At 33.4% G+C, this 72089-nt stretch overlaps 4 protein-coding genes across 5 annotated transcripts; 2 read left to right on the forward strand and 2 right to left on the reverse strand.

Moving 5' to 3' along the window:
• The first annotated feature begins 20672 nt into the window (after window positions 1–20672).
• On the forward strand, window positions 20673–25350 carry LOC143911688 (BOS complex subunit TMEM147). Of its 2 annotated transcripts, XR_013260586.1 has the most exons (4): window positions 20675–20849; window positions 20997–21138; window positions 21209–21957; window positions 25304–25350. XR_013260586.1 is itself a non-coding variant. In XM_077430685.1 (3 exons), exons 1-3 carry the CDS (start codon window positions 20773–20775, stop codon window positions 21680–21682), a joined length of 693 nt encoding a protein of 230 aa, XP_077286811.1. In that variant the 5' UTR covers window positions 20673–20772; the 3' UTR covers window positions 21683–22002. The 2 variants fall into 2 exon arrangements, 1 of the variants encoding a protein (XP_077286811.1); XM_077430685.1 differs by lacking the exon at window positions 25304–25350 and having other exon boundaries at window positions 20673–20849; window positions 21209–22002.
• An 11-nt stretch (window positions 25351–25361) lies between these two features.
• Window positions 25362–35645, reverse strand: LOC143911687 (DDB1- and CUL4-associated factor 8). Its single transcript, XM_077430684.1, has 12 exons — window positions 35305–35645; window positions 31057–31411; window positions 30815–30972; window positions 30569–30742; window positions 30322–30497; window positions 30071–30246; window positions 29809–29992; window positions 29601–29737; window positions 29327–29522; window positions 29126–29245; window positions 28863–29034; window positions 25362–27016 (listed from the first exon to the last, which is right to left on the reverse strand). Exons 1-12 carry the CDS (start codon window positions 35444–35446, stop codon window positions 27012–27014), a joined length of 1995 nt encoding a protein of 664 aa, XP_077286810.1. The 5' UTR covers window positions 35447–35645; the 3' UTR covers window positions 25362–27011.
• A 1291-nt stretch (window positions 35646–36936) lies between these two features.
• LOC143912374 (tRNA (guanosine(18)-2'-O)-methyltransferase TARBP1) lies at window positions 36937–44071 on the reverse strand. The gene is made up of 8 exons (XM_077431654.1): window positions 43417–44071; window positions 39053–41102; window positions 38908–38970; window positions 38497–38824; window positions 37700–38416; window positions 37447–37604; window positions 37199–37372; window positions 36937–37119 (listed from the first exon to the last, which is right to left on the reverse strand). Exons 1-8 carry the CDS (start codon window positions 44069–44071, stop codon window positions 36957–36959), a joined length of 4308 nt encoding a protein of 1435 aa, XP_077287780.1. The 3' UTR covers window positions 36937–36956.
• A 1381-nt stretch (window positions 44072–45452) lies between these two features.
• Mulk (acylglycerol kinase-like protein Mulk) lies at window positions 45453–47250 on the forward strand. The gene is made up of 3 exons (XM_077430589.1): window positions 45453–45692; window positions 45764–46062; window positions 46130–47250. The coding sequence occupies exons 1-3, from the start codon at window positions 45583–45585 to the stop codon at window positions 46981–46983; spliced, it is 1263 nt and encodes a 420-aa protein (XP_077286715.1). The 5' UTR covers window positions 45453–45582; the 3' UTR covers window positions 46984–47250.
• The last annotated feature ends 24839 nt before the right edge of the window (window positions 47251–72089 follow it).

Raw genomic sequence — 72089 nt, forward strand, 5'->3', positions numbered from 1 at the left:
ATACGAGTTACATTTTGAAGAGCGCCATTACTCACTATAGATACAACGTCTACTCTTAACGTTGTCCCCTCAAGAAGAACACACACACACACATATCTGTCATATGGTACATGTTATAACATGATATAACAAGTACACACCAGAGAATTCGAAGATAGTATGTGTGAGCCTTCACAGTGCAAATGCATCCCCGACTCTCTGAGCATTATTGTGAGCCGAATTTGCGGCCATTGTTTGTTATTCATGTGTCACGAGTGTAACGGACGTGTGCGGGGGAGCGTGAGCAATCTGCCACATTTCTACCCCCCGTTTTCTGCACTAAAACCACCCCCACACCCCTCGGCTCATTCACGTCGGCTAAAATATTCCTCACTCTCCGTGTCGAGCATAAAATATTCTTGTTGCAATCCCGGAAAAATCCCGTCGACGCGTTCCGACCGCTATTGAATTGGAAAAATCGATGAGAAAATTCGTTTTCGTCTGTTTGGTCGGTCGGTGTATGCAATATACATATCTATGTTATGCTATTCATTATAAACAAGGTGAACAATGAATATCGAATTCTGAAATAACATCGGTTCATATGAAAAATAATCATGTCGCGGTGACGTCAACAATCTTACTTATTTTTCGGTGTTGCATGTAATTTATTTTTTCATTTTCGCTATATATCGTAAATGAAGTTGTTCCACACTTAAAATTTTGATAACTTTAAAAACTGCTTGACTTATACTTATAGATATACATATACTGAAATGTGAATAGATACTTGGGATCCCAATAGAATATTCGAGTATTCGAATTATTCGTCTGATTTTTCAGCCATTCGTTATTCGAATATTTCGTCAACTATTCGAATATTATTCGTGCATATATTTTTTTATAAAAATACACAAAATCAACATGAAAAGAGTGATGAAAAAAATGAAATATGTAATTGGGATAATGGTGATGAAAATGAAGATTTACCGGAAGATGAAATGCCTACATGTGAAGAATTATTAATTAAATACAGAAATGTTTGAAGAAAATCAATTTTCGATCTATAATAATCTCTACGAAATTTTAGAAAACATCAAAAAAAAATAATATAAATTAAGAAGTCACCCGCGAAATATGCATTTTTACAAGAAATCATGATTAAAAAAGAAAATATCATATTCTGAAATTAAATTAAGATTTTTTATATTATATTTTGTAAATTTATTTTTAATTGCAATTTTCTCAATTTTACAAACTATCTTATATTTTATGTGTGTGTGTGTGTGTATTTTAGTTTTGTGTTTTCGAATTCGAATGTTCGAATAGCTCTTGATTGACTATGAATTTTTGGGATCCCTAATAGATACATTAACTTTATTCTGATTTGAATTCGCATTTGGTATATTCGACGAATAAAATATTAAAAAATATCACATGATAAATTATTTATCTACATAGCATTGTGCTTAAGAGTTTAGATTAGACTTTGGAACAATCGAGATTTCAAGAGATAAATACTCAATAAAATTGAATCTATGTATTCTATTTTTTATATTCTAGTTAGTTTAGGATCCATAAATAATGAGTCATGCAATTTTTAATAATGTCTGTTATGAACGTTTTCTTATGCATATAATAGATCTAACTTCAATAATTAATAATTGTAAATAATATAGTATATGTACATATTTCAAATGATTTCTTTTCAAATGTATTTATGTATGTATGCGTTTGTTTGTCGGAATACTTGAGTGTAAGTACATACATACATATATACGCATTTCAGCTCTGGTTTTATCGCTAAAGTTTAGGACATTATCGTAAATATGTAAAGGCATTTACTAAGTTGAAAAATATTACTTTTGTATATAAATTTTGCTGATAAACGCTAAAATATATCATGGGACAAGAATGGAGTGTAATTCCAGTCTTTCATCATGCGAAATAATGTAAGAATCTCCAGAATAGAACAATTCTATGCGGAAACACTGAATAATTGCAAAATCTTAATAACAATGTGCATTAATTTTCTCAATACATAAACCGATTATCAATAGTTTAAACTTTCTATTATATGATACATGGTAATAGAAAATACATCAAAAATTTGTCCTACAGAAAAATCTATCCGTACTTAAAAACCCATCGGAAAATTTCGACCTTTTCGCGTATTCGACGTTTATTTACATTCGACCATAAGTTGCGACCGAGAATTCGGCGAGGAGGATGAGCGGGACGAAGGGTGGGTTGTATCCTCCCTCACCGGAGCCCTCTTCCTCTCATGCCCCCCGTTTAAACGTGCCGGCGGAAATATATTACCGGGGCACACAAATCCAGAGGCGGGGGATGATGATCGCCTCTTCGGCTCTTAATATTCCGATCGCGTGTTCACGCATTCAAAGACGAGACCGAGTGGATTCCTGTGTCGGCCGGCTCATGCATGATGCATACGACTCGTGGGCAACGCCACGGCCCTGTTTCGGCGCCCCCTGCCCTCGAAACAGGGGCATAACTACCCCTCTTTATGATTTTTTTCCAATAATTATGTATTAATTATCAAGCCAATGAAGCGTAGATATCTGAATCTAAGTCGTAAGTTTAGCCCAGGTATTAAATTATCATACCTGTGGAGGAGAAGAGTATTGGACTATGCACTGTCTGTATGCACAACATACATATGTACATACGTACATATATTTTAAAAGGGTGACCGTCACCGCACCGAATGTTAAAAAGTCGAAAATGTTCGTTTATCATGCATGCATATGAAAAACGGTTACTATACATATATATCAGTGGCGTGTGGTAAAACTCTCTCTCCCCCCGTCGTACGTCCTCACTTAATTTGCGCGAGCAGGATACAACAGGAACAAGAGGAACAGGCTTTTCCTTCCGTATTCTGCACGCGCACATTAAGGCTGTGTGACAAAAAGAGAGATATTTTCACCGCATGCCACTCATATACTGTTTACCATGTTCCCTTTTTTTTGATCTTTCGACTTAAGATCTTTAGATTTTCGATCTTTGCCTTCCGATATTTGCTTTTTCGGGTTTTTCACTTTCGGTCTCGTGAGGTAGACCCATTTTAAAATAATGAAATTTCATTTGACAAACAGGTTAACAAATTTCAGTCATAATTTCGAGTATTTATTTATTTTTGGAAAATTTACAGTTTAATTAATTATAAATAATAATAAAATGTAATTATTAAAAAATAAACCATTTATAAAATTTTCGCATGTATGTAGATACGAAAAAAAATTAAATATTAAGAAAAAAACAATGGAAGAATAAAGTCGAACAAAAATTGTGTTTTTGGAACTGATAATTGGACCCCCACCAATTTCAAATATAACGGCTCATATATCGGAAATTAATTATAAATAATTAATGACAATTTGCAGTGGCGTAGCGTGAATTCTAGGCGCGCCCCCCGTAAAATATTTTAAGGCACCCCCCCGCTCCATATATTCATATTATTTCCTTATAGCAAAATAACTTTCCAAATTAATAATTCATACCTTTTTTACGTAGAAAAACTATTTTTCTGGACTTCTCATTGGCAAACACGACTATTTTGTTAAAATTTAATACTATTTAAAAAAATTAATACTATTTAAATTTAATTACTAAGGGAATATCATTGCTATTCCTTTTAGTCGATGTTGAGACATAGTTGACCTAAAGTAATTTTTAATAAATTTCAACTTGTGAATGAGCGCTACGTAGTGACTACAGTTACCGGAAGCGTAAGGAATAAGATGATTGAAATGACGAAGTATAAAAATTACAAATGAAGAGCTTTGCCAAATTATGGACTGTCGATCTTTTTTATTTTTACAAGGTTTATTTTCTTTTAAGCACGAACGAAAATCTAGCACCTGATTAGGCAATGATTTGTCAAAGTCATTGACATATTAGTTGGCTAGAGATTTGGCTTCACGATATATGTAGGTACATATGTATGTACATACACATGTAAATCTTCATCTGGTTACGTTTAGTGCCGCATTAAAACTTGTTTAAAAATTATTTTAATGGATCCTGGAATCGTGTATCATAACTAAGTTCATCGAAATGCTTTTAGATAAGAGATTGACGATTCAATTTCAATTTTGGCTTCAACCCTAATATTGTTGGAATTTGTTAAGAATTCTTCAAATTTATTTCTAAAATTCCTGATCTCGCAATATGCATTTCTAATCATAAACTGAGTACTGATAACATCAGCGTTTTTTGAGTGAAGGAGCTTTGAAATAAAGTTGGGAGGCTGAAGAATTTTTCAAGAAGCATGAGTAGGAGAATAAATTCGAAACTTTCCATTTGCTTTTTTAGTCACTTTGCTTCTGATTGTTCATCATTTCTTTTACTTTTTAAAATTATTAAAATTTTAAAGCATCTTTACATACATATGTATATGTACCTATATGTATATCGTGCATTAATAGAGTCTAATCTGGACTACCAACAAGAAGTGCAAAATCTGTTTAAAGTAACTGATGGTGAATTTTCATTAAAAACTTCCTACCTGTTAATGTTGATAGCGAAAAATTTATAAATTTGTAAATATTATTGATTTTCACACCTCATATAATTTTGTTTTATTGTTTTAACACTGAAAAAATATATACAAGCATAAGAGAGAATTCTCAGCTACACATACATATATATGTACATAATGATAAGGGTTTTTTAAAAAAAAAATTACAAAGAAATTACAGAACAAATTAAAAATTAGTAAAAAAGGCGCGACGCTTTGCGGGGTCTGCGGGCGCGGTAGCTACGCCACTGATGACAATAGATAAAACGTCGATAATTTTATATAGAATATGTATGTGATGAAAAAACATTTGATTTTCATGTGTGTGTTTCACTTACATAAATAATTGTAATATTGGAAATAGTTTACATATATTGTACCTACATATATGTTTAAAACTATTGGCAATTTTCTTTATATGATTATACGTACGTATAATCAACAAGTACGTAAGTACAAAACGATACGCTTTCGCAAAGAAAATGGCGTTTATTTAAAAGAACAACAATCGAATCTTTCTCTCTTTTTTTTCTTCCTCCCATTGCGTTCGAGTTTTACTGGATGGGGGAGGGGGGGGAAACGACCAGTTCGACGCGTAATTGCGAAGAGTGGTCAAAGCGATAAAGTTATTCGGTAAATCGCATTTTTCTTCAAAGAGATGAAACTCTCGGTTCGATGGTCTATCATCTCCACCACCCGACCTCCCCCTTTCTCTCTCTGTCTCTCTTTCTCTCCCTGAGTCTTCCCGTCGACTATTTTCCCAGCAAAGCCGGGAAACAAAGCCGGTGGAGAGTCTGCATTCCTTTTAAGTTAAACCGGGCGCAGGAGGCGTCTCGTGGCTCCCCAGGCTCCCTTGTAAAATTCAGTTTACGATTGGACACACGAGCGACTGTTTTACTGCACTGAACATTGTAAAGAATGATAACTATCGCTTTAGAAGCCATCCCACATTCTTATTTCATACAGAGGATTTATGTCAAAACGTATTCTTTAGCACTACAGAGAAACGTGAAAATCAATTTGAATCTACTCTTCTTCGAACCATTCAATAAGTTTAACAAAACAATTCACTAAAAACAGATTAAGTTCAAATAATTCTTAAAACGTCGCCTATTCTTTTTAACCCAAATAAATCACGAATCAAAGCTAATATTGATCACCCATTAAATTAGTATTTTTAGTATCTCCAAATATATTTGAAATTAAATTAAATTTGTTAAGATGCATTATTATATGAAATTCTCATAAATATGGTAGTAAAAATACTGTGGAAACATTCATCAATTTATTTTTATATTTTTTTTTATGAATGTTTTAATAAAATGTTAAATAATTCATTTGTCGTATTCAAGTATTAATTTAAGTTCAGTTGTGAGTTAACTAAATAACCGGAAACGTCGAATGCTGACCGTCTTGTATGTTTTTTCTACATTTAATTCAGCATGCAATGATGTTGAAAACAAATAAAAATTCGATATATGTAGGTACACGCCCCCGTCAGCGAAAATATTAATTATTTATTATGTGAAAAGGTTGACTCGCTTGGAATTCCATTGATTTTCAACGACAGCGTACATCGACTATGGAACGATGATTTCATATAAGTACATTTTTTATATTACACAAAGTATTCATTTATTTATTTATACTTTTGTATACACACTTTTCCCGGAGAAAATAAGCTTTAATAAATAAAAGAAAAACAAGAAGATCAGAAGCTAATCGTGCCCAGTCCACGGGGCCGTTTGATCTTTCATCCGCGCTCAGGTATCCAATATCCGACTAATCCAGGGGTAGGATACATTTTATTTATTTATTTTACTCTTTATTATCATTTATTTTATCATCGTCGCATAAAATTGAACACGTGTGCGGTCGGAGATGTGTGCACTTTTCATATATTTTATCGCGAACTCGTATGTACTACATATGTATACATATGTACATACATACATACATATATGTATGTATGTGTGAAAAGTTGTCAATTTTTAACGCGCCACTTCGATTTCATGGGCGATAAACGGTGCTGGAACATCTCCAAGTATATATGTATGTTATATAGCGATTTCAGCCATTATTATAAAATTATTACAAGTCGGTTTTCGCCCGCTAGTATTACTTTATCATCGAAAATATCGATCTAATCTTATCTAAAGTCACCAGTTTAGATTATACACAACTTTTGTGCCGACTTAAGTTATCGAAAAGTTTCCAACGTTAAAAAAACTGACTGTGCTACATAATTATAATGATGATATACCTATATGTATATGTATACAGGTCGCGTATGAATTCGGATAAATTTTTCATATACCAAAAAATTAATTAAAATGGTGAAAGTTTGAAGATCGGCAGTCGTACGTACGTACGGCAGTCATACGTACAAAGATTAATCACCTGTGTATTAAAATCTAAGTAGATATATTAAAGCTATTAAATTGATAGATGTATTCAATTCACATAAATTAAATATGAAATAAAAGATTTACAGCCACTGGTGAGACGCATGGAAAACTCATAGGATTTTCTCGGTGGTCCGTCGGGGAGTTTTCCAACGACGCGCTCACACTCGTGCTCACGTGCTCGTGCACGTCATTCTTTGCCTATAGAAAGATACAGATCCCCTATTCTTCCAACCTCCCTTTCCCCTCGAAGCCTCCTTCTGATTTTCTCTTTCCTGGCAGTACAGGACGAGTTTCCGGCGGACCCTTCGTCCCTTTATTTTCTACCCCGGAACGAGAAAAGCGAATCGCAATGTAACAACTTTTATTGGACTCAAATATTTAAAGCCTGGGGCCGGTTTGTGCATACGTAGGTTAGTAAATCTTATTCTGAGGATGTGTGTTTATTCTGCTCAGTGGCGACTCGAGCCAGCTACGTTATTAATAGCATTTCAAAAATTTAGGTCGTTATATGTGAAAAATTTGACACATGGCTATTCAATGTACATATATATGTATGTATGTACATTGAAGTATAGTCTGATAATTTTGCAACATTAAAACAGAAAACTCCTATCACTCAAACAAGTCGAAATTCTAAGCATTTTAAATTGTGATGACAGGTGTATAACATTTACAAGAATAACAGCTTACTATGTATGTATTCTGCATACATATATACATACGTATACAACATTAAGCGGTCAGTAGATTGATTTTTGTTGTTCTTTCTAGGACAAATAGCCAATAATCAAGTTGTCATCGAACGATAATATATCATTAACAAACTGGATATTTGTTTTTACAAATTTCGTATTGAATCTCAAATAAAAGTGAGAAAACTTTACAATAAAATAAAAAAAATAATAAAATCAGAAAAAATATTTCAAATATACCAAATTATGTAAAAAGCAATTTATTATTTTTTTGATTTGTAAGTTATTTTAGAACTCTAAATAAAAATATCGCGTTCACATTCATCTTCCTTTTATATACATACATACATTTAACCTATTTTTATATTTTATTTATTTATTTGTTTAAGTTTGGACCATTGTGGCAATACAGGAATCCCTAATGTGCCACAATGGTCGAAAATATAATAGAGAAGAGAAAAAAATGTATACACACAAAAATAGATTAATAAATAATCATTAAAAACAACAGCATTAATAATTGAAGATACAATAAAAATATCAAATAAAGAGAATACAAAGTATGCAATGTCTTACATTTCCAGCAAGCACCAATATTTAAGAACCAGCAATATGTATAATAAAAACTACAATATATAATAGTAGGTATGTACATATGTATTTACATATTATACATTTAGTGTAAAACTATAAACTAATTGTATAAAAATATATATTGTTATATCAATATTAACTTGTAGAGAGTAACTTTAATATTTATATATTTATTTAACGACATTGTTATAACTGCGCGTCACTGGTTCGGGTTTCTCGTTTCACATCGGAAATAGTATGGGATCGCCCATTCTATCAATCGTTAAATCAGAAAAATAAAATAAAAAAGGGAAAGTAAAAAGGAAACGCTCCCGGCCGAAATTGTCGGATTAGAATGTGCTCGCAGCGAAATGGGGAAATGTATTAGAATTGCAAAGTTATCCCGAAAAATATAGCATTAGTGCAAAACCCACTCCCCTCGCATACATATGTATGTACATATATACATATGTACGTACATACATACATGCACGAACGAACGTGGGCAAAATTATTGTGAAGAAATTATGATAAGGTACATACATATATCAAACGAGAATTTTGACGATTAAAATACTTCAAATTAATGCACATTTAAGTAACTACTTATGTGCGTTGAATTTCGCATTACATAATTTTAAATTCGGTCGGGTCGGGGCTTTTCGCAGCACGTCGAATTTGGCCAATTAGAAAGTTTTAAGTGGCCGCCGGCCGTTCCATATTCGACCCGAAAGGGGAGGGATTTAGGACGGGGAAGTGTCCTTAAGGTTTAGAGGGAGTGGGCGGTGTGGGTGGGAGGAAAGGGGTGGCACCGGTCCGAAGAGGGGGAGTCGGCCCTGGGACTATTGGAAATTCGAATTCTGTCGATCCGACTTAGGGGTTGGAAAGTATATCCAACAATGTATACATGCGATACCTTTCCGTGAATCAGGAGCTCGAAACAATTTTATAATAAAATATGTTTAGTATTTTTTTATTTTATTAAAATAAGTATTCACTGTTGATCAGCAAATATATCTTTAAGATAATATATTCAGCGGGTAATTCGCATCGTTGCTAAAAAACTGATTCACCAATGTATGTACATATATGTCCATATGTACATTGTACATATGTACGTATATGCATTTCTAGAGAAAGAGTCGCATAATAATTATTATGTACACCCTCGTAAATCAAGCGGCAGACATGAGAGGTAAATGCCATACGGTTGACTAACACCAGTTGTAATATAAATAATTAAATCAGTTTTCTTAAAATATATTGCATGATTTATAATTTTTGGAGCCGGATTCCTTTTTCAGTTCCGGATCCCGATTCTTTAACGAATTCCGAAGTAGATCACAAAAAGCTATGAGAGTATTTTTTCCTATGTTTTATCTTCGAATATTGTCAAGCTGACTAAATTTCTATAGTAAAAATTCAACAGTCTATATAAGTATGTAATCGAATTTACTGAAAATGATTTTAAAATATCATATACGTAATTTAGAAGTGAATTATGAAATTCGCAATTCGGCGACCGGGTTTTGCGCGTCTGCTCCTGGATTTGGCCAGGGCCGTATCGTGGATATGCCGATGGATGATATGCGTGTAGAGAGAGGTGGCCAGGCCACGTGTATAAGAATGGGCGACCGGTCGAGGTGGATGGAGCTATATTTCTCGTCCTGAATACTGGATGAGATGGCGAGAGGTCGGCCCAACGGAAAAGCCCTCGGCAAACATTATACAAAGCCCTTCTTAGTATAAGCAAATCATGCTAGCACTCCACTATTTAACCTACCTATGTAAAAATATTATACACTCAGCTTAATAAATACACCTACATAAGTACATACATATGTATGTACATACTAGGTGTATATTTTAACTTTGGATCGATATGTGAATGGTGTCGAAGTTGAATTTGGAACAAAAGTATTACGAATCTTGATACATATTTTACATACATACATATATTATACCCCCCTACAATGATATGTTTTATGTGGAGTGCGGCAGAAAAACAGATTATTTGTTATTCTTTTTTGAACAAATATAAATACGAAATTTAAAATTACGACTAATAATATTTTAGTATTTGTAAATTTAAAGTCTTCAATTTAGTTGCAGGAAATTTTCAAACGTTAATATTATACATACATTTTTGTAACGCACTACTCTGATTTTCCAAGCATATTACTTTGAGTCTCACAACTATGTAGTTTTAAGACTCAATGAAACTCTTCAAAATTTTTTAAATAATCATAATTAGTGAAAGACGAAAATTCTTATGTATGTATGTATATATGTATATGTATATATGTATATACATACGTACTACATTTTGTTGAATCTACCATATGGAAAACAAAGTCAAAGATATAAACAACAATTAATGAATCTTAAACATCATCAACATTACAACATCACCATTTACAGTCATTCGCCAACAACTGCTGAATGCAGGGCTCGTCAACACCCTTCCATTCGTCTCCATTTTGGGCACTCTCATCCATCTTATCCCACACATTTTTTTCAGATCATCCACCCATCTCTCCTGTGGCCTTCCTTTCGCCCTTTTACATTCTCTCGGATACCATTTGGGCACTTTTCTCCATCTCTCGTCTGTTCTTCTAGCCACGAAACCCGCTTGTTTCCATTTCAATCTCTTTAATCTCTCCATTATGGTGTCACGACAACTGGCTCACTGACCTTTCACTCAACGGCGCTACGCGCACGAAATTTCACTCACGTGACAACTGGCTCACGGGCATTACCGAAAGTACCGATACTGGTGGTATCAGTATTTGACCGAAAACAAGCCTTTGTAACTAACGGTACTACAAACTAAATAAATGCTTTTGAAAATCCGCAGATTTGTCAAAATAACTGTTGTGAGCCAGTTGTCGCGTGAGTGAAATTTCGTGCGCGTAACGCCGTTGAGTGAACGGTTCGTGAGCCAGTTGTCGCGGAACCCTCCATTATATATCAACTACCCTTGCTATACTTCTCTCCCACGTATTCCATTTTCTATCCCTCCTTGTTATGTCTCGCATACAGCGTTCCATGCTTCTATGAGTACATTGTAATGTACAGCATCTTAACGTTCAATGCCCAAGTTTCACCATTTCACATTCTCTCGGGTACTTTTTGAGCACTTCTTTTATCCATCTCTCGTCCGATCTTTTGGCTATCCGACCCGCCCATTGCCACTTCAGTCTAAGAACATCACTAACAAGCTTTCCAATTTATTTATATCATCAATAATGTGTATGTATGTATACTATTGTAAAATTTTCAATTGATTACACTTTTACTAAAATGTTTCAACAATAAAAACAGATTTCATACAACACCAATGCTAGTCGTAAAAATTTATACGACTTTCAGAGACTTTGTGATCGAATGAAAAACGTCCTGAAATTGAAATTATTGTCCCTAAATAATAAATGCTGAAATTACTGAAATAAAAATGTATATGAGAAAGTGTGTATGCTTGTACAATTGTACATCATATAATGTTTCTATGAGATAGTGTGAAAAAGTAATTGTTATAATTTATAAACAAAGATCAGCGTTAGATGTTTGCTTTTCGCAAAAAAAAATGTTTCACTGCTGTCAATTTTTTAGAAAAACCATACGTTTTTGCTATCTTGTTTAGGAATGTTTTCAACAATTCGTTGAAAACATTCCGTCCAACGCCGATCTTTGGTTATAACTAGTCACCGGACCCAGAAGGTGCCGCGTATTGTTCAAAGGTTGTAAATGCATTGTTAAAGGTTTGCCGAACCTTTTTTACAAAGGATTTACAACAATGGAACAATGGATAGCACTGTGACTATCCTACCTCTAGTTATAACTATACTTTATCTCTCGTTATCTATGTATTTACCAGGAAAGAGAGTTGATAACTATTGTCCTACAAATCTATAGAGTAAAAAAAAAGCTTGACTATAAAAATTGACAATGTTGAATATTTTGTTCAAATATAAACTGACCACCTATCCTTAGTTATAACTGTTCAACTATGTAACCTGTGAAGTTAAGTAGGTGCGGTGAACAGGCACATCTAATAGCCAGCTGTCATCACGCCGATCTGACAGCCACTCGTTAGTGATTAAATTTTATATCAGAGGTATTTGCTTTCTTTAATTTGAGTTAATCTTCGTATGGAAGAGTAGAAGTGGTTCAAAATTAACTCACAAATACTACATAAAGAAGTGAGTGAAACTAATATAAAGCTTGTAAAAAAATAAGATACGCATTTTTAATAAACATTAAAAAATACATATTGGTTTCATATGTGTACAGTCACCGACGTTTATACCACACTTACATATGTACGGGTATATATGAAGAATTTCAAGAATTCAAGTATGTATATAATATATGGGAATTTCGCCAGTGGCGAACATGAGTTGAGAGAGTCCGCTTCGAAAGCATGTAAAATTGATGGAATACGAAATGAGGGCCGAGGTCCTCTCGAGGTGCGGCGTTTGATATTATGGCATCCATCAGGACGCCCTCATCTCACCCGGAATAACTCAATGCGGGGAGAGAAAGGGGATGAGTGGGTGGGTGGGTGGGTAGTGTTTTTGGTATGCATTTATTCGGGGCCGAAGCGGAAGGGTCACGTATTTTTTATAGAGGATCATACGCTTTATCCGATACATTTTCAATATCGATACAATATCGGAGAGTGTGGCCTGGCTACCGCTAGCTTTAGGTACTCACATTGCCTCAATCCCGCATACATTATTATATTAACTTATATTGAATTGTGAATAAAGGCCGAGCAGTTCAGGTTGGACTTTCAGCGATGTGTATATGTATAATGCAGATTGGATTTATAGAATTTTCTCGACGTATAATACAAATGGACATGTATAGGTATTTGTGTGTTTTTATACGCTACTATAAGCACACTTTTGTGGACTTGATTGATTTATTTTTAAATATCACTCACCCCGAGCTGATCATCGAACTCGATTGTTGCCGGTGCCTCTTTTTATTATTTCATTTCTGAAGGGACGTTAACACAAACTTGATCAAAGAACTGCCCAATATGGCGGCGTTGAAGAAAATTTCAAAAACAAAAGAACAAATAAAATAATATTCCACATCTGCGCATGCGCAGTGGTTGTTATTTCACGTGTTGTATGTTGTATGTTGTATGTAGTAGCTTATCGGGTTAATATTTATTTATTTAAAGTTTGGACCATTGTAGCATTACAGGTTTAATTCCTAATGCGCCACAATGGTTAAAAATATAACAGAAAAGAAAATAAACAAAATAATAACTAAAGAAATTAGACATGACAAAAATAAAACATATTTAGGTCAAATAATGGACATGTCTGGTAGTAAAGATGAAGTGCATTTGGACGGATGAATGCTGTTTTTAAATCAAAAATGCCACTCTGCCTGAAGAAAAGGATCTTTGATCAATGCGTTTTGCCAGTGATGACGTATGGATGTGAAACTTGGACACTGAACGCCAAGATGCTAAATAAAATCCAATACACTCAAAGAAGTATGGAACGCTGTATGCTTGGCATAACGAGGAAAGATAGAAAGCGGAACACGTGGGTGAGAAGTATGACAAGGGTAGTGGACATAGTGGATAGAGTGAAGAGATTAAAATGGCAATGGGCGGGTCACGTAGCTAGGAGGATGGACGAAAGGTGGACAAAAGAAGTGCTTGAATGGTACCCGAGAGAAGGCAAAAGAGTAAAAGGAAGACCGCAAGGAAGATGGGTGAACGAAATTAGGAAAATGTGCGGAATGAGATGGATGAGTGTTGTGCAAAATAGAGACGAGTGGAAGCGTGTTGGAGAGGCCTTCATCCAGCAGTGGGTGGCGAATGGCTGTAAATGATGATTATGGTGACATACATATATACACAATCAACACATTTAACACAATCATAAAAATAATAAGTTATATAATAGCGGATAATAATAATAATAATTACAAATTATAAAAAACAACAAAAAAGGGAATGTCTTATAAAATAAAAAGAGAAAGAAAAATAAATATAAACATATGTACATACATATATACACAGAAAAAAATACATTTATACAGAATCATAAAAAACAATAGCAATTAACGTAAAAATATCAAATATAAAATATAACATAAGGAATGTCTTGCACCTACAGCCAGTTCCAATAAATAAGAACCAACTGCAAACACAAAACATCTCTGTGAGGCCCAAATGGATATAATATCGCTATTCTGTCTGTCTGTCTGTGTAAGATAACGCTCGCTGTACTATAATAGTCGTTTCGATTCGACATACATATGTACCGCACTGCTAAACAACTGCCAACAAAACGTATACGAAATAATAACAAAAGAAAAAACTTATATATATATACATATATATATACTGTTTGCTACCAATGTTTTCTCTAGGCAAATACAAAGACGGCGCTAAGTCTCTGAGCGTTTACCGCAATCTATTGAAAATTTATTTAATTAATCAATTTTTCTCTCGGTGTTTTATATTGTTTATATGTAAGTAGGTAGGTATTTTTTTACTATTTTTCTCATATTTAGCAATTAAATATAAATATTAAATTAAATATATTCATCTGGTCCTGTTCAGAACTAAACGTTTTGGTTTTCTGTCTGTTTTTCTGGTTAATTTTTATTTTAATTAAAATTTTCAACACTATATTTTTCACACAATATTCATCACAAGGTAAAATTTTTCACTACTCGCATGTACATTTTTTTCCTCAAGGATGTTGAGTATTGGTTGATCATCGAAATATTGATGTCCTAGATGTGGAATTGGAAGGGGGGGGGGGGGATATAGAAAGTGATTTTTTTATCGTTTACTTTCTATAACATTTTGTTTTGAGTTTGCAAATAAGGAATACGCTACTAGAATTTACTATTAGTTTTTTTTTCAGATAATACGTTAAAACGTTTAATCATTTTTTAAACGGTTTAAATTTTCGATTATAAAATATGCATATAAAGTTTACATTTAAAAACAATAATTGAAAATTTTACAAGTTTCGACATTGTAATACAGACGAGATGTAAAGATGGAGCAGAGCGGTTGTAAAACGATGGCGTGCCTTCACACACTCCCACCACCCAAATCCACCCCATTCCAATTCCTCCTTGAAGTCGTCGTCAACACCGGACATAACGTGTCGCTCTCGTCGCGCACTTATTCCGAAAAAGATTTCGAGGATGGGGTGGGATTCTGGGGTGGGAGGGATGCGGAGGCAAAGCCTACCGGTTTAGTAGAGAGGGGTGAGTGGGGTATACCCCCTTCATAAAAATGGACGACACCTGCTCCAATGGGGCGGCGAGCCGGCGCACATAAATATCATTCGGGGTTATGTCAAGAATGGGCATAAAATAAAAATAAAATTCGCATTATGCCGTGTTGTCGGTGGGGACGAACCTGTCACACATCAACCTAACGCGTCTGCCTAACGGCCGCATTATACATTTTACATCGTTTACTACATCAACATCTAGCCGTTCCACCGGCAAAATGTAAAAAATATGTTTAGAAGTGGGTAGTTTGGTTTTGCCTAAGTGCCTTTTCGCGCTCAAAGTCGTAGCCAGGCGGATGCATGTGAAATTGCGGCTTTCAAAGTGTAGCAGTTTCGCTCAAAGGACTAAATGCATGCATGTAAGCTACATATGAGATATGATGGCTAATAAAAAACTGATAAAATTCAATGAGTTCATAGAAGGCATAATTTTTATTTAGGCAGAAGATCATTATTAGAATCCAATGCAATGATTTTTTACAGCTTTGAATTATAATGGTTCATATGCCAAATATTTTAAGTTGGACAGATTTTTGCTGAATTAGAATATACATATAGTGAACCTACAATGAAAATTATATTATACGTCAATCAAAAATAGTTGTATAATATTATTCTACATATACATATGTATATATGCACTTGTACCAGTTATTATGAGCAAAGATCGGCGGCCAGGATTCTTTTCAGCACAAAAAATGGTTCACTAATGTCAATTATTATTGTCAACCTTTTTTGTTTGTTATCTTACTTTGTAGGACAATAGTAATTGACAATAATGAACCATTTTTTGTGCTGAAAATTATCCTCACCGCCTATCTCTGATTATGAGTGGTATGTGAAATTTTTATAAAAATTAAATTTAACTTCTTCCATTAATAAGACAAAATTTTGAATGCCATTTTTTTGCTGCCTAATTGATGAGAGGTTATATAATATGATAGAAATTACTTTTTAGAATATTTAAGCTTTAGAATTATTTAATTTTTCTCGAATTGCTCATTCCACTTTCGGCATATGTACTTACATACATAAGTCATTCAGCAAGTCGGAGTGAAAAATTTTAATTATGGATTTCTCACGATGGACCTAATGGAAAACTCGCATCGTATCGAGAAAACGGTAAGTAAAAAAATTCATCACTTTGAGATAATGTCATGTAAATTTATCTCGACAAAAATTTCTCTCATATATTTTTTTAGAATATTTTCGCATATTTTATTTACCTTTTCCAATAAGCTTAGTTTAATCGAGTTGATTATGGTCAGTTTTGACTGATTAACGAAAATTCAAAGTCGCTGTTTTGCCAGATACTTCCTTACAAAGCACGCCACGTTCACAGCGGTGATTTGCACGGCAGAAGAGATTTTTTCAGAAAATCTTTTTTTCATGTTCCTGTCATAATTTTAAAAATAAAGGTTGCTGAAAGATATCTATTTGTATCCCTTTCCCCGCAGATGACCGCTATATACGTCATGCTTAAAATGCCTGTAGCGTGGTTAGCGTGATTCACTGTGTAAACAAAATACTTAGAGCATGATTCACTATTTAAAAAAATACTTCAGGTGTCAATTAACATATTTGGTCACTTGAATAAATCGATTTACAAGGTCGAAAACTCGATTAAAGTACCGCGAAAATTAACGCGGTAATTAACATGTTGAAAATTAACACACACGAAATGTTATGCTGTTTTGATGTTAAAACATGCGATGCGATGCAAACGATCAAAAAGCGCCAGACAGACTGAACCACAGATTAACGACACGTGTACCTTATGCGTGCGCACTGCTCGCACTTACACTAAGCGAAATCTACCCGAACTCCCGACATACCTACTCTGTATACGTTCTGTGCTTCTAATACTTTAGTTCCGAATTTTTCCTTATTAAATTATTAAAAACTCGCCAGAAAGATCCGACTCAATTTTAATAATTGCATTTGTGCACATCGAAAGGTTACTCGTCATCTGATGTGCAAATTTTCATTCGTGAGGTTGAGAATTGCGTTTAAAGCAGCCATCCAGTTAATCTGTGGTTCAATCTGTCTGGCGCTTTTCGATCGTTTGCACCAAACCCTAAAACATGACATTTTGGGTCAAAACATGTCATTTTAATAATTTGCAACTCATTTTCAGATGATCTATAATATTATCTATCTAAGTAGCAGAAATATAAATGAACAGTGTGAAAATATATAAAATAAGGAGAAAGTACAATCGCCCGGGGCGACATCGACGCCTCTCTAGCGCCTCATTTTCAGGACGCAAGACCGATCGCAAAGCGACCCTACCCCCACCCACCTCAAACCCTACGAGAACAAGAAGGGAAGAAGAAAAAAAGCACCCGTCCTAAAGAATATCTATCACCTTCCCCTCCAGAATACATAAAAAAATAACAGCGGCAGCGCATCCCCAAGGCGAGAGAGCACTCTTAGCATATAAGCTCGAGGAGGGGTTGGGGGTTGGTTTCAGGGAGTTTGGGGAGGTCTGAAGGGGTGGGCTTATCGAAAACGGCTTAGCGTTCAGGCCGGCGCCCGCGATGCAAACTCCCAGAAGCGACATTTTTTATCCCCAAGTTTTGTGTCGCGGGGGCACAATGGACACGTCCTGCGGGATGAAAACAAAGTCCTTGCGCCTTCGCCACTCTTCCGTCTCCCCCATCCCCGGTTTGATATTTATCGCTTTTCTTCGTGAAAACAGACGAAAGGACCGCGGAAAAAAGTGAAATCGCCAATTTATAAAAAAAAAACATACGAACGGTTTGTATATTTCCATCCTCGTATTATTCGCGTGATAAAGAATTCCAAGCCCCCAAAAAATTTCGCAGTTCTCAAACAAAATAAATTTCACATGTCCAAATCATTACCGTGTTTTAAAGAGTTGAGTGTATATTCGAAATTATCTCGTTCTCCATTCATCTTCTTTTGAAGTTGTTCGCGTTTTAGGGTCGTCTCTCGCGAATGTGAGGGCGATATCGTTCGAAAAAAATAGAAGTAGATAGTAACGTTCGGTAAAATGTCGTCCACCCTTGAGGCTTTATTGTCAGGCGAATATATGAGTTTCGCATAAAGTGAAGTAATAAATTATATTAGGGTAAGAGACGCCGTATTAAAATAAAGACGCATTTTAGTATAACGTTCGACCCTCTTGACCCCATCAAAGCTATGAGTAAGCTCTCACTGATAAAGCTTTTCCCCCTCTACTGTATGTATGTACATATGTATTTATGTATTATTATATATTGTATTGTATATAAATATACCGAATTAAATATGTGCCCGCTTTGTATGTTTTCATTTTTTTCTTGATTAATTAAATAAAAATTGGTTGTGAAAATTCTAAAATTTATTTTATGTACATGGTTACAAACAATTGTATTTATTTTATGTATTGGTTTTAAAAATGTGCTCGCCATCATTAATATACATAATATGTACATATATCATGTGAACTAATGATGTACATATGTACAAGTATCATAATTCAAAACGAGATGAAACAGTTTCATGTTAAAACACAAATCTAATACATAATTTCGAAAGAGATTTTGTATGTATGTATGTTTTGGTTCGTAGAATCCGTGACGTTAAATTTAATTTAAAAAAAATAATATTCAAATAAATTTAAATAAAATAAAACTATTCAAATAAATTTAATAAAATGTTTACTATTAGAAAGCGGTTTATATTACAAATACCGAGCGAAGCCAGGTAAAACCACCAGTTTAATATATAAGTCATATTTTGTGTATGTAGGTGCATATTTTTAATTAATGTTCATTCGTTCTTCAATTCAATAATTTGTTATTAAATTTTGTAAAATATATATTTCTATATTTGTGTGAATGTGAAATGCTATGAATATTCAATCAAAGCAACATAAGATATGGAAAGATCAAATGATAAATTAGAACTCACCATATTAGCTGATGCTACCAAGGAAATCCTTTTATTATATCCAATTTGAAATTATTACAAACACATATTCCATAAAAGTAACACAAAATAATCTTCTTATATATTTTTTAAAGATAACTACACTCATCACAAAACATTGTTATAATTTAAAAAAAATACTTATTTTCACAAAATAAGTAATTTTTGTCAATTGTTTGCACTTGTAAAAGCCTTATTAGCGCTTTCGAATTCTATTTCTTCATCACAAAATGTTTTAAAATCTTATAATGGAGTTGTTCCACCACAAACTTCTCCGCAGACTGTCTGCGGTGAACTGAACAGCGGTGCGGTGCCGAGCTCGGAGATACACCCCCAACGTCTATCTTGCTCCGATGTATACAAATGCAAAGCCAGCTCTAACCCTATCGTTTTTTTACACTTACACATTCAAACATGTTAAATTCAAAGGGGTTAGATGTTTTTTATCCCTCGGCGAAGGGTAGCGAGCCATCGGCATTAAAAAACTCTTTGCATTGGCTCCGTTTCACTAGCTATCTTGAAAACATCAATATTTTTATTCTCTTGTCTTATTTGTTAGTTATAGTTTGATTTAAATATATAAAAAAAAACATCAATAGCCAATAAAAAATGAACCTTTTCTAATTTAAAATGTTTTACTATTCACGGTATCCCATACTATTTATATAAATGTGCCCCTACCTCATAGGCAGTTGCACCAAATAAAGGGGTAAAAGTATGTCCCCTCCATTGCATTTCAATAACCCTTTTATATAAAAAATCAACCCCTTTCATTTTTTATGAATTGTTTGTGCAAGCTGCTAAAGGGCTGATTTTGCCAGTATGCATTTTATGCATATACTTTTTTTAATTCACTAGTAATACACTTCTGTAGTTATTGAAATTCTAAAAGATGTAATGCTATTGAAGAATACAATATGTAGATAATATAAAATACTTTGTAAGAATATGTTGAAAAATAAAAATAAAATATATATATAATAAAAATAGATTTTTGACCTAATTGTTTTTTTATAGCAATCTTTATACTTTAAGCAACTTTTTTAACTTAAAATAAATATATTCAACTCACCATTGATATATTGAAAATATAAAACTTGAAAAAAAACTACAAATGACAGTTGTTTTCAAAAAATATATAATACTGATAGACTTTTATTTATTTTTGTTGTATTTTGATAGTATTTTTCATCCAATATATGACTAAACAATTATTTTTATATTTATAATACGAACTATCAATTGGCCAAAAAATGTAGTCTTATTGCCAAATCGTACGCCCTGTCAGTTGACAGTCCATTCCGGTTTACCCTGACTTGTAAATACAGCTTTTCTGTATTAAGAACCCTAACAAAATGACTTTATATCATTTTGGAAACTGCTTAGCGTTAGTATATGTCCCATATTGGATGGCATATAAATATTCAGGCTTGTAAGTATTACACATTTCATAGGTTATGTTCACCTTACAAATTGGATTAGACAGATAACCTTTGCGATCATTCTGTAATTACTCATTATTAATCGAGTACTATGATCACACTGTACTGAAATTATTTATTTATTATGTACACTTCAGATCAGAATACGGTGCATTCTGGAAATGCATCCAAGCTGGAGGAGTATATGTATTCACCCAATTATGTAAAATGTTGGTTTTAGCAACATTTTTCCCCGACACCGATGGAGAAAATGTTAGCAGTGGAGTTGATTTCCTTGGAGTGAGTAAATAAATTTAAATTAATGTATATTAATTCTCATACATTTATTTACTTTTGAATATCTTTTTAGGAATTTTTAAAGTCAACTGTTGATGTCGCCGACCTAGTGGGAATGTACATAGTTCTAGCTCGTATTCCTGGCAAAGGTCACTCCAAGGTCCTCACCGCAGGAATCGGTTGGGCTAGCGCCGAAGTCATTTTGACTAGAGCGCTGTTACTTTGGTTCGGAGCAAGAGGGGCCGAATTCGACTGGAAGTACATCCAAAAATGTCTTGAATCCAACATATTACTGGTGCAGCACATCACGACCGTTACTCTAGTCTGGTTGTGGGGTAGGCACGACCTGAATAGGAATTTAGTTCCCATCGTAATGGCTCTACTGATCATAACACCGTACAAAGGTCTCATTTTGGAGACGCTGATAGCCGTTTTGGTGACTGGACCTTGGGTCGGACTAATGATCAAATCAGTTGTGACTTTCGTCATAGCGACTGTAACTTTATATGTTTACACAGGCTTGGCGCAAGCCCTGGGAATATTTTAATTTAGATGAATAATTTATTATATAGATTTTCACTTGCGGCTAGTAATTGAGAGTATTTTTTTTAATATATTATAATAACTTTGTTACTTCCATTAAGTATTTATTAAAATTTGTATTGGTTGTTGTATATTTCCTGCATCCTTGTTTGATACCAATGTATTATGTATTCCTATATTTGACTGTAAATTTAATATGCATAAAAGGTTAGCATTCAAACTTATTGTCAAGAAGCTACCTTTTACGGAGACATGTAAAAAAAAAAAGTTTTATATGTAGTTGATTAAATTTGTGAATAAATACTTATTCTTTATCAAAAGTGAAAATGGGTTTCAATTTTACATTTTTATTATCTTTAATTAGTTTTATTCAAATATATGTATTTCTTATTTTATATTTTACAGAAATATAAAATAAGAAATACATATACATATTTAAAATAATGACAACATTTTCTTTAAATCTGTTTTTTATACGTATGTAAATAAGTAAATCTGCTGGTCCTGAAAACACCTTCAATTTGTATTAAGCAATGTGTCAATATGTTAGCTTATCCTCTATTTTCTCTCTAATCAATCACTTTCTACAGGTATATTTCCCAATTCATGGAAGTCCGGCTATTTAATGCCTCTTCATGAAAATGGCGATAAACATATTGTAATTAATTATAGAGCCATCGGTCTATTATTAACTATACCAAAACTATTTGAAAGCTAAGGTTTAAATGAATTTATTCCCTTTATTCGTCAGCTGAGCTAAGCGCCGAAGCTTAGACGAATCTCCACTGATGTTAACGATGTCAAGTATCTAGGTACAGGCGGAGGACCATCTTTTCTCAACTCGTGCGCATGAAAGAGATGGGTATATTGTTTTTTTTTAAATAAATATTGACCATCAAACGCCTCTGAATATGGAGAAGAAGATCTTAAAATGTGTTGCAGTCTGTAAAACCTTTCCAAATTGTCGCAGAACATTGTTTGGGGAAACCCTGTGTCTAGATAATCGAGTTTTTTTATGTTTTTCTCAGAAACTCTGGTTTGTTGAACTGAAATTTCATACCCCTACACTGTGTGCTCTTCACGAAAAAATTTAAGTATATTTCTTTTATCAATGTGATAAAAATAATAATAAAAACACTAAAGTTAATAAACCGGAAGTGGGATTTTTTCCTCTTAGAAAAGTCAAAAATGTTGTAAAACACGATTATTTCCACACCCCTGAACGTATCAAGCTCAAAATTTATATTTGTATTCTTTATGTATTAACTTAGAGCTGATAAGGTTTTGGTCATTTCCTTGACTACACAATGGCGCTTCAAACTTTCGCGTCGGTAAAATCGTTATTACCAATATTATTATTAAGAGGTTTTTTTTACAGTAATCTTCCCGGACATACATACAACAAATCCTGAAAGTTCCATCGTAATCGATTGAGTGGTTTAGGAGCCTATACGAGACAGACAGACAAACAGCCATTCATTTTTTACTAACCTCTTATACGTTTCACATGCTTTTCGTTTAGTGGTCATTTTTTATATCTCTTATCTCTTATTTTTATATATACAGATAAAAAACATATTTTTTAATTAGCCTTTTGATTTTCATATAAATTATTTGAACCACCTTTATTAGGATACATATTTTTTAAGTAACGAAAAAAGCGGGCGGGGGGAGGGGTCGTAAAAAATTAAACACCGCCCTGCTACATCACTACATCACTGCATAATTTCATATATTTGAGATAAACTGCGAATGTAGATCCGTAGACGGTGATACTAAAATATTTTTCAAAGATTATAACGCATTTCTTTCTTTTCATAGTCATTACAGTCATCGTTAATAAGGGAAGATCAGTCCAGTTTCTCTCAATTACAATAGTTGAATCACTATCGTTCTCCTCTCGAATTTCAACGTCACTATTAGGGTTTCTGATTTCCCGGACTTTTTCAATTCCCAGGACATGGGACGGAGCCCGGGATTCCGGGACACATGTAAAAAAACATTTTTTTTTCAATTTAATAAATTTTTTATTAATAAAAAAATATTTATTTATTTAAAAAACAATACATAATATATCTATTAACTCGAAAAAATGTAATTATAAAAGTAAACTTATTTAAAGTAGCTTCTTAAAATACTAAAATATTTAAATGAGAATCCGAAAGTCTAATTCTAGATTTGGTACAAAAATTTCCAGCAATGGAAAAAACTCTTTCAGTTTCGGTCGAAGTTGGTTTTATTGTTAAAAGGGACCAAAACAATATTTTTAAATTATCGGTTTTTTCTCCTGTCAGCATGTATATTTTAATTACTTTATTAAAGTCGAGGTTATTTTTATTTGCGTTATTTTGTATATTCGTCTTTGATAACTCCTTATTTAATTCTTCAATCATCGTCAAACACACAATTGTTTCATCTTCATCCAAATCTAAAAAAGTTTCTTCCATTGTGGAATCATCAATATAGGAAGGATATACTCGCTTCATAATAGATTCACCGTAGGATATACATTCGCTTTTATTACAACATTTAAAGAATGTTTGGTTCGGTATTGTAGGAATCCTATTTCACCAACAATCAGAAAATAACATATTAAAACAAATAATAATAAACAAAACAGGGAATGTGTCCCGGGTCAGCCCGGGTCAGAAACCCTAATCACTATGATAGTAAATTGAAAATAAAATTATACAAATACATGCAACAAATGAAATAATAAGTGATTTACTATACAGTTTACTGTGGCGCAATGTATCCAGTGCCGAACATGAGTTCCAAAGCATGTAAAATTGATGGAATACGAAATGAGGGCCGAGGTCCTCTCGAGGAGCGGCGTTTGATATTATGGCATCCATCAGGACGCCCTCATCTCACCCGGAATAACTCAATGCGGGATTAGTGGGTGGATGGTTGGGTAGATTTTTTGGTATGCATATATTCGGGGCCGAAGCGGAAGGGTCACGTATTTTTTATAGAGGATCATAAGATTCATCCGATACATTTTCAATATCAATACAATATCAGAGTGTGGCCTGGCTACCGCTAGCTTTAGGTACCCACATTGCTTCAAACCCACATACATTATTATATTAACTTATATGGAACTGTGAATAAAGGCCGAGCAGTGGGGTCTTGACTTTCAGTGATTTGTTTATGTATAATGTATATTGGCTTTATCGAATTTTCTCGACGTATAATACAAATGGACATGTATAGGTATTTGCGTTTTTTTTATGATACTATTGGCACACTTTTGTGCACTTGATGGAATTTTTTAAATATCACTCGCCCCGAGCTAATCATCGAACTCCGTTGTTGTCGCTGCCTCTTCTTATTTTTTGAAATCTTATAAAGGATCTCTCCACAACAAACTTCTCTGCTGACTGATGAATAATTTATTATATAGGTTTTCATTTGCGACTGGCAATCGAGTTTTTATTTATATTATAATAAATTTGTATTATGTAGTTGTTGTATATTTCGTGCATCCTTGTTTGATACCAATGTATTATGTATTTTGTTATTTTACTGTAAATTTAATATGCATATAAGATTTGCATTCAAACTTATTGTCAAGAATCTACCTTTTATGGAAACATATAAAAAAAATACGTTTTATATGTAGTCGATTAAATTTGTGAATAAATAAATACTTATTCTTTATTAAAAGTGAAAACGGGTTTCAATTTTACATTTTTATTATCTTTAATTAGTTTTATTCCTTTACAGAAATATAAAATAAGAAACATATATTTACAATAATGACAACATAAATCATTTTCTTTAAATCTGTTTTATATATGTACATATCAATAAAAATCAAAATTATTACTCATATATAAAACAAACATATTCAACAAACTTTCTTTGTATAAACCTAGCTCTGAAAATATTGAAGAGTGCAAAATTCGATACATTTCCCGTTTTGTTATCGATGATTAAAAATCATACATAAAATGTGAATTTAACTTAACGAGTTTGTAATATTATATAATGCTTTCTTAGCATAATTATGTACAAGAGATTCTAAATATATTCAATGATTTAATTTTTTTTCATCAGTCACCACCAGAGTGAATAGTGACATTGAGACAACAAATTTTAAGTATTTCAATAACAATGCAAATACTTGAAAAATAAACAACTTTGAATAATATAAAGCATGAGTATCACAACAGAAGAAAAAATAAATTAGATAATTATATGGTATGTTAAGAACAATATGTATGTAACAAAATAGCTGTATTTAATTTTAGAAACTTCTCAAAACACCACAATAATAATAATAATAAAATTTAATTTGATTGTAATTATCAAAACAAATACTAAAACCCATATATGTTTAGTAATCATATGTAAAATGGAATCTATGACTTTAATTACGGACAAATAAATACAAAATTTATACTAGATTCAACTAATACTAGTTTTTCAATTAAAACCCAATTTAATAATGTGTATGAGAAAGGTTGACTAGTTCAGCATTCTTTCTATAAATTATTTATGCATAACCCAAATTTAATCACTTTAAAAACGACGTAGAATATGTATGTACATCGACAGAAACGACAAATTACGAATACTTATGTAAATTGAGAAACACCAACAGATTCAGATTTTATAACTTGAATGAATAATTGACTAACTATTAAATGTTATTATGAGCAATCACAGCCTTTGTAAAAATTATTATTTACTATTTATAAGTACAGTTAATCAGTACAACGGTAATTATTTACATCTTCACTGCAAATAAACGGCAATTAAAATGATAAACCAATTTGTGATGTCCTCACACTTTACCCATGGAAGCTTTCTAAATTTTACCTCAAATCATTGAACATTAATAACATTTAAAATTTTGACAAAAATAAATATCATAAACAGTTGGCTTTTTAGTAGCAAGACATAAATATGTGAATATTGAATAAAACTTTTTCTTTTACATTTATTTATTACATAAACAGTGTTTCTCAAACAGAAAAGCAAACTAATCATCGAGAAAATTAAACTTAAAAATAAAAATATGCGATTGGTCCAAAATTTGGGAGCCCTTCAAATATTTGTTCGATACCAAAACAATGTGATGTAATTGGGGAATTTGGCATGTTCGGTGACTTGAATAACATCCTTCAGATGGAGAAAAAACTCTGTTCAAAAAAAAAAAACAAAGCTGTTCATTATTCAATCCACGTCTGTCATAATTAATCAGACTCCAAATTTTATGGGAAAATTCAATCACATTGTGATTTTTTTCGGTACACCCGAATTTATGAAAATATGGGCAAACTTGCGATTTTGCGCAGTTATAATATGATTTTCAATATCTGTCATTAACCTGAAAGTTATAAAAGACATTTAATAAAATATCACAAAATAACATAGAAAGAAGGGCATTTAAAATTTAAAAGTACACTTATTAGATACGTTCAGTGAAAGCTTAGTGATTTAACATATAAATGCCCTTCATATGCAAAGATGTGGTACTTTATAGCAATGAAGTACTTTCACATGTTGCGAATGTTTGTTGGGAGCAGACCATAACTACATATGTATGTATGATGGTAATAAATTTATACAACAAATTTTGTATAGATAGTATGAACATCTCGTTCAAAAGCCTACATATTATTAGGTCTGCATGTTAACCCAAATTAAAACTTCACAATTTGCATCTACGAGGATGTAAATAGAGTAATGAGACTGGTAGCGTAGCATTGGATCTGGCAACACTCCCGTTAAGAGAGGAGGCAGGCCGACATCTAATACGAGTTTAAACTTCGTATAGTCAGTTGGTGGTCTGTAGCGATATTTTTAGTGTTCTGAAAATGAGCGACAACAATTCCGAACAACGGTGCGGTATCAAGTTCTGCGTTCTGAAACTTTTGTAAAACTTCAACAAGCCTATGGACACGGTTGTTTTTTGTCAAGAGCCCAGGTTTACAAGTGGTTTAAGGCATTCGACTTGATTTAAAATGAGATAATCCTAGATACTTATTTGTTTTTTTGATAAAGAATAAGGAATTTATGCTTCAAAGCCAAACGATAAACCAACATTTTAATGAGATGTTTTTGAAAGGCTTCGAAAAAGGGTCATTCATGTGAGACCGAACAAAAATAAGGGCGAAATCACGCAGGAAAGAATGAGACAAAATTTTTTTAGATACTTATTCATGGCACGCCCAGCACACACCGTCCCAAAATCACCCCCTGGAGTGTTTTCGGTCAAATTTTATCATTGTATTTATCCTTGCTCGATAGTGATCGATCAAGGATAAATACAATGTAAAATCCCATATTTGAAGAAATGTAGAAGAACCCCCACAGTGGGGAGCCAAGCACACGTGCCGTTCTTCCCTGTGTGATTTCGCCCTAGCATTTGGATGCTGTATCATGACAATGCACCTTGCCATACAGTGATTTTAATCAACAAGTTTCTGGCAAGTAAAAACATCCCTGTGACCCATCAACCCCCTTTATTCACCAGACTTGAGTCCTTTTAAATTTTTTCTATTCCCAAGATTGAAAATTCACATCAAAGAACACCATTTTGGAACAACAGAAATCGTTGAAAACACCATAACCGACCAGCTGAAAGCGATTCCAGTATTTGAATTTGGGCACTGCTATGAAAAGTGAAAAAATCGTCTTCAACGCTGTGTAGCTTCCTAAAGTAACTACTTCAAAGGAGACAACATGGAATTGTAATTTCAAATGAATACAAAAATTATAAAAAATCAGTCTCATTACTTTATTTACAATGCTCGTATGTAGTTCCAAAATTTGAATGAACAACATCAACAAGGCAGAAATCGATTGTCACACTACATTAAAGGTGCATTTAGAATGAAATTCATTCACATCAAACTCTCAATAAAATCAAATAGGAACTAAACGATATGTAACAGTCATAAACGAAAAAAATAAGGGATGCATTCGCGAATATTGCAATCACCGTAAAGAAGCAGGCTAAAAATATAAAAATATATTGTGTATATTTTTTATATATGTACAATTAGTTTAGCACAACCACTGGGATATATACATATATAGAGTTAAAACTCAAAACTTCTACCTTTACTCTGGTATTGGCGAAATATTCACACTAAAGCAACATATTTTAAAAGCAGTAGCGGATAAAAAAAAAGAAAAATCAAAAGAAATCTATTATTAAAAGGCTGTACATGTTGCTTCATCGTTTCTATCGTCGTCATGCGTTGAATCGCTTTCATCAGAAAATGAATCGCTCTCTTCAGTTCTATGCCCATCTCCGTGTCTTCTAATGATGCCGAAAACAGTCGGCAAAAAGTGGAAAAATGGACGACCCGATCTATCACGAGCATTTCTTATCACAGTCTAGAATGAAAACATTCAAAAATTAATACATATGTATATTATTAATATTAAATTACGTTTAAATATGTACTTCAAAAAACAACATCAATACCTCTCTGAGTCCATCTAATTTAGGATCAGTTTCATTGGACGGAACCCAAATTTTCACATCTTTATCTAATCCACTGGTGGCAAGAACTGGAAAACGAGGATGACATTCTACGCAATTTACCTGTTAAAAAATCAATCCAATTACGAATTTCCACATACTTAAATAACATACACATGTATTTCAGAATTTGGAACAACTTACGACTCCACCTTCATCTCCCATCATCCACTGAACAATGGCTTCCGTTTTTTTATCCCATATGTAAATATTTCCGCAATCAGATCCGGAAACGATAAATTCACTATGTGGCCCAAAAAATGACACACCCTTAAACGTAGCACTATTTCTATGTCCACAGTAGAAATATGAGAAGCCATGCCCAGTGCCGTTAGTTTCACTATAAATCAATCACCGTTTTATAATATACGTAATACAATGCCATCACAAAAAATAAATATATTAAATTGCCAATTACCAATCTGTAGTCGTATCAAAGAGATATATATCATCATCGTTGTATGAAGCTAAAATTTCCGACCCGTTGTGATTATATACAGCGCACGTTACATAGGCCAGTACATTTAACGGTTTTTTCTTCACTGGATTATTATCCTACAATCGAAATGATAATTACACAAATGTGTAATTTAAAAAGCTTAAAAACAAGACTGAAAACCACGTACCGAAATTCGGAAAAAGTCAGGACAAAATGATTTGATCGGCTCAGCATTAGCGCCACCTTTACGTCTATCGAAAACCATCACTTTGCGTCCTTGACCAGCAACGCACATTTCATGAGTTACTAACGGGTGACAAACTACACTATAGAGTGGCACTTTGACATCATTGTCACGAACTGTTAATATTCTAAAACAAAAAACAAAAAAAATTACATCGCATTCTAAGTTCATAAAGAAAACAACAAAAAAAAACACAAATACTAACCTATTGGGAGTTTCTTGTCTCACGTCAGACAAATTTACATGTGCATCCTCGCCGACAGACACTACAATGTGTGGTTCGGCAGCGTTAGTATACAACTTATGTGCAGAACGCGAATGTTGTGCGAGGTGACGTCTTATCGGTGTACCGCCACCCGTGAGCACTTGCGTCAGAAGTACCTTAAAAATAACATAATTAAAAAACTCTTGATATGTCGACTAAACATCCAAATACCAAGTGCAAGGTTTGCATACTTGACCGTCTCTGGCACATGAAACGATATCGATTTGACTAGTAGAATTGAGATATAAAAATCTACTTTGGAAAATATTAGATTTGTGGTCCGTTTTTACAATTCTACGAACGGTATTCGTTGCCCAGTCCCATATAATAATATTCAAATCATCTGATCCCGAGGCGAGCAGATTTCCTGAAATATTAAATCTATACTTCAGTATGATATTGAAATACAACTAGATAAAAGTATTTTAAATAAAGTACCTTCAGGGTGAAAATTTATTGAATTTACGCAGCCTTTATGTTTATTTAATTTATACATTAGCTCTAAACGCTCAACAGCATGCAACGATCCGTAGAATCTTTGTTCAAAAATAACATCTGACTTCCCACATTTTCCAGGTCTTATACTATTGCCTAATTCTCGATTCATCAATTCTGAAATAAATACATGTGCTTACTGAGCTTTTTCAATATAAAAAATATATTCTTGGGAAACCATCTCGTTACCTTTAATAACACTCCACTCGTGTTTCGGTTTTCGTTTTAATAGCACATGTGGAGTTTCATAGTCATTACTGTCATCGTTTCTAAAGGAAGTATCAGTCCAGTCTCTCTCAATTATAATAGTTGAATCACTATCGTTCTCCTCTCCAATTTCAACGTCACTATGAAAATAAATTGAAAATAAAATTATACACATACATACATGCAACAAATTAAATTAACGAGTGATTTACTGTGCAGTTTACCTGTCATCGCTGGAGTTGTTCCTCTCCGGTTGCTCTTCTCTAGAATTATCGTCAGAATCCATTCTAGTATCGTCGTCACTGTCGCTGTCAACGTTCGGACCGACACGACCGCGAAAGCGATAATTGCGACTGCGTGTGCCTGAAATGAATCTCAAATTGGTAAATCTACAAGCACTTCGAAGGTTTTCTTCGGTGGGTAAATCGGCGCTGGTGGAAGCACCGGGTCGATCTTCGTTTTTGGCTTCTTCGGCTGAGGGCATCGGAATATCGCTGCTGCCACTCTCTGACTTCTCAGCGCCGATCCCGCTATCCATATTGTCGTCATCGTCGACCAGATCGAAAGCCAGAGAATCTTCTGAAAAAGCACAAATAAAAACTTATTGAAATAATTAGTATAAAATTATTTAAATGTATAGTAAACTCTCGATTATCCAAATATAAATAAAATAAAAAATGCAATGAGTTCAACTCGTAGATTTAAAGAGTTATTTTATCAATGAAACGATAGTCTCAAAAACCTTTAACAAAAAAGAAACATGCTAACATATTTAAAATTGAAATAAAAATTAATATTATATGTAGTTTGGATTATTCACATTTGTCGACTGTGTACCCCATATCCTTAATCCCTAATAGTCAAAAGTTTACTATGACTCAAATTGGAAATTTATAAAAGTATATAAATTTTATTTATATACATTCTTATTTATTAACATGATGGCGGCTGCTGACTCATATTTGTATCATGTTGGGTGCACAACGCTTAGTACTTAGTGGCCGCTGGTATATATATATGATTTACGACTGCGCGAACTGTGTATCAGTCTGCTGATATATTTTTGCATCAAGTTTGCGTCAATCGTTTGTGGCCGATGATACAATTTTGTACCACGTTTTCGTTTATGACAAAAACGTGATGCAAATATATATCAGCGGACTGAAAAATATATTCTGCACGAAAAATATATTTGTGCAGTCGTGAATCATATATGTATCAGCGGCCAGTAAGCGTTGTGCACCCAACATGATACAAATATGAGTCAGCGGCCACCATAGTGTTAATAAACATGTGAAGAAGTATGGAACGCTATATGGTCGGCATAACCAGGAGAGATAGGAAATGGAATACGTGGGTGAGAAGATTGACAAGGTTAGTGGAAATAGTGGAAAGAGTGAAGAGATTGAATAGGTAATGTAGGTATAAGAATGGACGAAAATTGGACAAAAGAAATGCTAGAATGTTACCCGAGAGAATGTAAAGGGGTTAAAGTCGCAAGGAAGATGGGTAGACGAAATTATAAAAATGTGTGGGGTGAGATGGATGAGAATTGTGCAAATTAGACACGAATGGAAGCTTGTTGGAGAGGCCTTCATACAACAGTGGATAGTGAATTTCTTTCTATAAATTATGAATGGAAAATGGTTTTTCTTCTATTATCTTCTATCTATATATATATAAATGAATGTCTGTGTGTGTGTCTCGAATAGGCTCTTAAACCACTGAACCGATTACGATGGAACTTACAGAATTTATTGTATGCATGTCCGGGAAGATTACTGTGAAAAAAAAACGGGAATGAGTGTCATTGCAACGCAAATGACAAATGGGAACGGGAACGGAAATTGCATGCGTTATTATGGCATTGCAATGCATGCCGGGGTTCAGCTAGTATTTAACCTTTCCACCGCGTACGACTACTATACATGTCCTAGCGAACATGCCCTCAGCGCGCGAGACACGCATAGATGTCTTGGAAGTTCCAACCTGTATAAGAGCCGTCTATTGTGTTAAAATTTTATAACTTGGTTGAAAATATTACTAAATGTATACTTTACCAAATTCAATAGATGGCAGTAGTCAAAAAAAATAAATATAGGTTGTAAAATTCAAAAAAATATTACAACCTATATTTATAGTCGAAAACGCGATAACAAAATCCGCAAAAAAGCAGCCGCGTACAGGGCATGTTCGCTAAATTTGGTGACGCCGGCAAAGGGTTAATAAAATGAGATATAATAAAAAAGATACTAAAATGAAACTGTTATTAGAGTCGTGGAAAACGCAAGAGAATATTGAAAACGATAGGCTATTATACTCCGCTTTTTTAGAGAAAAAATTGATTCCATTGATATTGGTTGCTTACAAGTCTATTGATTCCATTGATATTGGTTCCTTAACACTTTGCACTCTTATTGGAATTTCTCTTCACCACTAGTCTACTCTAGGATGGAAAAAATTATATGATTTTTTTTTTTACTTTTATTTGTTCATATTATTAAATTATGTCGAAGATCAAATTGGTGAATTCATTTTAACAAAAAATACGCAATTTTTTTTTTAGATAAAAACTAAATTTTATGCTCAGTTATTTTGGGACTATCTGTTCGTCTCCAATTGTGACCATAATAACATGATGTTGAATTGGGATAGCATTTTTCGAATATAGTCACTAAATTCAATTATTTCAAACCATCATAATTACCAAATCGAACTAAATGATGAGTTTTACATTTCTTGTATTATTTATGACAGCAGTTTTGTATAATAAATGAGTTTTATTACTAGAAACTTTTAAAATATGCCTATAGAAATGTTTTCATACCTACCCTATAGTTCGTTAGGCAGTTTGGGTCCAAGGATGCACAGCTATTGTCTGTTTACTCATTGTATTTTAATGCGTACCCACCCTCATAAAGTGTCCATTGGTTAGTTTTTAAACTGTTAGTTAAAATCATATTTTCTATTCGTTACCTACTCGTAGGACACATCGAAAAAAAAGCTGGATCATCCCAGAAGGCGGGCAAAGACGAAAAGATTAGATTTAACAGATACACGGTGTTTTTGATCACTATTTTTTTACACTTTTCAAACAAATCTTGCCTTTGAAGTTCACGACGGACTCATCGACCACTATGTCTCTGCACGGTATAATTAATTGTCTGCATTTAGCATCTAAATGATTCAAAAAGCCATTGTGTTCTACATTATTATTTTTGAGTTGTAATATCCGAAATATTTGTAAAAACGATCTCTTTTGAAGACACTCCTAAAAAACATATTTTCAACCGAAAAATAATTTTTTTTTTGGTTGAAAATATGATTACTTAAAATCGACCAATTATCACTGTTTGTATCTCTGATATCATCTTCACTATCGCTTAACGGTATCAACATAGCGCTTTTTTACTTGGTTGGGGTTGAATGCCACTTCCACTGTCAAAATTTTCTACATTATCAAATACAAAATAGTTATCATCACTATCATTTTGGAAGTCTTCTAGGTTTTGGAAGTTTTCTAGTAGGTAACGAATAGAAAATGTGATTTTAGCTAACAGTTTTAAAACTGAAATGTCAATGTTGCCAACACTTGTATTTATTATTTCACCATATGCACTAATATTACCGAGCACGTCGTTATCACATCATATGTATATTCCGTAGAACTTTTGTAGAAGTTGATTCATGGTGCAAAATATATTTTGCGTTTTTATCATTATGTAAAATTATGGTCACCCCACCGAAAATAGCTTCTTAGAGCACAATGTATCGATACCGACTGCCCAAATAAAACGGCGCACTCAAATGTAGAAGCAAGTAAAGAATGCAAATATTCTTAGAAACAATATAGACGCTAGCCCTTTACTGTAATTATCCTATTTATACATTTTCTAGCATCTCGTATCCTTTAAGTACACTATTGTAAAATAAAACCTTCAAAAATTTGCCAATGAATATTAAAAATAAAGCTCCAAAGTAGCCGCTTAACAAAGCCACTATACTGACTTTCCGAGCTGGCAGCCGAATACCCGAAAGCCACTATAGTGGCTTTCAGAGTTCAAGACGTTAAGTCTAAGCGACATTGAAAAAAATTATAAAACAATTTAAAAAACGTGAATTTTATTGTATCGAAACAAGTTGACTGAAAAATCTCCTAAAAAAAAAATTCAAAAAACATGACGCAAATGTTTGATCGTTGTAAACGATATTAAATTTTTTTGCATTCAAAACAAAATCCTACACTCAAATAATAAAAAATTAAAAATAAATTCATTTGTTTTGATAATTTTGCGTAATACGCCATTTTAGGTAGCTGTCATTTTAGACAAGTTGTGAAATTTTACACCTGAATACACTCTTGGCCAGTTTCCCAGTAGGCACTGACAGCTGAGGAGTTTGCCTTATCAAGAGGGGGGAGGGGGGCGGGGGGCGGGGGCGGAGGCGCCAGGTCGTTCGAGTGTTATCTTTACCTATGATGGCGGTGACATCTGTGGCAGTCGCGGGCTCCGGCGACGTCACGTCCGACTGCTGCGGGGGGGAGGGGGCGGGGGCGGGGGCGGGGGCGGACTCCAACTCGAGGTCCGGCGACTCCGCGGCCTCCGACTCGCTCATGTCGTCGTTGTGCGCCCCACCGACAACACGACCAACACGCGCACAATGCGGACGCTCGACGCGAGTGCACAACTGACGGCGCGCCCCCACATCCACATTCACGTCCACGTCCACGTCCTCATCTACAGCCTCGGCCACTTGCGAAGACCCGACCGCGACTGCGACTGCGACTGCGACCGACACGCACGACCACAACACGGCGAATGATCCCAACACGGGAAACAACTTGCCATATGAACATGAACGTCACCCTTCCTTTCCGATCGTTTCTAATTCTAACTATCTACATTATTAGGTCACACCTAATAAAATATATTAATACGCTTCGAATATTTATTTATGTATTTATTTGTAATAAAAGTATTTTGTTTTCGTTTTGATTTTTTATTTACACTGCGATGACGTTTCACCTACTTGCCAGTTGTTGTTGTTTTGAAGGTTGGTATTACGGCGCCAATATGAATTCGCATAACCTTCGACGATTCAAAACTAGTCTGATTTATGTATAATGCACCTTTGCCGGATGAAAAAGCTTTGCTTATATAATCATATATATAGTAACACTATTCTGTGTGTTTGTGTATCTGCGATAAAGCTCGCCGTAATATAATAGTCGTTTCGATTCGACATACCAGTGGTGTTACCCTAATGGTTTCCATGGGTTTCCGGAAACCCGTTGTTAAAAATCAGAAGTTTCCGGAAACCCGTTATTTAATCTAAAAATTCATATAATTTTTGACAAAAATTATACAAATCTTGAAAATTCAATGAAATATTCTTTCAATTGAAATGAACATTCAATTAAAATGAAATAAATATATGCATGCTCTCCAATAATGTGAATATAAAAAACAGGGCTGCGGAGTCAGAATCGGAGACGTGGAGTCGCGCTGTTTTGGCCGGAGTCGGAGTTGAAGTCGGAGTCGTGAAAAATAAGCGACTCCGACCAAACTTTGCTATAATATAGCAAATAAAGAAGACTCCATTTCAAAATTTAAAAATGAATTTTACGATGCATTGAAAATGGTGGAAAAAATTGACCGAGCTAATAATTTAAATGTTAAAATGGCAATACAGCAGTACCCAGAAATCATAAAAAAATCAGCGTTGATCGTTACAACATTTACGTATTTTCTGCTCTTAAAAGCCTTAATTCTGATTTGAGAGCTTCTATGAATACAGATTTATTAAAAGCAATGTTGTTTTTAAGAATAAATTCAAATAAATAATTTAAAAAAATTGATTTGATCTTGTTTTATTTTTATGCCTATAAAATGAAAAATATTTGCAAATATAGGAAAACAACCTGATAAAATTTAACATTTTGAGTCGGAGTCGTGTTGTTGGTAAATATCGGAATCGGACTCGGAGTCGTGATTTTTTTTAACGACTACACAGCCCTGATAAAAAAATGTTGCACAATATGTAAACTAATTTTTCAATGTTTTTAAAAAAATATATTTATAATAACAGAAATGATATATAAATGATTAATATTTTATAAAAAAATCTATAAATTTTTATTTAAAAAATCGTGCTGTCTCGAATATTCCCAAATGAATATGGATGCTGTAACATGAACATTCAGGGAGCGCACCATTCCTTGCTGTGGTATTTCAACACAATCATCTAATATTCCTAATAAATCAGGTGAAATACCTTCTTTTTCGTGTCTGTAACAAAATAAAGTAAAAATTAAATTAGAAAAAAGAAAATGATTGCAAATATAATTGAACAAAACTTTCAATTTACCCCAACAAAAGTATCATATCTTTCGGGAATGCAAATTGAGTTAACTTGACACTTGATGAAGATTGTTCAGCTCCAATAATTTTGTACCCTTTTCTTTTCATTTCCAGTAAATAATCTTTTAAATCAGACCCTGGTTGAACTTCGGAAATATTAACCCAATGCTCAGAAGATACACTGGCGACAAAGTACAGTAGAAGCATGAAAATATAGATTGAAATAATTAAACATAAAAAAAAGTAATTTATTACCTTAAACTCTGAAATTGTTTATCTTGAATATATTTAGTGCTACTCATAACAAGCTGTTTCACACCAAAAACTTCACATGTACGTGATAGTCCCCCTAAATTTGGCAATTTATCGATCAAAGATGCTACTATTATTAAACCATTTTGACTATTTTCATTCTATTAAAACAATTAGAAAAATATTCAAATTGTAAATTAAGTTCGGTGAAAATAAAGCATAATAGATATAATTAATACGTATTTTATGCACTTACATTATTTTCTTGTAAAATACCTAAATCATTCAACATATTTTTCCATGGAATAAATTTCTTTTGAATGTTCATCGTCTCTCCGTCATCTTTATCAAGAGCAATTGAAGTTTTATCATTGTTTTCTGCAGAATATGAACTATCAATAAATGGTGGAAAGACAATTACATCAGCACAATCGAACGATACATTCGCTTTAATATCATCTAAATATTTTGAGTATGTTGAAGAGATCAATTCATCTGGAGTCACACCCACAAAACGTGGAATCCGATTGTAAATATTATCAACACTCAAGTGAAATATTATATCTAAGTGATTAACATAGAATTCCTCTTGAATTTTTTTTAAACTTTTCTCATTGGAGCTCATTTTGAAATTACTTACTATACTGTTGTTTAAAATGGCATACTTGTCTTTGTTTTCTACCGTTTCAACTAATTGATATAATTTATATGTTAAATATTGAGCATTTAATCTAATATTAAATAACTGTCCCATCGTAAATGGCATATACGTATCCATTGCAAAAGCAAAATTTGTCCAAGCAAGACTTGAATTGATTGAACTCGATTTTTCGTTGGAATTTAGCCGATATGATAATTTTTTTTGCACAAGTATTATTTGATGTTTGACAACATGATAAATGATCATAAAATAAGATAATTGGGGCAGATTTAACAATTCAAACTCATCGACATTATCTTTCAATGATTTTTCCTGAAACCCAAAAGTATGCATTTAATAGAATATTTAAATTACATCATACACATATGTAACGTTAGTTTTAATTTACTTACACTGTGGACCAAGTGCAATGAGATATACCATTCAGCTAACATTCTTACACTAATATGATGCGGTTGATTGGTCAGTATTTTAATACACCAATTACATATTTGGAGAGTCGTCAAGTTACTCGTTGATTTCCACGATAAAAGCAATGCTTGCAAAACTCTAAGTAAAATTCTATGGTTCATTGAGTTGCCATGATACCGATGTTTGAGTTTCAATACAAGGCAAGCATTGTGTTTAAGTTCTTCTGTAATTGCAGCATGAAAAGCAGTATCTTGACGTATTAATATTTCTAGTCCACACACTTTTACTTCTTCGGTAGGATTTAGTATACTAGAATTAAAATCAAAATGTTAATCATAATCAATTATTAAGCTTATAATATATATGTATGTAGGTGTAGATTGTGTACTCACTAATCACAGGAATTCATAAAAGATAATTGAGATTCAAAAAAATGGCAAACATCAGATTCGATCCTGAAAGTTAATCATCAGATATTTAATGTATATTATCACCATAATAATTTATAATTAATTTACACATATCAAATAAATTTACCTTTGATCTTTTCTAGGAACGTTTCCAAACAGCAATGCCCTAACAATTAAAGGAAGCAATACCTCCAAATCGTTGTTGGCCAGCTTTGAAGATATTGCTTTCATCATTATGCATACAGCATACGGAGAGACTTCGCCAAAGTCAAACAGCCTGTTTCCAAAATTGATCAGAACCGGATGCATATTTGTGGATTGGAATACACTTTCGTTGAACAACAATGCGACAAATTCTCTAAGGCTTCTTTTGAATTGTTCATTCTTTCGTACTTCCAAAATCTCTTTCCACATTTGATCCAATAAGATGTTTACTTCGTGCCACATTTCTTCTTTAATCATTTTCTCCAACACAATACTTGAAAATTTTACGATGGAAATTATACACCCACTTCCACCTTTTTCCAAAAAGTCGTGGACATTTTTGTTAACGTCTATTACAGTGTCTCGGGTCCACGTATCCATCAATTTATAATATGAATAATATATTTCACAACAAGTTTGATTAAAGGCTGATACAATTCTACCATTTACTTCTCTGTCGTTCGCTATAATCGACGACATGGCACTATTAATGGCCCCAAAGAAATCGTTTATTACATTTTTTTTATCATTTATACTGAAATATTCACGGCTTTCAATAAATGACGCAGTAGTACACAAAACCTTGGCAGCAAAATATTTTTGAACGAGATCAATAGTCGGTAATTTTAGTATTACAATTGCCTTATCTATTACATATTTCATACTTGTATATAGTAAAATATTTATATTTTCACATTGTAATAGATTGTTAAAAGTCTCTATACATTGATTCACCAAATCAAAATCATCAATTTGGGTAGTAGTTTGCAAACGTCTAGATAGATAATTTGCAACTGAATCACACTGGCTTGTGATGCATTCGATAAATCTTTTGTCATAGCTTGAATTGTTTGTTTGTAGCATGACAAAAAAATTGCTAACTAGGAAATATGCGGAATCAAATTGATCATTTGAAGCGTATGATCGTTTGTCACACTCTTTTAAAAGCGAAAGTTTTGTTTTGAAAAAGCCAATGGTTTCATCGACGTTCAAAACAGAGGCATCTAAAAGTATCAATATTAGTTTTGATAGACTTTTCGCATTCAAAGTCGATTCCTTATCAGATGCGTTCAGTAAATTTACACCCATTTCAATTGTGTGATCTTTGTAATATAATTTCTTCATTAATATGGTCAATTTATTCCACACATCCATATTCCTTTGGAGTGATTGCTCGGGAAATATTGAAATCACCCGTTGAAAATCCTCAGTTTTGGGAAATGAATTTGTTTGATTTATATAAAAATTGAGCATACAATGTTGAGTGGCTGTTTCAAGCAGAGGATTATTGGCAGGATAATTTATCAAGAATTCTTGAATGTATGTTTGAATGTTTTCGTTTTGTATTGAATCTATATTGTCAATAGATGATAGAACAAAACTCAAGCAACATCTTGGAACTGATGAGGTTGACTCAGCGGCGAGACAGCGAATGATGTTCATCAATGTTTCCTTTTGACTTAGAAACTGTTTCAGTAGAGAAAAAGTATTATTTTTATCGAATTTAAAGAAATCTTCATATATAAAAATTTTATTTAATGCTCGAAGTAGTTGTTTATAAGGAAAGGACATTAAATATTGAGCATTAGACTTCTTTGTGATTGCAAGTTCTAAAGATTTTTTGACAATAGAATCTGTTTCATGCATAAGTGCCCGTTTCAACGCACAATTATACCACGATGGATGAAGCATTTCCAATTTGGGTAACAAATTTAATGCCGAATTCACTAAATGAGATTGCTTTTCTTCAAGAGTTTCCATTATAATAAAAAAACTTTTCCAACTATTTTCAAAATCAATCTTTTCTTCAGTCTTATACTTAAAATACTCATGGTCATCATTGCTTAATTTTACACTTATATTCATATCACTTTCTAATGCAAAATCTACAGCTCTTTTTCCAAGATATACACAGTACTTTCGAAGTAAACTATCATCACTGGCGATTCCATTCTGAATTATTTTCCAAAAGTCTACATTTTTAATAATAGAAGATCTTACATTGTACAAGCTATCCTGATTTGAAACGCGTGGAAAATAAAAATCTGATAATACGCATATTGTCAAAACATCATTGGCATGCAGATTATCTATATTGGCGGAAACTTTTTGCCATATAACATTCAAAAATGTAACATCTTGACAGCATTTAATTATTTGGGGAACAGTTTTCGAAAATATATTTATTTATTTATTTATTTATTTATTTATTTTAATATACAAGTATACCACAGAGTCTTTACAGGTCACCCCAATATGACACTGTGGCCAGACAATACATAAAAGATCAAATACATAAGAAAAAATAAAACAACAATAATAGAAAAACAAATAAAATAAAACATTTAAAAAATTGTACATAAAAATTAAAAATTGAAAAATTGAGAATTAATAAATTGAAAAATCAAAAATGAAAATAATACACAAAAAAAAAAACACATATATAAATAGTTTAAATTGAATTAAAAGTAAAAAACAGTAAAAATACGGATAGATTATCCGGTGAAATATTGAAAATATCAATGTGATTGCTGACCAAATTCAAGCAGCGTAAGACTCGAGCGATTGGTGAAAAAGCAAGAACATTAGTTCTTGCTTTAATAGTTTGGAACAATGGACGCAATCGATAATCAATGAGGCGAGATGGAACCCAAAATTTCATTTCTTCCAATATAGTTGGGTTGTAAATATCACCTCTTAATAATTTGAAGAAATGACACACAAGATGCATATCCCGCCGATGAGATAGGGAAGTATAGCCAACAGAACCTTGCACAAAAGCACTAGGAAACAGTTGAGGGTAGTATCCAAACTCCCTCATATATAGATAGCGGAGGAACTTCCTTTGAACTCTTTCAATTTTTAGAGAGTGAGTTAATTCACTGGGACTCCATATAATGGCATCAGATTCCAAAATGCTTCGGACCAATGCGTTATAAAGAAGACGCAAAACTCTTAAATTATTGAAATTGTGAGCATTACGTAAAACGAAACCCAGCATCTTTGAAGCTTTATTGCACATATTGGAAATATGGATACCAAACTTCCATCTGCTCTCAAACGTAACGCCAAGGTCTTTTTTGGATAATGTTCTACACAGTGGAGTTCCACCAAGATTATACTGATATAAGGTGGGGTTAGAAGACCGAGAAAAAGACATAATATTGCATTTACTAACGCTAAGAGGTAAATGATTATTAGTCGCCCAGCACCATAAAGAGTTCAAATTACTCTGAAGGACCTCACAGTCAGAAACACTATCAATTTTCATGAATAACTTGAGGTCATCAGCATATAGTAAAAAATTTGAATCTGAAAGTACCGAGCCAATATCATTCACATATATTAGAAACAGTAAAGGTCCCAAATTAGAGCCTTGGGGCACGCCAGAAGATGTGAGGTATACATCAGAGAAATGGCCATCAAAACAAACAAACTGACGACGATTACTTAAATAAGAAGTAAAAAAATCAGTAAGATTATCCGATAGACCAAAATTGGCCAATTTCTTAATAAGTATTGAATGATCAACCTTATCAAAAGCTTTAGCAAAATCGGTATAGATCACATCAACTTGATGCCCTGCATCTAGCGATTTAGTAATGAAGTTTGTGAAAGACAAAAGATTAGTAGTCGTAGAGCGTGCTGAACGAAAACCATGCTGTTGGTCTATGATAAACCGACTGCAATGGTTATAAAGTAATCTCTGCAAAATTATTTCGAATAATTTGGCTGGAGCCGAAACAATGGCTATTGGTCTGTAATTATTAATAAAAGATTTATCGTCATTTTTGTGAATTGGAGTGACTTTGGTGCATTTCCAAGAGTCAGGGAACAGAGAATATTTCAGTGATAAATTATAGATATGAAGCAAGGGATATAACAAACTGGACTTGCATCCCTTTAAAACAAAATCGGGAATAAAGTCAGGACCAAAAGATCTATTAGGTTTCAGCTTCTGGAACCCATACTCCATATCACTGATATTAAATTCAAATACTGACAGAATGAAGGAATGACTTATTTGAAACTTATTATTTGAAGATTGAGTGAATGAGTCTACAAATGCAGATTTAAAATGCTCAGCAAAACCCTTAGCGATATCTTTCGAACCTGAGAACGACTCATCACCATTGAACATCATTGTCAAATTCGAATTGTTATTATGTTTAGAATTTATAAAGTTCCAAAATAATTTTGGGTTTATGGAAATGGAATCTTCACATTTCTTAATGAAGTCAGCGTGACAAATTGAGATCAATTTTTTGGAATGAGAACGCAACTGACAGAATTCAACGTAATCATGTGAGTCCTTAGTGAACTTCCAGCGTTTGTGCAAGTAACATTTACGACTGATGACTACGATTAATTCAGCTGAGAACCAACTATGATTGTCGATTCTCTTATCTCTACTCTGTATTAAATTTCCGAATTCGAAACGTAAAAATCTAGAATTCAATATATAGCCATTCTGCAAGCAAGTAGCAATCAAGTCATCAAATATTGTTAAATACACAATACACTTTGCAACATTTTCGTCAGCAACAGGTTTTTTGTATGTGTTCAATTCAGATATCAACTGTTGTGTTATGTGCTCAACATTGTTGGTCAAACTTTTTTTGTTTAACATTAGAGAGTGGGAAAAGATTTTCAGCAGCAAGTCGAAATTTTCATCAGTGTTTTCAGGTATTTGAAGCAATTGTTGTAAGACGTAGTCGATAATAACGCCATTCTCGCAATCTTCGTCCTCTTGCAGGCACAACATAAGCTTGTACTTTATATAAACCAAGAGCGTGTTGAGCTGACGAATGCTTATGTGTGATTTTGAAATGATTTTATCAATTCCTTGGTCAATAACATATTCATCCAAGTGCAAGGTGTCAAGTACAGATAAAATATCGTCTTCTTCCAGCAATTTGGACAACTGATAAACACCACTCATTCTGATGTTGTCACAATATCAAGTTTTCAGGTGTAATGAAAAATTTAACTTATTTGACATTGAAGATATTGCGGTAACCTCTAAACGTCAAATCCACATGGAAGAGAAAAAAACTTGGCCGTAAGGAAATGTAATATGTCTACCATGCATCACTTAAGATTTCCTAAAATTTTAGGCATAAAAATACTGTAAAGGCCTGTTCATACTTAACAGCACTGCACGGCTTCAGCACTGCACGACTCCGTTTCAAATATGTCATTTTATTACATTTCTATTCATATCTACCTACACGTCGCGGTCACGTCACGTCACGTTTACAGCAATTTGGCCGAGTGCAAGGCAAAATCGGCTTACTTATACATTAGAGGCCATGACGTATTGTCGTATTGTCGAGTACATGCAATATGAATGCATACACGTGCATTCGTAGCTACGCGTCAGAATACAAGTCAGCAAAAATGTTTCGACGTTTATCGAACGAAAAATTATATATAATCGCGTTGTTGTTGGAAGAAGAAGCTCAAGAAGGCAATAAAAAATCACGGAGGCGTTTTGATGTGCATCCAATGTTAAAAAATAGAAAAACTGAAGGAGAGTGTTGGACACTGTATAAGGAGCTTGTGGATGATGGACAAAATTTTTTAAATATTTCCATAAAAAATTTAAATTTTTTTTAAATATTTGCGCCAAAACCATGTCGAAAGATTGAACAGCTGTCAACTGTCACTATCGATAATTGGTCCAAAACAGCAAAGCGGCAGACTCATGGCACGTAATTCGCGTGTATATTTCCACGATGGCCAAAAAAACGGATACGATACGTTGACGAATGTTGCTGTAAGGTATGAACAGGAAATGTCGGGTACTGCTGTAAGCCTGCCGTGACGTAAACGTGACGGTTGGTATGAATATACCCATACAAAATGTACCAAAGAATACTTTTCGTACGGCCGGATACATGCTGAAGTCGGTACGTGCTGACTAGGTATGAACAGACCTTAATAGGTACCGTTTTCAGTTTATTTTCATACTAAAAATATTAAATGAATGCTGAAAATAAAGTAAGATACTGAGTAACTGTTAAAATTTCGGTTAACGTATTTAAAATATTGATGTAATGATTGCAAACTAAAAATTTTCGGTAAAAGGATTATTGCGCAAATTGTGATCGCGCACACGAAAATTGTTGCCACAAACATCGCGAATACGGAATATCTGGCACTCGAGTTATTGTTAGTACAGTATTTCGCGTAATTTCGCTGGCACCCAAAAACTCAATCAATTGATGGAAGTTTTTAGGTGCCAGATGTTCCGTGATTGAGATATTAGTGACGTTCGAGAGCTCGCTTTTTGCGGAATAATCACCGAACCGTATTTTCTTACATTAAGCCATGGCCATAAAATAGACTGCTTAGAACCGCACAAGGTATATTGAGGTTATTTTGACGTTTGCCAATGAATCTGTCAGTAGTTTTTATCATATAAATTTAAGTCATATATTGTATTAAACAATGGCTTTTATAATTAAAACTTATAAAACACTACGTAATAATTGGAAAAAATCGACATTTGGTGTAGTTGTGTTAACATATGCAGTCAATCGTGTTAAAACTAATTATGAGTAAAAATAATATTTTGGTAATTCGCTTATATGTTATATTACCTTTATATTACATTTAATTTTATTTTTAGAACAAATTTATTCATGCGAGCTTGTTGTGAAGAAGCGGCTAAGTATGGTGAAGAAAATTTGCCTGTTTCCCGTAATCCACGTTCCATCACTGTAGTATTAAATCCAGCTGCTAATAAACGCAAAGCAAAAACAGAGTATGAAAAATATTGTGATCCTTTATTTCATCTGGCCGGTATCAGTGTGAATCTTGTGCAGACCAATTACGAAGGGCATGCTAAAGATTTAATGGAAAACTTACCAGAAAATGAATGCGTGGTAATTGCTGGTGGAGATGGAACTTTATGTGAAACGATCACAGGTAAACATTCATTATATTGCTAATTTATTGTTTAAATTTTTTCAATGATTATTTATTTTCATTGTAGGTATTTTACGTAAGGAAGAAACAAATTGTAAACGATCCGTTGGCATCTTACCTCTTGGACAAATAAACTACTTCGGGAATAACATGTTTCCGCTCGGCGATAATTTGAGTAAAGTTCGTCAGCTCACAGATGCAACAATGGCTATTATCAAGAATGAAACTCAATGGCAAGATGTAATGAAAATCGAAGCTATCGAAACAGAAGGAGAACGTCCTGGAAAACCCATATTTGCTGTTGGACATATCGAATGGGGAGCGTTTCGCGATGCATTTGTAAAACGAGATAAGTATTGGATTTACGGAGGCCTCCGGGACTATGCTACTTTCTTATTCAACGGTTACAAAAGTTCATTGTGTTGGGAATGTAAAGGTACATTGAAATTTACACCACCTTGCCCTGGATGTAATAACTGTAGATTACCCGAACCACCCAAAAAGGGCAGATGGTTAGATATATTCCTTCCTACAGTAGATAAGTCACCTAATAAAAATTTTGAACATATTATAAACGAAAATTGTTCTATTGCCGAAGAAGTGTGCTTTAAAACTACAGAATTGAATATAAAACCTAAAAGATTAAATGACAATTCGCCACCTCATTTATCTATAGCTTTAGGAAAAATGGGCCTCGGTTATTTTGATTTTGTATCTGAAGGATGGAAACGAGTTAAAAATGGACTTCCAGATGATGTCAAAGATATTCAAGTGCGCACTGTTGAATTATTACCTTTAAATATTTCAAAACCAGAAAAAGAAGTATGGATCAACATTGATAATGAAGAATTTGAAGTTAAACCTATTAAAATCACTTTATTACCGAACGCTATTAGTATATATTGCAAAAAAAGTGATTAAGTTGTTTACTTGACTTCATATTTGTCATACTATACATAAATGTTGCTATTTAAAATGTAATAATGTATTATATTAAAATGATTATTAAAATTCCTGTTATTATTACGCTTAATTGTCTCATGTTCCTTCTTCAGAATTTGATTTTACAGAGGCTTTTTACTTATTTGTGATTTAAAATTTGAAAGATGTATTCTATGTATTATATTGTGCAGTTTTTTATTGCTGCCTTTCAACCTGGAAGCAGTCATTGAATAAAAATCTGTGCGTAACCGTCCCGTCGCAATTTATTCGAACAATTTAATTATCAGAAGCAGTATGGTGCTTTCGGATGGTGTTATTACAATTGCAAATATGATATGATGGCGTGCGTGAGCGACATTGCACTCGTGGCCGCCGCAGACTGCCATATATCCTCAGTCTCAGCATGTGGTACAGAGCCCTGTAGGTGTTGCATGCGATCAGCTATTGCACCTTATTTATTATCACAAATCCCGTTCGACCGGGTTAAAGTTCATATTGACCACCGTTCGAATCTAATGTAAATTGGCTGTTTGTCTTTGGTAATTTATCACCTGTATGTGTGTGAAATGGGAAGATATCCATTGGTGGGTGGTGAAATTATTTCCAGACTTTTTGTACTTGAATCATTGTGAATTGGATATTGGTTTGATGTATTCTCACTGTGGGCTGTGAAATTAAAGTTTATTTACAAAACAATTATAATAAAATGACTTCTATATACATATGTGAGTGATGCAATGTTTATTACATACATATAATATTTTCCCATATATGTAAGTAGTAAGAGGCATAAGGATACTTGTAACATTATGAGGCAATAATGTCACTCTAGACATGAAAGTAATATCTACAATAAACAGATGGCGCTACAAATTTAATCGAAAATGTAACTTCTTATGAACTCATGAACCTACATTAGATCAGTTCACCCTTTAGAGACTTTAATTCGATAAATATCGACTAATTAGTGAACTGCAGATATTTAGTGTACTGCATACTAAGAATGCCTGTTTGGTTGCTAGGCGTAACTTTTCAATTTTGTATCGCCAAATTAAGCACATGACCATCTCATGGACTTGTCCGTATATGGTTTTTGGAAAAGGTCGGAGTCCGAGATCAAAGATTTAATCAGTTTACCAAACCAAAAGTCTCTATTTTCAACATTCATCTGGCTGAACAACGATGGAGCAATACTCATATTTTTTTATATTCATCATACATAATATTAAAATATGGTTGACCAAACAACTAGGTTAAATAAATTGAAATCTACCTCAGTCATATTCTAGTTGTAAATTTTGACATTTTTTTTTACTAAGCGTTTATTTTATTTATTTTTTGTCAATATCGCATTTCTTCAATTATAATATTTAGCAATGTTGTGTCGAAAATAAAACGTCTACACCACGAGCTCCCAACCAGCGGGGAATTCCCCTTCAGGAGGGGGGGGGGGGTTTAAGGGGATAAACTGCTGAATTGCTTGGATTCTTATTCTTATTTTTTTCTCATCAAACTTTATATTAAAAAAATTCACACTTTTTTATATACACACATTTTCACGTTTCAAAGTTTTGTCAAATGATTCTAAAAACCAGCAAATTTGAAGCAATATTTTGAAGTACATACGTATATTCATCCACAACACAAGGATATGCTTTAAAAAAACGATCGGAAGAATGTAAGATATAATATAATATTTTGTCAGACCAATGAGCGAAGTGAAATATAGAAGAGCCTTATAAAAAAATACAGCTGGATTCAACGGATGATTTAAAAAAAAAAGCGAAAATATTATTGAAGCTTCTTACGTTGTATCACTAGATATAGCAAAGCAGAAAAAACCACATATATACCTGCAATTGTGGAAACTTTGATCAAACCCTGCTTTCTCAAAATCGTGGAAATTGTATTGGAGAAAAAAAGGGGGGGGGGGGATTATATTCTAAATGATGGTGAAAATGGGAATGGAGTAAAAATGTTGGGAGCCCCTACACCACCAATTTGGAATTTTTTTCATTGTTTCATTTGCCAAAATAATGGAATTGGAAGGAGCTGTCTGAGAAGAATCTGAGAAGTTTATAAATTAGTATTAGTATGTGACTTTTTTAAATTGTATATATCATCGCGACGACGTCAAATTATAAACCAGCAGAATAGACTAATGGTTAACATATACATAATGCTTTGAACATAGTGGTCACGGGTTCAAATCCCACTGGCCAGACCTTGGATTTGTGACTCCAGGTCGATCGTTTCCTATCGGAGTTTGCCAATTTATCTGATTTTCATTGAAACGGTTCCAACAAACTGTGCAACCTTACCCATTTACTCTCAAAATCTCGAGTTTTCAGCAATCTCGAATTTCGCTGAATTCTATACAATGCTGCACATTTACAAATTTGACCATAAATATCTCTGTGAATGTTAATTGATATGTATTTACTGAATTTCGCTGAATTGTTTAAAAATGCTGCAAATTTACAAAATTTGACCATAGATGCCTATGTGGGTGTTAATTGATATGTTTTTTTTTATTTTTATTTTTATTTATTCATATACATATATTTACAGGATATAATGTTTATTTCAAAGTTGGACATGTATTCCTTATCAGATAAGAGTAGCTCTTGTGCCTGATAAGGGAGCTACGATTCTATTATAAATTCTTAAAATCTATTATAATATTTTTTATATAAAAATTACATTAAAATTTTTCAGTGTAAGTTTTTTTTGAAAAAGTGTTTAATTTTTTTTACTTGTTCTGTTTGGTTAACAATACAGCGCAATTCAGAAGGGAGATTATTATAGTTATTTATGGCTTGGAAAATATAATGGTTTTGCATTTGTGTTGTTTTAAAATTTGGTGTGATAAATTGGTTTCCATTTCTCATTAGTTTATAAAATTCTTGATATTCTTTGCTATTTTTTTCTTTACACATTTTTATAATGGAAGCTTGCTTAAATATGTCATCGATATTTGGTACTGGAAATAGTTTAAAAAGCGATTTTGTCGAGAAAGTAGAGTTTTTTTTAAGTATTACTTTTATAATAATTTTTTGCGAAACTTTTACTGAATTTAGATTGCTTTTGTAGGATCCTCCCCTATAATTCCATAGATAAGCAGATAGTGGACAAGGGCATAATACACATTTTTTATTATTTTCACATTTAAAATATTTCTTAACCTAACAAATATATATATAAATTTCCTTATTCTCTTTACTAGCTCTGTAATATGGCTTGTCCATTTCATGTTTTGGTCAATGATAACACCGAGATATTTAATTTCAGAAGAAGAGTTGATTACAGTACAAATGTATTTATGTACTTTGTATAATACTTGTATCATCAAATGTACAACGTTTCTGGCAAGGAAGGTGCATTGGAGTTACTTGTTAGGCCTTCTTGGCATGGATTAAAATAAATAAATTTCAGATGGTAATCACTAAAAATACTAAATCCGTCTTTATTTTTACTTACTTGCCTACCCTTCATACAGCCGGGAAAGTTTGCACGTTTGCATTATATAAATTCACCTCGCATGTGAGAAGAAGTTTTGAATGAAATCTCACCCTTATTCACGCGTGATTATGGCGTCGGGAAAAATAATAATAAAAGTGCGCTTTCACGATATATCAGAACCTTTATTAATAAGCGTTCACAAAGGCCAAATTACAGGCTTCGCGTCCGCTCGCATCCATTCAACGTCTCTCCGTCGACAATGGGTTGAATCTTTGAATGTAAATAGCGAACTCACCACCATTCAATGGCGTCGCGACAAGGAAGAACCGAGCTTGCGACACGTGACGATAGAGATCAAAATCGCCCTCGCATAATTTAATTTTATTTGAGATCGCGAACAGGTTTTCGGTGACACCGTCGACAGGGGCGGGATGTTGAAAAACACGGAGCACCTTCTCCGGCCAAAACATGAAAATATCGCGTTACCCCGCGCCAATAGCTGCCTTCAGACGGCCGCCATTGCCGCGAATCCAAGATGGCGGACGCGTCCATCAAAGCTGCCGCGCTCCAAGGACCAAAAATAAACCCTTTCTCCGCGCGCTGAAGCTTTTTGTGTGCGCTTTTGTCGGCCTTCTCTTTATCCGACAATATAAATAAGTCGACAATAAAAGATTGCATTCCGTGGACAGAATGCGCTTTTTTCGAGAGGAACTCTCTCATTGTGGGCTCGCATTAATTAAAGCGAATCACAGGAAACGAATCGTATTGAAAAAACTTAAAACGATCAATTTATTCATAGGTCTCTTGCACAGACCATTCACTAGTGAAATGCGTGTAAGCACTTGTTGACAATGACTATTCCTGGTAATTATTTTCAAGCATTGTCCACTCGTGAAGAATTTGACGTGTATAGACTTGTATTATTATTATTTTTTTGCAATCGTCAACTGTATTGTTTATGTAAAAGCGTGCACTGTCAAAATAGTGCAGCTAGGGATGAATGGTGTGGGTAATGGGGCAATTATCGTAAACCTCCCGTGAGCTCCTTACTCCGCTGGAGATTTTGCGGACAAATGGAAGTGTCCTTTTCCGTATTGTCTTTCGATTGGAATTTTTAAACAAATGCAAGGAGAAAACATTTCGAGCGCATTGTACGAACGGTTAGTTGAACGGGAGAAATCTGACAAGTGGTACGCTTTGGTGGTCCGCTATTTATCCACTCCTCCATTAGGCACCAATTGTTCTTCATATTGGGTATTTTATAGTCAAATTGTATTCAACAATGTTTTACTACGTTTTCAAAATTTTTTCATTGTACTGTCGATGACTATAGTAGTGAAATTTTGCACAAGTTTTATTCCTAAACTGAATATATGTATGTAGTAGTGATTTTTGACCTTCAGTCTTTTTTGCTCATGTTTTTATATGATTGAATTCTGCTAATTCCACCATCGAATTCGTCAGAAAAAAATTAAAATCTTTTGGGTAAAAAGGTAAATTAAACTTTATAAATTTATTTAGTAGCTTAAAAAGTGATCGAATTATGTATATTAATAATGTATATAATATAGATGAATTTGTAATTATAAACTAGAGGAACTAGGTTAGTTCTCTAAATCATTTACTTAAAATTTTAAAATGTCGACAATTCAATTATAATAAATTAAAATAGCTGTCCATATTGATACTGTTCACTCAGATTAGCGAAAAATTTTATTACATAAATCGCTGTATTTCGAGAGGCTCAAGAACACGAAATTAACAATTAATTAATTAATCCATAGAGACATCTGTGGATTTAGACTTGTACATAATGTTTTATATATTGTACATAAATCAAATTCAGATATTTGTGACGGGTAGCGGGTAGGATGATTTTTCCAATTTGATGGAGGAACCGTTTCAACAATGAAATCGGATAAATTGGCAAACTCTGATAAGATCCGATTGACTTGGAGTCATAAATATCCAACTTTGACCAACAGTATTAAAGATTAGCACGGGATCGAACCCGGTAACCTCTCGGTGCTAAATATAAACGCAACCACCGAGCCATACTGCTGAATATGTACATATATATAGAGATTGGCGGCCAAGTAGATCTCTGGTTATGTACATAGGTATAGGCATTCCATCGAAGACAATTTTTTTTTTAATTTACTCGTCTCTTCAAGCATTTCCCTATGAATATACTGATTTGTGTACATTAAACATCATTCTGAATTATTTTTTAGTTTGGTTTTAAATTAATTAGTAAAATATAATTTAAATAACACATATTTACACAGTTTCTTGCGTACAGATCTGGCAAGGGAAACAATTTTCTCAGCACAAATCTCGAGAAACAAATACCGAGGCATTGGAATGTTGCATTCTCGATAGATTGTTCCACATATTATTCAGAAGATTAAGTTTTGAAGATAAACAAGATGTTATTAAGAAAGGTAGCCTACTTAAGACATTTCTGTTAGCGAAAATTAAAAATTATACTCGTCAATTCAAAAATTAAAAATATACGCAATATTTTTTTGTCAATATCTAGTCCCCTGTTTTAAAATAAAAAGGTTTTTTAAAAACATACCTCCTTTTGGTTTTGTATATAATTCTTTCAGTTGTTTGTCCTCCATTTTATCAAACTCTTCAATGTTATATATAAGAGATAAGAGATATAAAAAATTACCACTTACACGAAAACCATGTGACATGCATAAGAGGTATGTAAAAATCACGACACACCACTTCTACCTACTAAAGTACGTATTTTATACTATTCGATATTACTAAAGGATAATTACTTAGCTTATGCATTGCTGGTGTTTGCATACATAACGTTGATTTAAATAATTAATGTCATTCAAAATTTGTCATTGTATATTTGATTAAAGAATTGTTTGGGTTTATATTTATCAAATAATTTTTTTTGTCTATTAATCTTTTGAACAGCAAATTTCTCTTTTCAATATATCAAAACTTCCTCATTGATATAAAATTATACAGAAAATTGTTACAAATTTATTTTTCTATAAATATCATCATTTTTAGCATAAAAAATTAAAAACAAAATAAGACACAATACCTTGCTAAGTCTGTATTGTCTGTTTGTCACAAGTGTTGCACCCCCTGGATACGAATATTGAACGCTTTCGTACGAATTTTAATGGTAATTACGCTCGTTGCTACTATGTGGTCCCTCTGGCATCCGAAATGGAACAATGATGTTCCTTGAAGTGTAGAAAATCTCCTTGTCGTCCTTCTGTTGGAGAACATTCGCCACGATGATGGACGACGCGTGCTTTTTGCCCAAATATTGTACGGTTTCACGGCACCATTGTCCTCACACCATACGGGAGGCCCGATTGTTTTACAATCGCGAAACAGAATAGACAATACAAAAAAAATGGTGTATTATTTGCAAAATGTACACAGATTTCAGACCCAAACATGCCTTTGTCCGCCGTTGATTTACAAGGTGCGTTTGAATGATCGACAGACAAATGGTTCCTGAATAATGATGTTTGAAATGTTTTGAACGGGAATTGAATAGAGTGCTTATGCTCTTATCGTTGATACGTGTTAATAAAAACAAATGCGGTATTTATAACGGTCGACTTCACATCGAATTCCACGACTTTTTCCAAGTGTATGATGCAGATCAGTCATCTTGCTGAATTTTATACGGCAACCACAAGGTCATCGAGGGCATTTAGATGTAGAAGATCCATAGAAATAGTGGGCAGGACATCGCTCATCGAGCTGTAGGCAGTCAGCGACAGCAGGTGGCACAAGAACAAGACAACGATCCATCATTCACTGGTCTCTGGCACGCTTTGTTGAGCCAATGTTTCAACTGCTATTCCAAACGTATGCGTACAAATAAATGTCCGAGGGAAAAAAATTATACAGTTGTTAAACATTAGCGTTGGCACACCTTTTTCTGAAGATGTCTGTCTATCCGTCTTCTTCCGACTATGTAATTGATGATTGATCTCATTCGAAATGGCACTGAAATGTACGCTATATTCTCTACGTTCCTTTACATTTTCATTAACTATTTAACGGATACATTTTAATGGCAGTTAGTTCAAGTAAATACTAGTACCGGTCATATTTCGCCGACACACACTTTTAACTGATCGCTTGTATGTAATTGTGTATACGTATATGATTCAATATTCGATTCCGATACAGATTCCACGGATCAAGCTGAACATACACACAGGTCACCTAAATATAATTTGGTTTAAATCGCCGAGTTTAAAGTCTTTAGTTTATATAGTACCTATGTATAAAATGTATTATTAAACATTTATAAGAATTGTAAATGGGTTTTTGAGGTTTTTTCCTATTACAATTGTAGTACAGTTGTACACCAACATTAAAATAAGATATATAGTCGTATGCCTCATCACTGAGGATCGTGACTATGATGTCTGGTTAACTACATATTTGTTTCTGGATTCGGCCAGACGCAGATTTGCCACTGTGAAAGAGCCCATCGCTTTACATATTTGGTCATAAAATAAGATAATACATATTATATGCAAATAGGTACTAACAAAAAATAAATAAAATAATATCGTAAAATAGAAAGTGATCAGCAGATCAGTTTCTGATATAATATATATGTATATAAGATGTATTGTGAACATAATTTATAAACAATAAATAGTATTTAAAAATCAAAATCAAGCTTGAACATACAGAAGCAACTTATTTAAAGCTTTTGGACTATTGTGGCATTACATGAGTTCATATTACGCCACAATGGTCGAAAAATACAAAGCGATGAGAAAAATAAAAATATATACATATATACACAGACAAAATACATTCATACATAATCATAAAAAACTTATCTGCGAGGCTTAAATGGAAGAGAGAAGATCATAATTCCACCCATACATCACATTCAATTATGAAAATAATGATGAGCGCAGACTAGCAAAAAAATAGGTTATAATAATCTCCGATAACTTACACTCACTGAGGTGGAAAATATCACATTCAGGCTTAGCAGCAACGATTTGATTTAGAAGTCGGATAGCTTTTGGAATATGTATCTTATGTATATTAACATTAATTTTAAAGCATATGTACATATGTATCTATATATGATTAGGCTCCTCACAATGATGAAATTATATGGTAAGCATCAACGTAAAATTTAACCATGAACACATACGTAAATACAAACGCAGATAAATTAAAATCATGGAACTGCAAAGGCTTATGTACAAAGTTTGAGACATTTACATAATATGATATAGTTTGATTTTTTAAATTTATTTTATTTTATTATACATCAATTAATCAAGTACACTCGTTGTGCACAATTGCACTCATTGTACACAAGCAGATTGCTCCAAAACGACGAGTGTGCTAAAAAGATTAAGAAAGGACAAAAGGAAAAAAGTACATATAATATGAGTAAATACTCATCTTTGTACTTTGGGAATTAAGTATTTTGAAATAAATGTTTATATCTACATATGAGTACTTTCTTACGAAAAAAACTATAAAATTTAATAATTCCACTTATAAATTGTCTGTAAATGTAATTTGCCGTTATTTTTTAATAAAAACACAATTAACTGGCGTGATAAATATCCGACATCCAATACAACGGATATTTGCAAGGCTTTAAAAGGTGTTTATACGCTCTTATCGTATTTTTACAAACAGGAAGTAATCTGTATATGTAAATTAATGTATATGCAACATTCCTTAATTTTTACAACAAAGAATCGGACATTAACAAATACTAGGCATTCAACTATGAGTACATGTGTATGCAGACAGGTACATGTGCAACTTTTGAAAGAATTTTCACTGACTTTTTGTACGGGAGAAAATCTTCATTTGAATCACACTTTATTGTCTATATCCCAATGTGAACAAAGACGTTAGAAAATATTCGAAAACTGTAAGGTTTGGAGCATTTTTCCAGGAAAATCTGGCAGCCCGGTGGTTAGCCGTAATGACAGCCTACTGGACCCATCGAGTTTCGACCTCCCGAGGTGACGAGAGCGACTGCACATTGTTTAGATTCACGACGTCGTTTTACAACAGTTTACAGCAATAAAACGTTGTCGTTATTTATTGGGGCTGTCAGTGAACCACCACTACCCGACGATCGAAAAGATTCACCTTGTTTTTATTACGTCGCACTAAAATCGACTACATATTATAAACGAGACCCGAGCTCAATACTGATGCGATAGTCAGATCGAACAGATATCTATTATATACGACGAATAAAATTTCAGATTATTATTATTACATTAATTGTTTCCACTGTTCTGCAAAGTCTCGGTATTATTTTTGAAAATAAAATAAAATAAATGAATACTCAATATATTGATTTTTTTCACTTCGCTTACCTTAGCAACGACAGTAGTATTAATTTTATCCAAACTAATAATACATAAAAAACTTTCGTCGTTCTGAATGTAGTGAAATTACAGTGAATTTCTTCGCTATTTTTAACATTTTTTATCGGTTTTACGTTCCAGCGGCTCTCAACTTCACGGAACCATCATTCAATGTGAGTTATGATTTGGTTTTCAGTTTGCTTATCATAAACTATAATTAATACCTATGTATTATTTGAAGTCTCATACAACACTTTTCATATATACATTTTTTTTGTACTGTAATATTGTATTACATCATGCTTATATGATGTATTAGGCGTGCATATTTTAGGCACATTTATTTTAATACGAAAAATAATAAAAAACATAGTCGAATGTATGCTTATAAATATTCCGAACTGGAAATAATAAAATTTCATTCCCATGCTTGATCGACGATTGACGTTAATAATAAAAGAAAAGGTTATAGTTGTAAATTAAACACGATATTAATTTCTGGATTGGATTGATTGTATCGTAAATTTAAATGGTGAAATATTTTCAAATGTATGATACGTATGTATGTTTAGTTTACAAGGCTCACCATCAGTCAGTTCTAACGACGCTCCTCGTTGACAATGTAAGCAAAAAAAGTACGAGATGTTGTTTTTGTGTTGAAGATGGCATTCGTAATTGTTAAACGAGGGGGGGTGCAATAAAGCAATAAATAGTGAGGTATCCTTTCACAAATCGAACGGGCCAAAAGCGAGATAAAAACAACAATATTATATATGGTATGTCGTAAACGAGTGAAACTGCGTGAAAGGACTGGCCGTTCAAAACACGCTCAAATAAAGCGATTATATTTAATAAGTAAAAATGTAAACATGTTGTAAATGTTAATTTACGACACCTCACAATTTGTGGTCGGATACTGCGCTCTTAAAAATGTACGAGATTCGATCACCCACCGATTGGGATGGAATATCTTGTTCTGTGATTCTCAATCCCTCCCCCAAATCTTACAAAACAGTATTTGTTATTTTTCTGGTTAATTATATCTGGTAAAATTGAATATTAAATTAGTAGCATTCGTTATTTTCTGGTTAATATAATTGTATGTACTGATAAGTTGATTTTTTGATGTTTTCGCAGACATTTTTGCTAGAATGAAAACTGTTAGTAAAGACGATAAAATTTATTTGCGAATTTCAACTTTCAATAACAACAAATAGGCCCTGTTTGGATTTAATTGGACTTCCATTATTTCAATTAAAAAAATTATTAGTAAGTCTAGTATCTCACATTTATTTTAGTACATATGTATGTATAATTATGTAGAAACTTTTCTAAAAACTATAATACTATTCAAGTTGGATTTGGAAGGGATTTCTAATTATCATGTACTTATTTATGTAGCTTGGACTATTTACTCAGATTGCTAAATAAAGATATTGAGGTAAGACCTAATAATTAATCGTATGTCTGACACATGTTCACTAGTACAATAGGTAATGTGATTTCATAGAAATCTTCATAAATAATTAAATATCGATTGACATAAACCTATAATGCTCCTACCAACCAGTTCTTACATCATCATCATATCATATACAGCCATTCGCAATCCACTGCTGGATGAAGGACTCTCCAGCACGCTTCCACTCGTCTCTGTTTTGCGCAACTCTCATCTATCGCACCCAGGGTTGCCAGACGTCATTATTAGAGCGGGACTGTCCCGAGTTCAGTAGACAAATCCCGACATTACCTCTGAACAAAAAGTCCCGCATTGCCTCCCGAATTAACAAAATTTGTATATGTATGTACAAAAATAGAAATGGTACTTCAACAGTAATAAGTTATTTGGTTTGGTTATCCGGGCTCTAGTTATTACTAATAACTAGAGCCCGGATAACCAAGGTGCCGTTTATTATTCAAATGTTGTAAATGCATTGTTAAAGGTTTGCCGAATCTTTTTTTACATAGGATTTACAACAATTGAACAATGAGCGGCACCTTGGCTATCCGTACTCTAGTAATAACCAGAGATTGGCGCGGGACCGTGCTATTTGAACAAAAAATGGGAGTTTTGGGGAGGAAAGAGAGCAAACTACAAACCTAGAGAGCAAAAAAAAGGTTCACCATAGAAATGGACAATGGTTGGTGCGCACGGTCGCGCCGAAGTTTAGTAATAAAAAATATCAATCCATTTAAATATTGTCCTTAAACCACACATGAAAACTTTCATCAATTAACAAAATTATTTAATATTTCTTGCAATGTTGACGTTCGATACGAAGATGTCTGTTTTTTTATTAAATTATTACATATCTCCTTTACGTTTCACTTACGATTACAAATCAGGAAAAAGTTTGCCTCTTATCCGATCGTTTTCATACTTTGCCATATTGCTCATTTTGGTCAACAATATACATAAGTAAATGGATCTTCCGCCATAACGATGGTACAAAAATATCGTGTAAGACGCGTTTGAAATTTGAATTTCTGAAAAGTGACTGACGTCTATCCAGTTTTTAGTTTTAAACATAAATAAAATAAAATTATTACTGAATATGAACACATTTTTACTGAATATGACTGAAGCAAACAATATATGTATGATAAACAGATAATATATTTTTAAAGATCATTCCGCTTATAACAATCGTTTGTATAATATTTATTCTAATGAGTGCAATCTGGAGAAAGAGGAGAAACAGATTATTATTAAAAACCGTAGAAACTGAATTAATACAAAAAAATATAATGACTAGAAAATTTTATCAAGCAAAGATTGCAAACATATTTTGAAACAAGGCAAAAGCTAGAAAAAAACTTCTGATAAAACTGTAATGATTGTACAAATTTTTGAATTCATTTTACAATATATATTTTAATAACTGTGATTCTTGTGGATTATTATGTGACTTTTTTTATATCTTCTCTTCTTTATACATATGTATGTATGTATGTACTTATTTACATGCATTATAATTTAATTAAAACAATGTATTTTTTATTTAATTTCTTCATTAATTCTTTGACTTCTTTTTTTAATCGAGGTAAAAATAGTGAGTGTCCCGATCTGCGATTTTTGAAACCTGGCAACCCTGATCTCACCCAAACATTTTCCTAATTTCGTCTACCCATCTTCCCTGCGGTCTTCTTTTTACCCTTTTGCATTTTCTTGGAGCATTCTAGCACTTTTTTTTACACCTTTCGTCTATTCTTCTGGCCACGTTGCCCGCCTATTGCCATTTCAATCTTTTCACTCTGTCCACTATATATCTATAGCCCTTCTCACACTTCTCAGCCGCGTATTCCGTTTCCTGCCTTTCCTTGTTATGCCAATCATACAGCATTCCATACTTCTTTGAGTGCGTTGGACTTGTGTAGCAACTTGGATGTTCAATGCCCAAATTTCACATCCATACGTCATTATTGGCAAAACACATTGATCGAAGATCTTTTTCTTAAGACAAAGTGAAATTTTTTATTTATAAACCGCATTCATTTGTCCAAATGCACTCCATAGTTCTTATATATGACTTCAATAACTCTTAGATATGTATTCAATAAGAGTCATCTCAAATAAAATTACCAAATTATATACATACCTGATTTTTTCTACCTTCATCATTACTATCTAACGAAAGCTGTAATATGAAAATTTTGAAGGATTTAAAGTTTAAAATTACCTAATAGAAAGCGTTTACATTCAAAATGTATTAAGCATTTCAAAAAATATATGTATAAGATTAGGAAAAAGTCAAATCTATGTAAATATATTTATATAGTAATTAAAATTTTATGAAATTTATGTAGGTAGGTACTTCAGTACTTTGTATATGAAGTGTTAGGTTTGGGATAATGGCTTCGCATACGGATGAACTCACCCACAAAAAAACGGATATTTATTGTTTTCTTAGTTATAATTTTGGTTTAAATTAACTTTTACACGTAAAACAAAAATGATAAACTGCCAACATTTTGACATACGGTGCTCGCCTAAATTATGGCTTACCCTAATTACTGCTTCCTATTTTGTGTAACAACTCAAGTAGCCGGCGCTGCTCGATGTTATTGTTTTATTATTTATATACACCCATACTTGCGCATAAAAATTATTAATTGCTTTATTTAGTTTTACCGCAAAATAAGCGAGGAAAAACATGTGTGTACCTACAAGCCGCGCAAACTCGTTTCGACTCAAAGAGCGAAACAGTTGAAATTATCGCCAAACAGTGTTAACACCTTTCGCAATTAGCGAACCCGTTTATTTGACTAGTCGCAAAATAAATAAATATTGCCGTATGATTATTATTATCGCATTAAAATTTATAGCTAAAAATAATTTTGACGTATGTTCATACGTAGGTACGTCTTTATGTGCATCGCAATTGCACAACCGATTCTTATAAAAATGTATAAGCATACACTGACGGTATAATTTATTAATATGCACCCTAAATTGAGTTTTAATATTATATACGCCATCGGATGAGATATGATGGGAAATTGTTTTAAAAATGAGAGGGAGAAAGTAAAAACAACAATAAAACCAATTACTATTCCCTATTGCATATTCGCTTGTACTGGCATAATACTCTGCTATCAGTATATAAAAGTAACAAGTCAACATTTATGTCTTGTCAAAAATCGGTGGTATATATAATATACAAACTCAACGACTAAATATACAAAAGAAGTTGGGAAAACGAGTCTTGAGATATTGTTGAGAAGTTTCATATTGTATTTTTCGTCTTAAGAAAGTTTTGCTTCAAGCTCCGAGCGCCCTTCAAGTTTTTGCGCCCTTGGCAAATGTCCCGTTGCCGATGCTTAGGTACGGTTCTATTTGTATGTATCATCGGCATCATCATCATTTACAGCCATTCACCATTCACTGTTTAGTGAATGCCTCTCCAACACGCTTCCATTCGTCTCTGTTCTGCGCAATTCTCATGCACTTACCCCACGCATTTTTTTTAATTTCATCCACACATCTTCCTTGCGGTCTTCCTTTTAGCCTTTTACATTCTTTCGGGTGTCATTTTAGCACTTATTTTGTCATTTAGCATTTCAATCTCTTCACTCTTTCCACTATGTCAACTAACCTTGTCATATGTACATCTCACCAACGTATTCCGTTTCCTATCTCTCCAAGTTATGCTGAGCATACAGCGTTCTATCATACTTCTTTGCATGCTTTGACGTTCGATGTCCAAGTTTCACATCCATACATCGTCACTGGCAAAACACATTGATCGAAAATATTAAGTTTTATGGTAGCACTTTTCATTATAAGCAAAACGTTGAGAATGTTGCTATTTTATGCAACAGACTTAAGAGCAGAATTAATGACTAAGCCACTGAAGAAACTTTGGATTTGGATTTGTCTCCGATTCAGTTCTGTGCTGAATTGCAGATGCATCCATTTTTTATAGTAGTGGAGACTCCACTCCGGCTTTTTCATGTTTATTTATTTAAGTTAATTTGACAACGACTCAGTAGAGTTTTTAACGACTCGATCTCACCGAGAGATAAGGTTGTGCGCGTTAATGAAATAATTTCCCCCGACCGCGTGCTTCTGACATGCTTTCGTGGTTTTTACATAATTACTTGATGGCTCTATCGGAGCGATGGGGTATCTGATGCACCCCATGAGTTATGACCGTACTCTGGGAAGTACATATACATCATATCGATACGTTTCGATGTGGGTGCAAGAATAGTGGACCAGTAATTAAAACTCAAACTCGATTATCCGCTCACCGTTTTTATGCGGCACTTAATCACCGACAGCGTGAGGACGTCCGTCCGTCCGTGCGCGTCTCAGTTTGCCTTTTATTACATGTACCACCTGCTTAGATCAACAATTAGGAAGACTGCAAACGGGCGTGTGAATCAAATCGATTGAATTCTTCGATCGTTTAGAAAATTTGTCATAGTCAATACAAATTTTCACGAAGAATGCAGTAATTTGAACAAAAGTTTTTTACGTAATAAATGTTCATTTATTGTGGATTACACTCTTCCTGCTTGAAGGGACTATCCCAACTTGATAATGCAGACCAGTGAGCGGGGATGCGGTGCATCCGCTCTAAAATCGCCAGACAAATTGAACGACAGATTAACGGACGGCTGCTTTAAATGCAATTCTCGTCTTCTCGAATGATAGATTGCACATCAGATGACGGGTAACCTTTCGATGTGCACAGATGCAATTATTAAAATGGTAATTATTAAAATTGAGTTGGATCTTTCAGGCGAGTTTAATAAGGCAAGATTCGATAAGTTCCGAATTTTGCCTTATTAACCCTTTGACTGCTACAACAACGATAAATCGTTGTTTTGAAATGGGCGAAGATTGCTACGACGATCGTTGTTGTCGACATTAATTGTCGTATTTCAATACTTTCTTTGAGCCACCAGCGCATCAGTGGCACGAAACATTTTTTTTATATACGTATTTATATTTATTTGTCAATCAAGCTTTATAAATATTTATCAATTTTTTAAATAAAAGCTCTTCAATTTCGGGTTCATCATCAAAGTAAATTTCGGGTTCGTTGTCAATGTGCTATAAGGAGTTATTACTTGGGAATTGATTATTGTCGATAAATTCAATTATGTAGGTCACGAGACGTCACGAATTCATGCAATCAATCAAATGCAACTGAAATGCATACAAAATGTTTATGATACATGTTGAAAAATTATTTGATTATTAGAAACTTCGCATCCTTGTGTGTCTCGCTCACACGTACACAATTAAAACCAAGAAAGAAAGAGAGAAAGACCGCTACCTGTTTCGAATATATCGCATGTTGTAAGGCTACATCGATGTCTAAAAATAGATTATTGAAAAAAATAAAGCGTCGGGAAAACAATCGTCAAAACTTATTTAGTGTATATATGTAGGTATCTCTTTCGTACGCACGCATGTAAAAGCAAGACAGAAAGAGAGAGCACGAGTCCACGACTGCTTCTTAAAAATGTATATAAAGTATTATAAAAATTACGAGTGATCGGCGAAGTAAGTATGTAAAAAAAAATATTATATTTTTTTTTTTTCAAAATAATTACAAATGTTAGCATTTTTCGCTTGGACATTGAAAAACCTCGTAGCAGCCAAAGGGTTAAACTCGCCAGAAAGATCCAACTCAGTTTTAATAATTAACATTTTAATAATTGCATCTGTGCACATCGAAAGGTTACTCGTCCTCTGATGTGCAATCTATCATTCGAGAAAACGAGAATTACGTTTAAAGCTGCCGTTCTGTTAATCTGTCGTTCGTTTGTCTGGCGATTTTAGAGCGGATGCACCAAACCCAGTGAGCGGATATATTGACCGAGAATCAATGCTGCTGTTGATGACATATGTATAGTGAGTCAAATGTCGAATATTCAGCGTCTTAAAATAAATTGATTATGAATGAAACTAAAGAGTTGAAATCATGAATACATATGTATATGTATGTATAATATTACATTACACAAGAAAATTCATGAATTTAAATATGCAAGTAGATAATCTGTTATATAGTTTGATGATAACTTGTGTAGTTGGGTTATAAATGTATGTATATATGTAAATATGTACATATGTACGTCTTAGGTTTGTCGATTAAAGAATAATGTGGATGGAAGAATTAGTTGAAGGTCACGAATGAGTAGAAAGACAGGTATTGATATAATTAATAAAACCCCACCTGGACTTTTTTATTGATACAAATTAAAGTGTTTGTTATTAGATTACCGTAGACATGTTTTCATTAATTGTATTTTTTTTTAATTTAGCTAGCATACGTAATTTATCTTCAAACAAATTCGTCGATATGTATCTATGTAATATAATAAGTTGGTGTTTATGTACATACATACTTCAATAAGATGAAGGGTTATATTTTTAATAAGAGGAAGTATTACATACATATATAAGAAGATTTACTAAAGAGTTGGGAATGGTTTTACTATTTGTGACAGTTAATGAATTGGCTTTTGATACAATCGATTTTAGTCAATGATAGGTCGAACGGGATTTTCTATAATATGTGTATCTATCTACAATTCCGGACACTTCGTCTTGATGACGACGAAAATATTACATTGTATGTAATCATCACCATTCGCCTCTCAGCGAATGCTTCCATTCGTCTCTGTTTCGGGCAACTCTCATCCATTCATCTTTGTTTTGGACAACTCTCATCCATCTCATCTCACGTTCTTTTTATATTTTCATCCAACCATCTTCCTTGCGGCCTTTCTTTCAACCTTTTACATTTTATCGGGTACCATTCGAGCACTTCATCGTCCGTTCTTCTAGCTACGTGACCTACCCATTGTCATTTCGATCTCTTTACCCTCACCATTACATCAACGATCTTTGTCACGCATTCCATTTTCTACATTTCCTCGTTATGCCAAGCATGCAGCAGTTCACAATATTTTTAGTGCACTGGATCTTATGCAGCATTCTGGCGGTCCATGTCCATTGGCTTTCAATGTCCACTCTGGCGTTCAATGTACATATCTTCAGAAACTCACATTTTACTTTTCTCCAGTATCAACTGCACCGAGTTTCTGTACAAAATATTCGACACATAGGTCGCAGCATTCACTCGGATATTTAGCGATGCTGCTTGATTGACGGGATGTTTTAGAAGCAGTATATTTTTATTTTATTTCATAGAACATAAACACTCGCCTTTACAGATCGCTCCAAAGCGACCACTACAATTAAACAGATACAATGCAACCAATATACATAAGCATTTTATAAAATGAGAATTCATACAAACATCCACAGTGAGATCTAGTAGAAATTTTTGCAGCATTTTAATTGGTGAACCTCAAGACGCCGAATTACTTGAGATTAGCAAGAGAGATGGAAAAGGAGATGCCAATTTTACTGGAACCATTTCAATGAAAATCATAAAAATTGGCAAATTCTGATAAGAAACGATCGGCCTGGGGTCACAAACCAAGTCGAGTAGTTATGATGAAAAACTTACTGCAAATGTTAGCACATCATTGGAATTCCGCTTCTTTGGGTTTGAGTATAAATCAAAAACTACGTGCATCAATTTTGGTATGCCACGTCGGATGCCACTACATAGTAACGTATTAATTTCGGAGTCAATGAAAAATTACAATTTGTGTATGCGATGTGAAAAAAAATTGTAAAGCACGTTCATTTGAACCAGTCTAAAATTAACATCTGTTATGAGCGGCGGCGCAACAGAAAAAAAGTAACGAAATAATTTAATTATTCACCCTTGTTGTTGATGGGACGATAAGAAATTAAATAAATGAACTGACTCAATTTTTTCCATTTTATTTTATCTTCAAATTGAACTTTTGTACTCGACATTACGCCACCCCCATTATCCTCGAGTTAGAATGCGAACGTGCAAAGCCACGTTTTGTCATTCATTTTTTTGTGTTAAATAATTTTCTTTCATTATTAATTCGTATTGATCCAATCGACAACTAGTCGTATATCATACAGGTGAGTGAAATTCACCTACTTTGCGTTAACATTATAAAAGATCGTCTTTGAAGTGAAATAGTGCGTTTACACACGCGGACACACTGATAATAATTACATCGATTGGGCAGTGTGTATGTATAGTCGTCGGATGAATTACGACCGGGTTAAAAATTAAAAAATTAAATTTATGCGCGCAATATCGAACGTGTAACGCTAATAAACTCGTAAATCTCGGCAAAGTGTCGTAAATAATGCGAGTGTATACATATATGTATATAATAAATGTTGTGTAGGTACGCAACGCCGAGCGTATAAAATCATAAATCATGGCCGAGTTAATTTTTGCGATAGGTCTCGTCGTTATCGGTCGTTTTATCGGCGTTAATTGCGATTTTTCGACGGTTCTCTTGTTCACTTGTCTGTGCACTTGTTGTATGTACGCGGTGCGGTGGTTATATGGTTGATGATGGCTTCCCGATTGACGATGACGGTAATGTAATGTCGGTTGATGGCAATTGCGACGTGCGATTAAGATATGTTACATTAAATGTTCGAGTAAAATATCATACAAATTTATTTCCGTCGTTATCTATCGCGGTTCGCTCGTCAAGAGCTCACCCCAACGATATTATACTGATTCAGGGATGTCACATGTTGTGATGGGTATTTATTTTCGATTTTGGCGAAGATATTCTAATATTATATATATTATATTATTATATTAGGTATTATTATTATATTAGGTATTATTATTATATTAGGTACATATTGTATTTCGACTTAACACATTTTTAATAATTCCGTTGATTTGTATTTGAGTGTTTGTCGCTCTCAATATTTGCCGAGAAATGGTTCTTTGGACGACCTAAAATGGTTAAAATAAATTAATTCTAGATGTGTGTGCAAAAAGTTCAAATGCTCATTTTAACTTTAAAAATATTGATTATATGATAATATAATTAGCATATTATGTTTAATTTTGTAGTTTTATAACTTATGTTCAAAATACATCCCAGGTCTACATATTTTATTAGCTTCTGATCCAGTGATCATTTTCTAAATTACATATTATTTTTCTTGTTAGAATTATTATATTTCAATTTGAATTATGCTGTACATACATACATATATACAGCATATTCATTTTTTTTTCGAATTTTCTCTATTATGCTGTATATACATATGTATGTACAGCATAATAGAGAAAAAACTTATTTACACTTCTTATAAATCTTTTTATGTATTTCAAATTTCAAATATAATCTTCGTATATAAAATTTAATATAATTATTAATGTCAAAGAATTCTTTTGAAAAATATATGCGAAATTTCAGATCGATTGAAAATTTCAATTGAAAAAGAGACGAACGGTAGACACGTCATCAATAAAAGCTTTTAATAAAACAATTATTTCTTCAATAGTTATTTCATATAATTAACAAAATAATAAATCATCAAGTCGTAGTGAAATAATATTTTATGGACTAGTAGTCTGCAGTCAACGATTTACATACATATTTTACATTTATTTATAATCAAACACCCCAAAGGGGATATACATGCATACGTGTATTAAAGCAACTAAAATGTGAAATGATTCAAGGATATTTCATCGCGGGGAAAACTCGCCGATAGATTTCATTTCCCCGCGATAAAAAGCCACCGCGATGAAATGTCCGGGCACGCTGTAAAATGCTTTTAAAGAAACTTTTGATTGATTCCATCTTAATTTTGGCTCATTTTGAGCAAATGCTTAGCTTTAATTCAGTTTCATATTCAATTGTACCTTTAAGAAAATCCATATTTATAAAGCTTAAAACCGTACGAACATAATAATTTTCAACTAGAAAAATATATATTATGTTTTCTATTATAGAATAATAGTCGGTGCTGCATAGGTATAGTTGTGACAGCCCTATCTAGTGCATAATGCATACGGTAGTCACTTCATCATCATTACCGTTGGCAGCAAACATTAGTGACGGGGGTGTAAAACGGTGTTCAGTGTTGACCGGCGACCGTGAAAATTTAATTGCCGCTCAATTAATATGCTAATCCGACTCTGGCCACCACCAACACCACCATCTAACGTGTGCCCGTGTATTGTGCTACTATTTGGGGGTGACAAACGTCAAACGTAAACGAGAAATTCATATCTTACTGACACGATCGCGCAATTTAAGGACACGGATCTATGTAAAAGTAATCTAACCTGTAAAACTGATGGAATTTTGATTGCGCTAGCTTTTTAAAGTGATAAATGATTGAAAAGCGCGTTCGATTCACCAGCTAAGTGTGAATTTGCTTGCATTGCGTTGGGTATTATGTATAATTGGCAGGGCTATGGAGTCGGTGTCGTGGATTCACCGTAGCTTTTTGGCTGGAGACGGAGTCACTATCGAGCAACTCCAGTTTTTTATGTAAAAATGTATATGAATATGGAATTACTAACTAAAAGTGAGTTATGTATATGCAGTTCTGATATGTATAGTGTTTCTGTTTTTGTCTTTTTTTCATGTTTACATTGTACATAGGTCTTGAGGACAGACATGATATTTGACAAATCCATTACGTCAAATGCGTACATTTTATTAGTGTCATGTATTCATAAATTAATAATACAAAAATTATCTTTCTCGTATATATGTATGTAGGTATGTATTATATGAATAAAGAGACGTATAAAATTAGGATGAAGTGCATTTGGGTCAATGAACGCCATTTTTAAATCAAAAATTACATTTTATCCGTAGAAAAAGATCTTCGATTGATGTGTTTTAGCAGTGATGACCAGTGGCCGGACCCACAACGCGCCGTTTATTGTTCAATTGTTGTAAATGCTTTGTTAAAGGTTCGCCGAACTTTTTTGTACTCTAGCTTTGTAAATAGAGCCAAACCGCCCCGATTCCTGGAAAAAGCACGGTCTCAATCCGCAGTCTAGTGATCATGACAATATTTTATTTATTTATTTTTATTTTATTCTAAACAGACCATTGTGGCATAACAGGAATTCCTAAAGCGCCACAATGGTCAAAAAATATAACACAAAAAAAAACAAAATAACAATTAAACATAAAAATAAATACATCCATACATAAACATAAAAAATAGCATTTAATAATAACAGATAAAGTAAAAATATCAAATAAAATATAGCATAAGGAATGCCTTGCACCTACAGCCAGTTTCAATAAATATGTAAGAAACAACTACAAATACAAAACATCCCTGTAAGGCCCAAATGGAAGAGAGTTAATCAAAATTTCACTCATAAATCACAATCAATCATGAAAACAATGATGAGCGCAGACTACCAGGTAAATGATGATGACTAAGGGACGGCGGTCAGGTTGCTCGACGGCTAAAAAAATCGTTCACTACTGTCAATTTATATTGTAAACCATTTTCTTGCTCTCCTGCTTTCTCTAACAATGGGGAAGTCTATTGTCATTTTATGGCAGAAACATGACCACCGCTCCTTAGTGAAGACTAGGGACCGGCTGACAAGATATTCGACGGCTAAAATAATGGTTCACTATTGTCAAACTTTTTTTTGCTCTCCTGCTTTCTCGAAAAATGGAGAAGTCTATTGTCATTTTATGGTGGCAGCTCGACTGCCGATCTCCAATGATGACGTATGTTTAATGCACCCAAAGAAGTATGGAACGCTGTCTGTTCGGTATAACGAGGAGAGATAGGAAACGAAATACGTGGGTGAGAAGTATGACAAGGGTAGTGGATATACATAGTGGACAGAGTGAAGAGATTGAAAATACAATGGACGATTGGTGGACAAAAGAAATGCTGGAATGATACCCGAGAGAATGTAAAAAAAGGTGCAAGGAAGGCCACAGAGGAGCACTAGTTAATCCATAAAATTGTTAGGGGAGGGCATTAAAATTGAAAAAATAATACATAAAAAATATCTTGGTAAAATCCCTGGGCCATACATTTTAAAGACTTATTTTTGAAAGTTAAAATAAAATGAGGATTGTTAAACACATCTTGGATCCACCTATGCAGAGTATATGAGTGGATAAATTAATAATATTGTGTGGGATGAGATGAATGAGAGTTGCCCAAAACAGACGAATGAAAGTGTGGAAGAGGACTACCAGCGAAGAATGGTGAATGGCATACAATTGTATGTTTATTCCCTTTAACACATCAGTGGATACTTTATTTTATTATTATAATAAATACATACAAATGAATAAATAATAATAATATCAATAACAAATTAATGACCAATGTGACCTGACAGGTTGCCCCAATGCGATAAACTCCTAATATTTGATTTTGATTTTTAAATGCTTTTTATTATTACGAAATTATGTTCACAATACATCTTATATCTATTTTAATAGCTACTGATCTACTGATAATTTTCTATTTTACAATTTAATTTAATTTGTTTAGTAATCATAGTATTATATTATTCTAATGTTAATCTACAGCATAATAGAAAAAAGAGCTCAAAAACCTATTTACAATCCTTAAACTCCTAATATGCAAAGAAAGTTCAATATTTTGTGTCAAATGCATATTAGGAGTTTAAGGATTGTAAATAGGTTTTTGAGCTCCTTTTCCTATGATGCTGTAGATTAACATTAGAATAATATAATAATATGATTACTAACCAAATTAAATAAAATTGTAAAATAGAAAATGTTGACACAAAATATTGAACTTTCTTTGTGTTAATTATTTTGATGGAATATATGTATGTAATTTATGATATTACATACCTACGATCAAACTATTATATGATATGTTGTAAGATAGTTTGACTCGTGTTGTAGTACCATTATGTATTATAGTTGCAGTTGTTATGCTATTATCTCTTAGACAGAATTGATTCCTACGAATCCAATCGCAGTGCTAACAAACAGCATCAGTAGCAAATCCTCGGTCATTCTTCACAATTACCGACTTCGCAGCTGTCGCTTTGTTTACATCCTCCAATCAAACAATTGAAGCAGAGTCGTTGGACACTCCGGTCGACTTCTTGTCCGAAGGTACTTGCTCGTGTCAGGGGTCGCAAACCGCGAAGCGAACCGGAACGACATTCATAGAAAAAAAAGCAAACGAATTAAGTAATTTATGGAGATGAACGTAAACGGGAAGATAAAGCAATTACTCGTGTCAATACAGTGAATTCCTTATCAGATTTGAATAATTGTTTCATAAGAGTTTCGCCCCTATGTTTCGGCCGTAATAATATTTACGAGGACAATAAGCCAGTTTAAATTTTCAATGTGAAACAATAGATAGTGTTTCATCATAATATTTTTAACAAGTAATGGCTTAGTCATGTCGTTGTAAAGGATTCGGGTACGGAGAGAAGTCATTGTTAATAAATACATATGTGGTCATTGAATTATATCACGCCATCGCTAGAAATGTCATGCCCACACGTCAAATTTTCACATCAAAATATTTAGAGCCAATCTTCGAAATGGGGCTTACTTATCGTATGATACAACTGTGTCAATTCGAGTTGGCCAAAGTGCGTAATCAAATACATAGATGTACCTACATACATATGTATCTACATATATAGGTAGTATTGAAAATTGTTATACAATGTACTCTCGATTATCCGGGTGCGGATTATCCGGTTTGCGGATAATCCGTGCTTGAAAAATATTAATTAATTGTTTTTAAATTAATTAAATTTTGTTCTTATATGATAATGAGACGCACCGATTGATTGCGACCGTAAACATGCGTGTTATTTGAAACAATTAATGATGTCACACAGAAATGTTTTTCGT

Source organism: Arctopsyche grandis, chromosome 5 (genome assembly GCF_051622035.1).
Source record: "Arctopsyche grandis isolate Sample6627 chromosome 5, ASM5162203v2, whole genome shotgun sequence".
Taxonomy (NCBI): domain Eukaryota; kingdom Metazoa; phylum Arthropoda; class Insecta; order Trichoptera; family Hydropsychidae; genus Arctopsyche; species Arctopsyche grandis.

Coding starts and splice junctions, on each gene's coding strand:
- LOC143911688 (XM_077430685.1), top strand. CDS start 20,773: ATGACTTTATATCATTTTGGAAACTGCTTAGCGTTAGTATATGTCCCA. Junction 20,850..20,996: donor GCATATAAATATTCAGGCTT/GTAAGTATTACA, acceptor TGTACACTTCAG/ATCAGAATACGGTGCATTCT. Junction 21,139..21,208: donor GTGGAGTTGATTTCCTTGGA/GTGAGTAAATAA, acceptor ATATCTTTTTAG/GAATTTTTAAAGTCAACTGT.
- LOC143911687 (XM_077430684.1), bottom strand. CDS start 35,446: ATGAGCGAGTCGGAGGCCGCGGAGTCGCCGGACCTCGAGTTGGAGTCC. Junction 30,743..30,814: donor CGAGTGGAGTGTTATTAAAG/GTAACGAGATGG, acceptor TATTTATTTCAG/AATTGATGAATCGAGAATTA. Junction 30,498..30,568: donor AATAAATTTTCACCCTGAAG/GTACTTTATTTA, acceptor TTAATATTTCAG/GAAATCTGCTCGCCTCGGGA.
- LOC143912374 (XM_077431654.1), bottom strand. CDS start 44,071: ATGAGTGGTGTTTATCAGTTGTCCAAATTGCTGGAAGAAGACGATATT. Junction 41,103..43,416: donor ACATGATTACGTTGAATTCT/GTCAGTTGCGTT, acceptor TTAAAAATGTAG/ACTTTTGGAAAATAATTCAG. Junction 37,120..37,198: donor GATATGATACTTTTGTTGGG/GTAAATTGAAAG, acceptor ATTTTGTTACAG/ACACGAAAAAGAAGGTATTT.
- Mulk (XM_077430589.1), top strand. CDS start 45,583: ATGGCTTTTATAATTAAAACTTATAAAACACTACGTAATAATTGGAAA. Junction 45,693..45,763: donor CGTGTTAAAACTAATTATGA/GTAAAAATAATA, acceptor TTTTATTTTTAG/AACAAATTTATTCATGCGAG. Junction 46,063..46,129: donor TTTATGTGAAACGATCACAG/GTAAACATTCAT, acceptor TTTTCATTGTAG/GTATTTTACGTAAGGAAGAA.